The sequence below is a fragment of the Zootoca vivipara genome, chromosome 3 (assembly GCF_965207765.1).
Source record: "Zootoca vivipara chromosome 3, rZooViv2.hap1.1, whole genome shotgun sequence".
NCBI lineage: Eukaryota > Metazoa > Chordata > Lepidosauria > Squamata > Lacertidae > Zootoca > Zootoca vivipara.
In genome coordinates this window covers 16,967,241-17,039,329 of record NC_142586.1, presented here as the reverse complement: position 1 = coordinate 17,039,329, position 72,089 = coordinate 16,967,241, and the positions used below count along the sequence as shown (strand labels likewise).

Here is a 72,089-nt window from a genome sequence, read left to right as displayed (position 1 = left end):
GTAAAACCACAGGAGATTTTGTCACCTGGAAAACTTTGACATTTACTGCTATTGCGAGGCTAATGGGGATTGTATGAATATCTAGTTTAATCCTGAGAATTGCCAAGTGTTCTTGACTAAGATCCAGATTCCTCATTTCTTCCAACTTTTCATGATGTACTTGATAAATGTCAGCATTTAGTAAGGTGGAATGGGAAATGTGCGGATAGGTATATTGAAGTTTACGGATAGCAGCAATTTGGTCGTATTGAACCACACACCAGTCTTATTGCAAACACAGGAGGGCAAAATAGAGTAAGCCGATCACAAAGTTTGCAATGGTATTTACAAAATAAATAAATAAATCCTTCCAGTAGCACCTTAGAGACCAGCTAGGTTTGTCATTGGTATGAGCTTTCGTGTGCATGCACCCTTCTTCAGATACACAGATGGTATTTACAGGTAGATTTACACATGCCTTCAGGAATTTACACAATTTACTGGTAAAGGTCAACATATACTGGGATGTTTGCAGTTAAACCACCTACTGTTGTTTTTCCTCCCCACCCCCCCACCCCGAAATTGTGCTGATCTTTCCAAGAAGAAAACAGAACTCACAGAATATTTTTGTCCTAATTTCTTCAGATCTCTGCATCAATATCTGATACTGGGATGTGTCTGTGACTCCAGATGTAAGCATGAACTGTATATGAATATTTTTTGTAAACACTTTTGACTAGTGAAAATCCAGACAAAAGTGAAAATCCAGACAAAGCTGTTGAGATTATCTATATCTATATCTATATCTATCTATCTATCTATCTATCTATCTATCTATCTATCTATCATCTTTCACAGGATATGTTTTATGGCACCAACTTCTCCAGAGGACATCCTGATGTGCACACCATATCCTCTGAATATTGAGGGGGCCCAGCTATAGAGCAACAAGCCATGGTAATCACTGGTGGAGGAAGGCAGATGCGGGGGGGGGGGTGCAGTGCGCACCAAGTGTCAGCCGTGAGGGCGGGTGACATCACTGCACCACCGCCCCACACTCGCTGCGCAGGGAGTGGGCTGCTAGGGACGATGCTACCGTGAGCAGCTAGTGGCGCCCCCTGACGCTCACCACGCGGGTTGCAAGGCGTCTAGGGATGCTTGCCTTGTGGGCAGCTAGCCCTGCCCCCACACCGCTCTGGGTGCCAGGGCAGCTAGCGCCACCCCTGCTAGTAATACAAGATTTTAGAATCCTGGGCCAAGAGTCTCCCTGGCTCCCGATCAACACCAAATTGTTTAATCAACAGCAGTTTCCCTGAGAATTTGAACTACAACAAATCAGGGGAAGTCTAGTTGCCTTCTAGGGTGGGCAGCTTTGTGAGTGGGCCCTGAGCCACTCTTGTGAACTGGCAAATGGCAGGCCAGATCGTCTGTCTGCCACCAAATTGGCCAATGGTGGCAGGATCTTGCGGGCATTCTGCTGCGCACGGGACCAACTGCCCCATTGGTAGCACTTGGCCCCGCACCCAGGGCCAGGATATAACGCGGGCAAAATGATTTACCCTTAGGATAAACCAGTTACTTGAGTTCTAATGCCTACATGCTACAATGCTGGAGTTGAAGAAACATCAGCTGATGAGCTCTCACTACTTCCATGCAATTGGGAAAGCTAGTCAGACTGTTACTAGGCAACAACTTCGACATGCCCGCTGTTTATCTTTCCTTCCTTCTCCCTAAGTCAGAATAGAGGGTGTGTGTGTGTGTGTGTGTGTGTGTGTGTGTGTGTGAGAGAGAGAGAGAGAGAGAGAGAGAGAGAGAGAGGTGAGGGGGCATTTCTCTCTCTGTTTTTCTTTTTTGCCAATACGCCTTTCGGTAAAGAGAGAGCGATGTGGGACTCAGTGTGCCAACTTCAAAGTGGCTTTCCAGTAGAATGATTTGCCAGTCAGTTGCTTTCTTAGCACTCCTTAAATCATGTGGGGATGAATTCCGAAGCGACACGAGGGAATTGCTTGCTTGACTCAAGAGTTGGTCATCTGCAGACTTTGCTAAAACAAAAGCATCTTTCCCAGGCCATGAGTTATCAGGAGGTCAGACAAAGGCAACTATAAACACAGCAAGGTCAAGAATGTGTTACTGAAACTTGAACAAGAAAAAGAAAACACAGCTGAGAAGATAGCTGTTTAGCCACCACACCAATAATATTTAGTCCTTCTTGAAAATCTGGTGGATGAGATAACGCAACTGTGCCTCAACTATTTTTGACATCTCTCCCCCCCCCCCATCACTGTTCGAATCTGAACACATTCAAAAGAAACGACGCCTGCTTATTTCACGCAATAAGGTCAGAAAATAAGCACAAATGGCTTTTTGACCCTCTCTTTTCAAAATTGCCTTTTTGCAGTGTTATTTCTGTGGGAGATCAAAAGTAAGAACCTGGCAGCCAATTACGAACAGTGCGTAAATGTGAAATGTCAGCCCTACACATGGTGGATTCACGAGGACAACCTACAATCAAATACTTATAAGGGTTATTAGTGAGTTTTAAAGCAACTGTTATTGTGAGAGAAACAGTACCCTACATTTTTTCACTTCCTCCCTCCAATCTCCGTTATGGTCACTGTTGTTCTGCTGCTACTAACAAAGACACTTTGATTAAGATAAGATAATCTTTATTGTCATTGTCCCCTTGCAGGAACAACAATATTACTCGGTTACCACATCCACTCAGATAAAGCATTCCACATAATCCAAAATTAATACAAAACACTAAGTAAAACAGTGCAATACAATACAATATAACAAGTAAAATAAGATGACTTCAAAGTCTAATACAGTGGTACCTCTACTTACGAATAACTCTACTTACGAACGGAGCTCCGTCCGCCATCTTGGATGCGGTTTAGATAGGATTTTTTTCTACTTACGAATTTTTTCTCCCAATGCATTCCTATGGGATTCGACTTACACATTTTTTTTGACTTACAAATGTGCGTTCGGAACACATTAAATTCGTAAGTAGAGGTACCACTGTATATAATATTGTGACTGAGATGACTGCCACTGACTTTGGGTTATGATGTGAAAAATTGCGTTGAGAGAAGAGGAAGACCACCGAATGGCATAAGCTTCCTGTTTCTGCACAAGCTTCCCAGTCCGAAGGCAATGTTTGAAGTTCTATTCCAAATGGGATGGAAGCATGTGGAAACAGGAAGCAGGAAATAACCTGTGCTTCCTATACAACCATCACATCCACCTGAGTGCCAAAGCCACATTTAGCTGCACCAGGGATGTGCCTTTTCTGCATCCATGAAACACCCAGGTAAAGCAACCCCCCCCCAAAAAAAAATGGCCAAGGGGGTGACTCAGAGGTTTGCTGAAAGAGAGTCAACAACCCTTGGCAACTGGAGAGGCTCTTGACTCACCTCTCTTTCATCTGTGGAGAAGCAATTGTGTAAGCACTAGCAGGGTTATCTTTGCATGCTAGAGTTCACCATTTCATAGAAAAACAGGACGATCCATTTCAATGATTCAAGGGCACTTTCATATGGCCTGGCTGGGTCTAAATATCACTAGCAGGCCCAGCATCAGCAATACGGCAGATTGGGACATTTGTGAAGGTACCTTCCCTGTCCCCTCCCCTCGGCCTGCCACCACAGCCTTCTGCCGCCCCCCCCCCCTCAACTGCTTGCCTGGTTCATTGCGGTACTGTCAGGGACTGGGACCAGGGCCGGATTTCGGTTTGATGAGGCCCTAAGCTACTGAGGGTAATGGGGCCCTTTATATGTCCAGCTGTCCTTTGTCAGCAACAAGTTGTCGCTGTTTTTTTGTGTTGAATATATGCTATATGGTAATTTATGGACCTAACAGGTATCTAAAGCCATTTGCACATAGCAAAATATGTATTTTATCAAAGTAATTGTTGAACTGAAATACAATTAAGAAGACGTATATTAATAGTGAAATAATTATTAAGCTCTAACTGTATGCAGGTTGTTTTATTTGTTTTTTATCTTATGTTTTGGAAACGTGCATCCAGGTGTTTTTTTCCTTCCCCCCCCCCCCAAGAGAGTGGGGCCCTAAGCTATAGCTTGTTTAGCTTATACGTAAATCCGGCACTGGACTGTCCTGAGGAGGGCTGCACTGAGGAGGAATGGCGGGAGCCTCCCCCTCCCCCTGCTCCTGATCAGGATCCTGAATCTTTCCAGGAGCAGGAGGACAATATAGATTTGGAACAGTGGTTTGCAGAGGGGCATAGTTCAGACGGCAGAAGCTGGGAAATACTGGATGGAGAAGAAGCACTGAGAGAGAGAGTTAACAGATTCACTGTCTCTGGAAAACACTCATCTGCTCAGCCCAAGGTTAAGAAGAGCAGATAAGGTGGCAGCAGAGAAAGCACACTGGTTACGAGTTCAGGTTACAAGATACGGTAGTGATGTGGGTGACTTGGGAGGAAGTGGGTGGAACCCTTAACTGGGAGCACCTTCATTCCTTGGAAATGGATTATTTGTTCTCTTGTTGTGATCATTAAAGTTTCTAACTGGTAAGAAGACTCCTTTTCCTTTGTTCTGCTTATCTACTGCCAAAAGCGGGGAGGAAGCCGATTCCCTGAAGCCTGCCAGTTACCCCGCTGTTGTATAAATCTGTGAGGTGGAGACTGATGGCTACACAATCCTCATAAATAAGAGTAAGTGCAAGGGTACAGGCCCAGCTTGTCCCAGAAAGTTCCCCAGTGCCTAAGAAATCCAACCTCCTCCTCTAGGATTTTCTTAACATCATCTTCATCTCACCCATGCATTGAGACTACAAAGTTGGCCTGTATAGCTGGCTCTGTGCATGCTGCCTGGAAGCCCTAGGTTTCAGCATCCTAGCCAACTGGGTGCCAGAGAAGGCTTCCTTCTGCAGCATCACTGAGTAAGCCTCACCTAACAGTGGAACATGAAGAAGAGGCCCTTTCACTGATCCTAAAGCATAGACAGGGAAGCAGGCTACTTATAGCAATAATAGTGTTAGCAACAATGTTTGTGAAACATGACAGGACTCCTGCAAAAACAGGTGCAAGGTTTGTTATCTCCTATCCTGATTAATGCAATGTTTGCATTTTATTTCATAAAACAAAAGACTTGCCTGATACCAGCATATGGATCCAGCTGAAGTTCTCAAGCCAAATCCAATCAGTGAGCTACATATGCAGTGCCACCTGCAGTTAAGAGCCGAAGAGGGACAGGAAAACCAGATAATGCCAAAGAGAACAAAGGGGGCAAAAAGCCAGGCAGTGACTCCCTTGCTCCTCCTACATAGAAAAGCAAGGGAAAGAAGAGTGGCATGTTCCTGTAGTGGCTGTCACAGCAGTAGCCACTACAGGTGTTGGAGGCTTCCATACCATTACCCACTATATTAAGGATTATAATGTGTGCACTGGTTCTCACATGGTTTTCACAGCCAACAGTTCAAATATCTTTGCATTTAATTCAAATGCAATACTCACACTTGCTAGAATGTACAACTGATTTTAAAACGACCCTTGTTAAATGCGATATATAGCTTGAACAGGTTGGCAACAGTTCAAAGGCCCTTCCTCTTAAAATACCTTGCCTATCGGAATGCTATGCTCAAGGTTTATAGAAAAGCGTTTAATTCTTATTCAGTGACCCCCTAGCTGATTTGCAGGCGACGTGGATTTAAATTTGCCAGCACATTTCATCTCCAACAGGACTGTGGGTTCCTGTGCCGGTCAGCTTGTGGGAATTTGCACTTGAAAGTGCAAGCTTAGATGTCAGAGGCAGCCGGGGTCATTCAGAAAGTACAGAAACTTTATAAGGATTGGTGTCTCCCCTCCCTCCCTTTCTAAGTCCTTCATCTGTTCCTGCTTATAGCATGCAGAGCGATATAAAGATTGCAGAGAGCCTCCTAAATTGATCAATGTTCCTGTTCTTCCTCAAAGATAATGAATTAGCAGCACTGACATGACTAACCGTGATGTGGTCTGTATTATGAGCAAACCAGCAGCAGTCCAAATCTGATGGTGACTCAGAAAGTGGGGGTGAGGAAAGATCTGAGCAAGCTTTATTCACCTACGAGCCACAACACGAAACTTGCTAGCTTGTTCATGTTCACTCTGGCTATGGCACAGTACTGGCTTTTTTGTTTTCCTTTTTTATGAATGGAGGAGAATGTTTCAAGCTTCAGCAACCGGAAGGAAGGAGATGCAGTGGCCACAAAGCTAAAACATTTCCTCTCCCCAATTCTAGCATGTTATGAAACCCATCCAAGACAAAGTACTCAGTAAAAGTTGAGATTTAAAGAATTCCAGGAATGGTGCCAGTACATTCCTTTTCCCTCTCTCTCTCTCTCTCTCTCTCTCTCTCTCTCTCTCTCTCTCTCAAAAAGGGTCATTCTTCTTTCTCCCTATACCCCCTTAAAAAAACCCTAAGCTTTGCAGTAAAGTGATGCAGCCTTAATTACCGTACCACTTCCTTGGAAAGATTAGTGCAAGCAATGGCTATAGTTTTTTTCCGCTCACTGGTATATATTTTCATAACGATAACCAGTAGACTAAATCCTGGTCACTTGCCATGTTGCGTTTTTATTATGTAGACATTAAAGGTTTCATGTACATGTGTCTGAAATGTAATGCGAGAGAGAAACAAGGATGTGTTTCATGGAAGCGTGTTATATGTGTGTTCCCATGCCAAGGAACATGAACTGGCCACCTCACCTCACAGTGTGGCAGCAACACATGTTTGCCACCACAAAATGTGAGAAACTCTTACTGTAAGCTAGGGTTGCCATACAACCTCTTTTTCCAGGACAAGTCCTCTTTTTTAGGGGTGAAATTTCTGTCCAGGCGGATTTTTTGAATTTGCCAAAATGTCCGGGTTTTTTTCTCTGGCACCAAATTTTGTCATGTCCCTCCCTGGCACCCTCCCATGTCACTTCAGTGTGCAGCCCACCTTTGGCATGCCCTGGCACACATGCAATTATAGCTCTGTGGGGGGGGGGGGACTACAGTTCCCAGAATTCTTTGGGAGAATGTCATGAGCTTTCAATGTGCTTTAAAGTTATGGTGTGGAGGTAACTGACCTAATCCTTTTAGTGCAATCTTCTGTATTTTTACTTGAATAATAATAATTTTATTATTTATACCCCACCCATCCTAGGGTGTCTGGTAGGAATATACTCCCTGGCTGGTGCTTTTAGGGCTACAGCCTCAATGTGACAAGGTGCATTGACAAAAGAATTATTTCAAGGATGTGTAACTTGTGGATCTCCAGATATTATCTGGAGATCCACAGGACCCTACCTGCCTGCAGACTGTCTAGCAAGAGTGGTGCATGCTCTGGTTATCTCCTGCTTGGACTACTGCAATGCGCTCTACGTGGGGCTACCTTTGAAGGTGACCCGGAAACTACAATTAATCCAGAATGAGGCAGCTGGACTGGTGACTGGGAGCGGCCGTCGAGACCACATAACACCGGTCTTGAAAGATCTACATTGGCTCCCAGTATGTTTCCAAGCACAATTCAAAGTGTTGGTGCTTACCTTTAAAGCCCTAAATGGCCTTGGTCCAGTATACCTGAAGGAGCGTCTCCACCTCCATCATTCTGCCCGGACACTGAGGTCCAGCACTGAGGGCCTTCTGGCGGTTCCCTCGTTTCGAGAAGCCAAGTTGCAGGGAACTAGGCAGAGGGCCTTCTCGGTGGTGGCGCCTGCCCTGTGGAACGCCCTCCCAACAGATGTCAAAGAGGAAAACAACTACCACACTTTTAGAAGACATCAGGGAGGCTTTTAATGTTTAATAGATTATTATGTTTTATTTTTCTGTTGGAGTGGCTGGGGAAACCCAGCCAGATGGGCGGGGTATAAATAATAAATTATTATTATTATTATTATTATTATTATTATTATTAGACTCCAACTTCCATCAATCCCAGCCAGCATGGCCAATGGCCAAGGAGGATGGGACTTGTACTCCAGCAATCTCTGAAAGGCCACCGTCCCCCCGAATGAAATGAAAGTACTTTGTGAAGCTGGAACATGGCAGGCATGAATTCCAGATGTAAAACACAAGGTGCCAAGTAAGCAGAGCAAGCCATGGGAGGAGGCAGAAGGATAAAGGAGATGGTAATAAAAACATAGTTCAACATAAACTAGACGTTCCCTGCTGCTGAAAAGTCAAGTACGTATCTGGTTTGGTTAACTGTAAAGTATAAACACTAGGGAAAGATGAGATAAAGACCAGGATTACAAACACACACAACACAGGCCTTTCCCTTGCTGACAGAACAGCTGTCACTTTCCTTGCAACATGTCCCAGCCTTTAGCGCCGCTCCAATGCACAATCTACGTCAAGCCCAGATGTAGAATAATCCTGAAGGGTGTGAAGAAACAAAAGCCTGTAAATGCTCTCCTTTGAAACGGCCAGGAGAAGGAAACATAAGCCGTGAATTGTATCTTGCTTGCTGATGATCTATGGTTATTTTCCGTTATTTCCATGAACGTCCAGTAATGTTTATCTTTCTCTTTTGACAAACATGGCACTCTTTCTTCCACAGCAAAGCAAACTCCTGTTCTCCAGGAGGCCAGATAGGAGTGTGACGTCTTCTGTGATGTGCGTCTCTCTCTCTCTGTGTGTGTGGGGGGGGGGTAGAGAGAGAGACTTCTAGCAATGATGTCACAACTGCTTTCCTGGATCTGACCCAATGCCCATCTGGTCTAGTGCTCCAGTTCCAACAGTAGGCGGCTAGGGTTGCCGTATTTCAAGTGGTAAAAATCCAGACACAATAAGTGGGGGTTTTTTTGGGGGGGAGGAACACACAACGTTTTTGAGCCAGGAAAATCCAGACGTGTGGCAAATAGTTGCCCCAAAGCAGCTAAGAGACAGGTCAGGGGGTTGGACTGGATGGCCCTTGTGGTCTCTTCCAACTCTATGATTCTATGATTCAGTTTGATCACACTTTTGTTCTTCACATTAACCCAATGTTTCCCAAGTTTGGGTCTCCAGCTGTTTTTTGGACTATGATTCCCATCATCCCTGACCACAGGTGTTGCTACCCTGTTTCTCATATTTTAAGACATACCCATAAAATAAGCCATAGCAGGATTTTTAAGCATTCAAGGAATATAAGCCATACCCCAAAAATAAGACATAGTGATAGGCGCAGCAGCAATGCTGGCCGCGGCAGGAGGAGGAGGAAAAAAACAAGACATCCCTTGAAAATAAGCCATAGTGTGTTTTTTTGAGGAAAAAATAAATATAAGACATGTCTTATAATATGAGAAACACGGTAGTAAGGCATGATGGGAGCTTTAGTCCAAAAACATCTGGAGACAACATGGCAGGGGAGAATCTGGGCTAATGTTGCTCCTGGTGTCAACCAACGTAGCCTAAGGATGTTTGCAGGGGCTACTGATCAAGCTAAAATGAAACATTTCTTACCATGTGAGTAGGGCAGGGATGGGGAGCTTGTGGTTCTCCAGATGTTGTTGGCTGTCAGCTCAATTGATTATTAGCACTCTCTCTCTCTCTCTCTCTCTCTGTGTATGTGTGTGTGTGTGTGTGTGTGTGTGTGTGTGTGAGAGAGAGAGAGAGAGAGAGAGAGAGAGAGAGAGAGAGAGAGAGAGAGAGAGATGGTAGTGAAGTAGTGTGTTTTTCTTTGCAGTGTTATTCAGCATAAAGCGCTTCTCCAGAATGTACCAATCAAGCGATACAATCCTGAATCTGAGAAAGGAGCAGCCCCCAGAGCAAAGCTATTAGTGTGCCACTGGAATTCTCTCTCACACAGCTTCCTGGGTAACGTTTTGAACTTTATATATATTTTAAAGGAGCAATTAATCATAGAGCAGAGATTGAAACCAGTCCAAGTGTAATAAAAGTGTCTTAGCGGAGTCTGCTCTCAGCTCTCACGAGCACGGTTTGCAGCAGCCTGACTTCAGGCCACATGAAACTTTCTGATGTGTCAAGTTTGCAGTTCCCAGTTCCTGCAGGAATCTTAACTGCTAACATCTGTACGGAGGGGAAAGCACCAGAGCAATCTGAGTTTATATGTAACAAGTCCCTCCTTGTGTTTGACTGTAGTGGGGTGGAAGCATGGGAAAATATACAATGCATGCCTGCCACTCCCCATAAAAAACAAAACTTTATTTCTCTCTTCAATTTTATTTTGTTGAAATTTTTACAACAAACTTTCTCCAACTTGGAATCTGCAACGCCATCCTAATGTGGGTCCCAATTAACATGACGTGTGTGTGCACAACTTGAATCACAGAAGCACAGCATTGTAGAGTTGGAAGGGATCCCAAGGATCATCTAGTCCAACCCCTGTCATGCTGGAATACACAGCTTTCCCATGCAGGGATCAAACCTGCAACCTTGGCATTATCAGCACCACACTGTAACCAACTGAGCTATCCAGGCACTATGCAGTTAATGCTCCACAACCTAAGTATTCATTTGCTAGCATAGGATGGGACTGTATGACTGCATTTTGCTTCGATTGAGAAGCCACACTGTTTCTGCAACAATCAAATCCTGTATGTTACAGCAGGGATGGGGAACTTGTGGTTCTCCAGATGTTGTTGGACGCCTGCTCCAAATCTTCTAAAAGTGCCGTTGATTTGTTTCTGTTGGACTGGATAGGCTCGCTCCTGAGGCCCCTACCAGCAGTCCCAAAGATGGTGCAACTGGGGTGCCAAATTGAAGGAAATATTGGGGGCAGGGGCAGGTAAGCCCCAAACTGCATAATCCATCACACGATGCGACACACACACACTCCGTTTGAATGGCAATGCCTATCAACTTGGGGGGCCCAGCCCCCTTCAAATGTTTTATTGAGGGGGGGCAAAGGGACCTCAGCCCCTAAGAGTTGCCTCCTATGTGGTGCAATGTTACACGCAAAAGAACTGGTGTTAAAACAAGCAGTGTTGGAGCCAAACTAAGTTAGCCACACCTCTGTCCTACTGAAATCAATGCAGCTTCCAGTTAGTAATGCATAACATCCAAATGAACTAGGTAAAGGTAAAGGGACCCCTGACCATTAGGTCCAGTCGTGACCGACTCTGGGGTTGCAGCGCTCATCTCGCATTATTGGCCAAGGGAGCCGGCGTATAGCTTCCAGGTCATGTGGCCAGCATGACAAAGCCGCTTCTGGCGAACCAGAGCAACGCACGGAAATGCCATTTACCTTCCAGTTGGAGCGATACCTATTTATCTACTTGCACTTTGAGATGCTTTCGAACTGCTAGGTTGGCAGGAGCAGGGACCGAGCAACAGGAGCTCACTCCGTCGCGGGGATTCGAACTGCCGACTTTCTGATCAGCAAGCCCTAGGATCTGTGGTTTAGACCACAGCGCCACCCCCATCCCTTTGCAATCCACTAATTCTAAATCTATGTTAGATTTCATGCCAATGGGATTGACATTACAGATTTCATGCTCATGTAGGCCTCTTTTTATTTGTGTGTTTGTTAAATTTGTATTCTGCATTTCCACCAAATGAAAGACACAGAAAAGCAAGGCAGGTAGCACATTAATGAAAACAGCTGTGCCCTTGAAGGACCAGGTCATTTTGAATGCTTAACATCCTAATGATCTAGGTAAAGGTAAAGGGACCCCTGACCATTAGGTCCAGTCGTGACTGACTCTGGGGTTGCGGTGCTCATCTCGCTCTATAGGCCGAGGGAGCCAGCGTTTGTCCGCAGACAGCTTCCGGGTCATGTGGCCAGCATGACAAAGCTGCTTCTGGCGAACCAGAGCAGCGCACGGAAACGCCATTTACCTTCCCGCCGGAGCGGGACCTATTTATCTACTTGCACTTTGACATGTTTTCGAACTGCTAGGTTGGCAGGAGCTGGTACCGAGCAACAGGAGCTCACCCCGTCGCGGGGATTCAAACTGCTGACCTTCTGATTGGCAAGCCCTAGGCTCAGTGGTTTAACCCACAGCGCCACCCAAGTCCCTTGCCTATTGATCTAGAGAGGACTAAAATATGACTAACTTAATGAGGATTCAATTATCTTCCTGCAATCACCACTATTTCCTTACAGCCACGGCAGGGAATAGGATGCCATTTCTCCATGCAGCCAATCGCAACTCATCAACAGGGAATGTATTAACGAGCACAGATCTCATGTATCAAGAGATCAACGGCAAGGTTGGCACCAGACTTTGGCCCCATTTGTTTGCTCCTATTTTGAAATTTTAAGAAAGGGACAACTCCTAGGCATCCCATAATTTTCACACCAGAATGTCCATACGAACATAGAACCAGAGCTCATACATCACAAGGCATTAAAAATATCCATCGCACTGCAAAGAGAAGTGACTCTTCATTTATACTGACTTGACTGGCACTGACTTTTAAGCATACAAAAACCCACCACAGTTAGTTGAAATGTACATTTTCTAACCTGGGATGGTGGGGGGGGGAGGGGAACTCACAGGTAATCTGTGTAGAAATTGCCTCCTTTCGCAACCTAAGCTTTCCTAATATTTTAGATAGTAAGTCTGATAGTTTCTGAATTAAGGATCCACCAATCATCAAATCATGCTTCTGTTATATCGTATAATGTATCAGCCTCTTTAAATCAGTGTTACAGTCCCCTTTCTCTGGGATGTTTAACTGGACCAGTATAACAGGATTTCAGTCTAAACAATGAATCCACCCTTGTGTCTACAAGTCTAATAAAGAAACTACTCAGTTTCCCACAAAGATAAGGAGATGCCTCACCTTCGCTTGTTTTGGGATCCCTCACATTAGCACATTTCTGCTGATCACTTCACATAATCTTTTGTATTCAGTCCTGAATGAACTGCGTTGTCCATTTTTTCCATCTCTGATCTGTTTTATCTTTTATTTCCTCTTTTATATCCATTTCATATTTTACCCCACTTCCTTTTCTCAGGCGTCATTTTTATTTTTAACATTCGTTAATTGTTGAAACCTCTAAGTGGTGTTTGAAACTTAGTTAGGCCCCAGATTGCTTGTTCTGTCCTTTCCCCCTCAACTTCACTGTATGCTTGGAATACTCACCGAGATGGTTAATGTCTGGGATGCTTATTTTTAAAGTGTCTTTAAAACAAATGCTGTCTTCTTAATTTGGCTCTTATATGTTTCTCTCTCTTTTTCTCCTTTAGCTTTGATTTATTTTAGGATGTGTTGAAGAAGCGCTGCTTGTCTTTCACAGCAGGTGGTTTATTCTTGTAATATACTCTTTGCACAGTTTTTGAGTAGCTTCATAATCTTGTTTTCCTCCTTCCCCGTTGATTCACTTATTTATTATTCAGTTCATAGCATTTGTAGCCAACCTTTTTCTGAAAAGAGCTCAAAGTGGGTGTACATGATTCTTCCCTCTCCTCCATTAATTTTCACAACAACCCCGTGAGGTAGGTTTGGCTGAGAGGTAGTGACTGGCCCACGGTAAACAAGTGAGCGTCATGGCCAAGCAGGGATTTGAACCCTGGTCTCCCAGGTCCTAGTCTGACACCCTAACCGCTACACCAGTGTTTCTCAACCTTTTTTGGGCCACGGCACACTTGTTCCGTGAAAAAAATCACGAGGCACACCACCATTAAAAAAGTTAAAATTTTTAACTCTGTGCCGCCCTATATTATAATTATTACTGTAAGAAACACTTGCCAAATATTGCTTTCTGGCGGGTTAGTGTTGTGTATTGGCGGCCGCCAGGCTCGTTTGCACTGAGCTTTGGGAAAGAGGAGGAGAAATATTGCTTTCCGGCAGGTCAGTGTTGTTTATTGGCGGCCGCCAGGCACGTGACAATGCAAATCGCCCTTCTCGTCGCCGCACGTCGCGGCACACCAGCCAGCGTCTCGCGGCACACTAGTGTGCCGTGGAACAGTGGTTGAGAAACGCTGCGCTACACCACACTGGTTGTGTTCCATGGCCGTCTAAATTGTGATCCATTAAAAGCCTATTCTTTTGAAAAGATGCCTCAAAGTTTGGCTGGTAGTAGTTTGCAGTAAGCGTTCTCGTGCCATATAACACATTAGGAGCAGCTGTTTCCCAGTCTATCTCTGACTGTCACACTCACCGTAAGTGCATTAAATAAAAAAGAAAAAGAAAAGAATTGCCAGGGAAGACAAGTCTAAGGAAAGGGAAAATGTGGGGAGGACAAAATGGGTCCATTTCCACACTGGGCATTTACTGTCAAATATTTGTATGCCATGCAAAGCATCACCTTGTCATGTTTTCTCTGCTCGGGTTCTGTGTTTTGCTTTTTCTTTTCTGCAGCTTGGGAAATCCTTTTTCTTTTTTTAAAAACAGAATGTAAGAGCTTCACAGTTTCCCCAGGTGTAGATGGCTGTGAGATTGCTCTAGTCATTTCCGAGAGAGCTCCTCTGGGGGTCTGTTTCTTCCCTCTAGGAATCAACCCAATCACTTTTTAACTCTTCCCTTGGCAAATAGCATTGTTTTATACTAATTGCCTACAAACACACGTGGCGTTGTGGGATGTGTGGGGGTGGGGGGGTGGCAATCATGGTCCTGGATGCAGCGCTTGGAAGTACTTAATACCATGATCCCAGTGAAAATCACCCCCTCAAACATTTGGAGAAAGGGGAACTTTCCATGGGTGCAGAGTGCTGAAAGTCTTAAAGCAGCAAAGACTGGGTTCTGCTAAATCATCCATGCATGGAAGTACCTTGTGGCAGGAAGGCTAAAGTTGGAAGGTTGAGTAGTGCACATCCTCCTTCGCTCACCATCCATAGTCTTATACCAAGCATGGTGATTTATCCCTTCTCCCCCACCCCACACACATAGAAATCCTACACTGATAAGCAACAAAGCGGGCAGGTCTGATACATTCTCCAGTTGTGGCCTTGCTCATTCTTCACCCAGCTTCTAAAAGGGGGTGGGGGGTAAAGGACCCCTGGACAGTTAAGTCCAGTCAAAGGTGACTATGGGCTGCCTTGCAGCGCTCAATTTGCTTTCAGGCCGAGGGAGCCAGCGTTTGTCCACAGACAGCTTTCCGGGTCATGTGGCCAGCATGACTAAACTGCTTCTGGTGCAATGGAACACCGTGATGGAAACCAGAGTGCACGGAAATGTTGCTTACCTTCCCATCACAGTGGTACCTATTTATCTACTTGCACTGGCATGCTTTCAAACTGCTAGGTTGGCAGGAGCTGGGACAGAGCGACTGGAGCTCACCCCGTCGCAGGGATTCGAACCGCCAACCTTCTGATCAGCAAGCCCAAGAGGCTCAGTGGTTTGGACCACAGTGCCATCCACTCCCTCACCCAGCTTTGACAGCCAGCAGTACCTCCCTGGTGTCTTAGAATCTGTCTCTGTCCCTTTTCTTGGTAGCAAAAACACCTCCTTTTGTGGTCACCCACTTGCCATTGAACTCACCGCTGGGGCCACCTCCCCTCCCTTTCTTCAGCACTCCCCAATATTGAAATTTCATGGGCCTGTAACTGCCTGATTAGATGTTGGCTTAAAGGAATGAGTAGCAGATGTGTCTTAAAACCAATGTCTATCTGGCACTGTAGAAAGTGACTTTCTCCCTTGCCGTTATAACTACTGCTAATTATAACTAACGCTACTGTTGAGTGCACTTAATGGGTAGCTCATGTGTGTGTGTGTGTATAACAAGCAAACCACAAGTACCATCAAGCTTGCTCGTGTATGCAGCTCCCGAACTAGCTTAAGAATGCAAGTGGTATTAATACCGGCATACTGTGAAACAAAGGCAATTGTATATAAGAGACCAAGGGGAAATGGCACAGCTGTCCTCACTTTGGGGATCTTGTCCCTGTCAACACAACAGGGAAGAAACGCTTCTGAAAATTATGCAGGGAAGTTACTTATTCTCTTCTCTGGCAGACTTCCAAAAAGGGAGGCTTTAACTTTCTGTTTCAACTTGCATGAGGTGGCTTGCATGGGCACATGGTCTTTGGGAAGAAATTGTGAAATTTATCTCCTCGCAAGCTGCTGACTGAAATGGGTGCAGCCTGCTCCTATGCTTGTTTATTCAGAGGCAAGTTCCACTTGTGCACACATTCCCATTTATTATGGCTCCCACATCCCACCACTGGCTTTTGAATCTATGTGTACACAATGTTACCCACAATAAAGAGCCATGCTGTAACTTCTTGAGAAATGCTGTTGTTCTTAGAATTTTGAAGTGTCAGGCATAGCTCTAGTGGCTTTAGCCCAAACGTAGCAGAGTTTTCCTGCACAGCGCAGAAGCTAGTTCAGGTGGAAATGACTAGTTGGCTAGACGCAGAATAACTATTTACAGGATTTATTAAAAGAAAAGAAAACCAGCAGAGTTTCTGCATACAAAGCAAAGCAAAATAAATCCTTTCTCTCTCTCTCTCCAACCATACACAGCACTCCTACTCCTAACACCCACAAGAAACAACTGCGCTAGCATTCCTAGATAACAGAGTTCAGTGTTGGTCATTAACCAATGAGAGAGTTGTTGCCAGGCCAGGCAGACCTTGGCTTTCTGCCAAGAGTAAATTGACACTGCCTTGAGTTAATTGTGTGAAGCAGGAATCTGTAAGTTTTCCATGAGAACCAATTATCAGAAACCAACCAGTTTGATGTGTTTTCCCTTCAAACCAGCTCCAATCTGCAAGGAAAACTTAAGCCACGTTCACTTCACAGTTTAGCTGAGGCGTGTACATTTGAGGCAGGCATTGCAAAGTGCGGGTGACAACAGACTGTCCAACAGTTGGAGAGCCCAAACTGGGACGAGCATCTTCCAGCATGTGTTCCTGGGGCAAGTCATGTGACCCGTGCCTCGCATTCACCCCCAAAAGTGCTTTATTCTGCAGCAAAAGCACAGTGTGAGAAGAGAGAGAGAGAGAGAGAGAGAGAGAGAGAGAGAGAGAGAGATTGCAGCGCCCAAAATGGCCACCACAATCTCATGTAAAAAAACTGGGTGTCCTTTTTCAGTGCCACTTGGCCGATATACAGCTGCATATGCACAGATAACAGCTTCATGCAGGAAAACGAAAAAGGTAACACACATTTGCTCCCTCTCTGGTGTTTACTACAATGTGCAAATGCACCTTGAAAAGCAGCAGGGGACAAAAAAACTTGCTGTGTTTTAAGCTACTAATGTATACATAACTTCAATTTGCAATCCTAACCCCAGTTACCTGGCTGGGAGTAAGTGCCAATGAACTTAATAGGAATTCAGTAGACATATTGTAGGATTGTGCTTTTACATTCGTCAGTGTGCATAGGATGAATAATAATAATAATAATAATCAGGAAGTTTTTAATGTTTGACATTTTTTATTTTGTTGGAAGCCGCCCAGAGAATTATTATTATTATTATTATTATTATTATTATTATTATTATTATTATTATTAAACCATTAGTCATAGAACAAAGAAATCTGCCTTACACTGAGTCAGACCATTGATTCATCCAACTCAGTATTGTTTTGGGTGACTGGCAGCTGTTTCAGGCAGGGAGCCTCTCTTAATCATAGAATCATAGAATTGTAGAGTTGGAAGGAACCTGAGGATCATCTAGAGCAGGCATCCCCAAACTGCGGCCCTCCAGATGTTTTGGCCTACAACTCCCATGATCCCTAGCTAACAGGACCAGTGGTCGGGGAAGATGGGAATTGTAGTCCAAAACATCTGGAGGGCCGAAGTTTGGGGGTGCCTTATCTAGTCCAACCCCCTGCATAAGGGGATTGAACCAGCAACCTTGGCATTATCAGCACCACACCAACTGAGCTAGCCAAGCTGCCATACCTAAAGATGCCGGGGACTGAACCTGGGACCTTCTGCATACAAAACAGATGTTCTACCACCGAGCTACAGCAATTTCCCAAAGCACACTAAGTTGGGGTGTCCATTTTTACCCAGGGAAGGGAGAGCCTCCTTAGCTACACCAGTGACTTAAATCCCTTGGTTGCTGTGATCAACCCTCAGGTTGGAACTGTGCCATAGTTGCAGCAGTGGGTGCTGTTAGGACAGGACTTTGGTGCAGATTGCGGTTCCCAGCAGAATGAGTAGGAAACAGGGCTGGCTTTCCATATTTTGAAGTAAGAAACCACCCAGAGAGGAGGCCTCCTGTAAGAAGCCAAAATCCCCTCCTTGCACCACAAGAACAGCTTTCTCCATCACTGGATCTTCTGCCTGGAAAAGCTGAAAAGTGGACTCATTTCTGCTTGTCATGCAGGTATGTATTCCAGCTCCCGAATGATCATTCCAGCTCCCGAATGATCAAAAACCAGAATTGAGTGTTCTGGTGTTCGAACATTTTTTTGGAAGCCGAATGTCTGGCGCAGCTTCCGCTATTGTTTCTGGTGCGCCTGCGCAATTGGGAACCAATCTGAAACCACACCTTGGTTTCCAAACTTTTCAGAAGTCGAACGGACTTCCGGAACTGATTCCATTTGACTTCTGAGGTACGTCTGCATATAAGTTTCAAAAACATACAAATTTAATACAAATGCATACTTTTCCATTGATATTCAATTCCCATTGGACTTCCCCATCGACTCTTCCATGGTTTCCCCATATCTTCTTCTGTTGCTGCATATTATATTTATTCTGTACCCTGTTCTGTCCAGTTATTTCCATATGTATATTTTACTTCTGTTTTTTATTCAAATCCTGCTTGCATTTTTACATGTTTACAATAACTCTTTAAATATTCTACAAAAACCTCCTTGAAACCAGCCTCTTCTTATATGTCGTTGCATATAAAAACAAGCTCATCAGCCATTTGGGAACATCCGCCCCGGTTATCCCTAAAAGAAATGCTTCTGGGTTTTTTTTTTTTTGCCCTGGAAGAATCACCTTGAATATTTTCTTTAGTTCATGCAGCTCTTAAGGGCATAGTGGGACATGTCTTGTGAAGAAATGTGGCACTGTGTGTGTGCGAGAGAGAGGGGGGTGGGGGCACCCCTCCAAGGATAGTCTAGGACTTTGATCTCATTCATTAGAACTGGGGAAGGAGGTGTGGCTTCTGAGTCCCAGTTTTCTAGATGGTTGCAAACAGGAGCCAAGGGTCTGTGACTCAGCAGCAGGAAGGTGCTGCTATAATTATGGTGTCAACCAGGCTTATTTCCACTCAGTGACTGCACATGCCCCCGGGCCATGTATTATGTGAGGCAAGGGACATTCCGATGCATGTAGGCTAAAGGAGGGGCAGGATGTGAGGCCATATGTCACCAATAAACTGGATTAACAGTGAGATTTGCCGTGGCAGCTTGTGCCTCTCGAAAGCAGAGGGGTCACTGGTTTCCCTCCAGCGTGCTCCTGTCCCACCTTCCCTTAGCTCCTGTCCTACCCCAAGCTCCTCCTGCTGGTTGTATCTCATTTCTGACCATGAAAGCTTAATGCAGGGGTGTCAAACTCAAATTCATCGGGGGCCGCATCAGCAGTTTGGTCACCCTCAAAGGGCCGGTTGTATCTGTAGGACTATGTGTCCACTCTTTATTATCATAAATTATTGTCACTGCATTCAATTATTACTGTTTTTTGTAATAATGTAAGTAATAACTAGCTCTGAAAGCAGAAACATAGTCAGAATAATGGCAAGTAGATATTCAAATGTACAATTATTGTACAATTTATTGAAAAATGATTTTTGGTAACTGCACTGGGTGGTGGAGGCTCGCTAGGGTTTCATGCAGGACCTTTGCAGAGCTACTAGTACCTGGAGATGCTGGGGTCCTTCTGCATGCAGGACAGATGTTCTGCCAGTGAACCACCACCCTTCACCAAAGGGACTGGCTGAGGTTGACTCACTGGAGCTGCTCTCCTGGTTCCAGGGTTTAAGGGCCAGAAGTATGAAGCAGCATCCTATGTTTCTGAGGAGAGGGAGAGGGAGGGGAGGGGAGGGAGGGAGGAAGAAAAGAGGGAGTGGGAGGGAGAGAGGAAGGAAGGAAGGAAAGAGGGGAGAGAAAGAAGAGTAGGAAATAAGGAAGGGAATAAAGAAGGAAAGAAAAAGAAAGAGGGAGAGAAGACAGAAAGGGAGAAAGAAGGAAGGAAGTAGAGGGAAAGAAAGAATAAGAATGAGGGAGAGGAAGAAAGATGGGAAGGACAGAAGGAAGAAAGGAAGGAAGGAAGGAAGGAAGGAAGGAAGGAAGGAAGGAAGGAAGGAAGGAAGGAAGAAAAGAGGGAGCAGGAGGGAGAGAGGAAGGAAAAAGGTGAGAGAAAGAAGAGTAGGAAAGAAGGAATAAAGAAGGAACGAAAAAGAAAGAGGGAGAGAAGACAGAGATAAAGAAGGAAGGACGGAGAGGGAAAGAAAGAATAAGAATGAGAGAGAGGAAGAAAGAAAGGGAAGGGAGGGTCGCCGCCTTGATTCAGCGCCAGAAAAGAGCGCGAAGGGACCCAGGGGCAAAAAGCATTTCCCGTGCAGCATGAGGCAGCGGGTGTCTGTTTTAGGAGAAGTGCGTAAAGCCTCAGAGTTGCACGTTCGTGAGGCTGAGCCGCGGCAGGAGGAGGAGGAGGTGAGGCAAGAGGAGGAGGAGGAGGAGGAGGCTTGCCGGGTCGGTGCCCGGCAGCGCTGTGCGGAGAGTCCCGAGCCTCTGGGACGCAGCAGTGCTCTGTAGCACTTTGAATCCTCCTCCTCCACGTGGCGCTGCTGGGTGCTTTGTCTGTGCTTCAGCAGCAGCAGCAGCAGCAGCAGCCGTTTCCAGGCGCCGAGCCGTGGCAGGAGGAGGATTCAAAGTGCTACAGAGCACTGCTGCGCCGCAGAGGCTCGGGACTCTCCGTGCGGCGCTGCTCCGGCCGCCTTTCTACCCCCCCCCGGCCCCAGCTGTTTGTCAGCGCTTTGTCGGCGCGGCGCTTCAGCAGCAAGGTCCCGCTGCTGGGTCCCGCTGGCTGGGGCGCTCGGCGGGCCACAGGACGAGGTCTGGCAGGCCGGAATTGGCCCCCGGGCCTTGTGTTTGACACCTGTGGCTTAATGGAACCTCCATGTTATGCAGCATTCTACCCCAAGATAACCAGAACGGAAGAAGGCTGCTTTGTGTCCTGTTCGTAAGATTCCCACTCTGAGAGGCATTTGGTTGGCCACTGATGGAAACAGAAAGTTGGACCAGGTGGAGAAACGTTCCTTGCTCGGGGTGGGGGGCAGTGAGCACAAATGCAAGACAGAGATGGAATCTGAGCCCCCAAACATCAAATACCTCCTTCAGTCTGACACTTGCTGCTACAAATAAGCCATACCCCGAAAATAAGCCATACCCAAAAAATAAGCCATAGTGATAGGCAGTTTAACCTACACGGCTCGGGGCCTTGTAGGTTAAACTGTACCATACTTAATAAAATAATAATAAAAGACATCCCCTGAAAATAAGCCACTGTGTGGTTTTTTGAGGAAAAATAAATATAAGACGGTGTCTTATTTTTGGAGAAACACGGTATTTTACATAAGGTAAACGAGTGAGGCAAATGAATTGTGACCCCAAGCCACAAACTCTGCACAATCTTTCAGCCTTAGATGGAATCACCTTTCTTGTAACTTGAATCCATTGGTTCTGGTATACCTGAAGGAGCATCTCCACCCCCATCATTCAGCCCACACCAGGCCCGGCTCTAGGGGTAGTCTCGGTGGCGCGGGGCGGCAGGGTGCTGGGCCGGCAGGAGGGCGGGGGCGCCGGAGCGATCTCCGCGCCCGGGCGCCCGGGCGCCCGACCGGCTGGAGGCGGCCCTGGCCCAGACACTGAGGTTCAGCTCCGAGGGCGTTCTGGCGGTTCCCTCACTGCGAAAAGTGAGGTTACAGGGATCCAGGCAGAGGGCCTTCTCGGTAGTGGCACCTGCCCTGTGGAACGCCCTCCCACCAGATGTCAAGGAAATAAATAAGTATCTGACTTTTTAGAAGACATCTGAAGGCAGCCATCTTCCATGTGACAGCACTTTAGATACAGTGGTACCTCGGGTTACATACCTGATTCGTTCCGGGATGCGGTTCGTAACCCGAAAAATACGTAACCTGAACAAGCGCGAAAGCGCCCTTCTGCACATGCGCGAACTGCGCAGAATGCTTATGCGCATGCGTAGACCACGCACGTGGTGAAAAATACTTCTGGGTTTGCGGAGTACGCAACCCGAAAGTACGCAACCCGAAGCAAACGTAACCCGAGGTATGACTGTATTTGAAGATGGCTATCATATCTTGGCATGTGGTGCTTAGTTATTGATGGAAAGACACCAGTCAGAAAGGTACAACCCATTTCAGAGATTTTCCCCCTCATGCATATAGACCAGGCCTACCCCTACCCCCAAAGCCCCTTTATTATCAGGGTTTCCTGGGGCAATTTCAGTTCCTGGGGCAATGCACTTAGGAGCTTCCCCTTGGGACCTTTCTGCTCAACGTGGGGAGGTTGTGTGTGGTGCTGGTTTGCCTGACACCTCCTCAGTTTGTACTTCAATGTCTAAAGAAGAATTCCATCTATCAGGCCATTTGGACTTGAGGCCATTCGAACCCACTTCCCTGGGAGCAAGACCTCTTTCATTCAGCGGGACACGCTTCTGAATAGCTTTGTACAAAATCATGCTGTCAGGCAGGTATAGACAGCTCTTATAGCTCTTAGCTCATGCAGTGCTCCTGCCAGTGTGTTTTCTTCCAAGGCTTCTGATGAAAGTAGCAGTTAAATCCCATGGCTCAGGTCTTCTTTTGGCATGGATTAGAAATATGACTACATAGTTTAATAAGCAATAAAACAAACGGTTTAAGGAACACGGGCTTGCCTCTACGTATCAAGCAAAGCAAAGCTTTCAATGCCTTGAAGACTCACGGAGAACTAAGGCAAGATTTATCTCGTCGATATTGTTAATTCACTTCATTAGTATGGGAGTGAAAGATGAGCCGGAAGCCGCTTTCTACGGCGAAATTGCTTGGAAAAAATGTGTTTCATTAGTCAAAACTGCAAACACAAAATGTGTTTATGAGGAGAAATTCACACTAAAATGCTGAGGAATATGTGTGAGAATTTGATGTGTGTGTGTTGTTGTTTTTAAAGCAAATGATTAAATGTGGGGAACTCAGTTTAAGACTGGGGGGAAATGAGAAACAGAAAGAACTGAAATGGACAGATTCTTCAGGCCCCAATAGTAAATAAGCAGTGCAATTTATAGATGCTTTTAAGATGATGCACAGCTTGGGGCAGGAGGTTGGTTGGTTACACAGCGAATAACTGTGTGTGTGTAAATTATTGCAAGAGGCCTCTCCCTTGTCTGCAAAAATTAAATAAATAAGCCTGAATAACAGTGACTGGTGGATTAAGCAATAAATATGTTCAGACTCCATACCCCCTGGGGCTGCATAATGCGAAGAAAGTTAAAATTACAGAAGTTCTCTTTCATGTGACTCCTTCAAGGCAACCCTTTGCTTTTTTCACTTCCCATATGTTTTCTGAGCAAAGCTACTCAAGGGCATAAGGAATCGTTCTTTTCCTATGTGTTAGAAACCATTTGTCAGTGCATGCTAGCAGACCCTCCAAGTGTCCCTATTTTCCAGGGACGTCCCTGATTTAGAGAAGCCATCCCAGTTTCTGATTTGATCCCAGAATGTCCCACTTTTCCATAGGATGTCCCTATTGTCATTGGAGAAATGTTGGAGTTATCCATCTTCTAAGCCATCGGAAGACAATCCTGTACAGGGTATAGAGAAGATTTTTTTTTTTAAAAAAAAAGTTTGCTGTTTTATGATGCTTTTGTATATGTTGGAAGCTGCTCAGAGTGCTGGGGAACCCAATAAGATGTGTGGGGTATAAATAGTAAAATTGTCATTCTGGAACGTCCCTATTTTCATCGGAGAAATGATGGAGGATATGTGCTAGCAAAAGGGTTGCCCACTGTCCGAAAAAACACTGACCAAGCCCAAAGGTTTCTCTGTGTGTGCATCCAGTTCTAGTGTAATAAATTTATAGAATCATAGAGTTGGAAGAGACCACAAGGGCCATCCAGGCCAAGCAGGAAACACCATCAAAGCATTCCTGACATATGGCTGTCAAGCCTCCGCTTAAAGACCTCCAAAGAAGGAGATTCCACCACACTCATTGGGAGCAAATTCCACTGTCGAACAGCTCTTACTGTCAGGAAGTTCTTCCTAATGTTTAGGTGGAATCTTCTTTCTTGTAGCTTGAATCCATTGCTCCGTGTCCGCTTCTCTGGAGCAGCAGAAAACAACCTTTCACTCTCTTCTACAGTATATGACATCATTTTATATATTTGAACATGGCTATCATATCACCCCTCAACCTTCTCTTCTCCAGGCTAATTCAGTTCACTGCTGCTAAACCCTGCCATCAGTTTCGGCTTTAGGTGTGATCAGCAAGCTCAGTGGTTTAACCACAGTGCCACCTGGGTCCCACAATAGGGAGTAGGGTGGCCAATAATAGTAGTAGTAGTAACAACAACAACAACAACAACAACAACAACAACAACAACAACAACAACATATTTATACCCCACCCATCTGGCTGGGTTTCCCCAGCCACTCTGGGCTTCTCCCAGCAAAATATCAAAAACACGATAAAACATCAGACATTTAAAACTTCCCTAAACAGGGCTGCCTTCAGATGTCTTCTAAAAGTCAGATAGTCATTTGTTTACACATCGCTGAAAAGAAAAAGGGAAAAGGAAACACATCTCCCAAAACGATGGCAAAGGAGGCTACAGATTACATATGGAAATTTAGGAAATAATTACTAGAATTTATATACAGTACAGATTTTATATATCATTTTATATATATATATATATATATATATATATATATATATATATATATATATAAAAATACATACAGTGGAACCTCGGTTTATGAACACCTCGGTTTATGAATTTTCAGTTTATGAATGCTGCTGACCCATCTGGAACGGATTAATTCATTTTCCATTACTTTCAATGGGAAAGTTTGCTTCAGTTTATGAACGCTTCAGTTTATGAACAGACTTCCGGAACCAATTACACCCATGCTTCAGTTTATGAACATTTCAGTTTAAGTACTCCGCGGACCCGTCTGGAACAGATTAATCCACTTTCCATTACTTTCAATGGGAAAGTTCGCTTCAGTTTATGAACGCTTCAGTTTAAGTACTCCGCGGACTGTCTGGAACGGATTAATCCACTTTCCATTACTTTCAATGGGAAAGTTCGCTTCAGTTTATGAACAGACTTCCGGAACCAATTGTGTTCATAAACCGAGGTACCACTGTAATTTCTATGCCATTCTTCTGTGGATCACAGGGCAGTTTTCAATATAAAAATAGAAAAACACATAACATAGAAACAAACAAACAAAATAAAAACCCCTCCCACTTTAAAAGGCCATAGATTGTTTAATAAGCTAAAGGCCTGGGAAAAGAGGAATGATTTTGCCTGGTGCCTAAAGATATGCAATGAAGGCACCAGGCAAGCTTCCCCGGGGAGAGCATTCTTCAAGCAGGAAGCCACTTGCAGGAAAACGATGTACTGTATTGATTGCTGTGTCCTATGCTCCTTGCTCAGTGTGCTGTCCGGCACTGCACATTGTTGATGCAACTTCAAGGGGTTTGATCTCCCTTCATATGGTTCTTGATCTTTAAATCAGACTTGGAGCAGACAGCTCTTCAAATGGAGAGCTGTCTTCTGAGAGCCCTTCAAATAAAGTACAGCCCTCTGTAAATTTGGACACGTGGCCACCATAGCGGGGAATCTCCTTTCTAAGCTGCCTAGGGGGAGAGCAGGATGAGACTGCAAATTAGAAGAAGGCAAAGAAGAATTGAATTCATATGCCCAAATCCATAGTGGTCTTTTCTCCTGGATGAAAGCAAAATGTTCAAAATTCTCCTGTGAATATTCGCCTGGTTCAAATGGTGCTCTCCTGCACCAGGCATTAAAGAGAAAGGCCTTTCATGTGAAATAAATGTCTTCCAAATCTTTACACTAGGTGTGCTAAAGCAAAAATAAAAAATAAAAAATAAATTAAGCAGCTGGTTTCAGGTTCTGAATGACTCACCATCTTTCCACGAACATTTCACATTCTATTAACTAGTTTGTGCAATGTCTCTGGAAGGTTATTTGACTTGTTAGAGGAAAAAGACGAACTTATATCTAAGAAACATCAACTTTCTCTATGAATGTATGACTGGCTGTAACCCACTGGGCAGTACCACCTTCTGGGGGCAGGTGGATTTTCTAGGGGGACACTGGAGGTGGGCCTTGCTAAGCGCACTAATCACTTATTATTCAATGAAATGAATTTTCAGTTGCAAGGAAATGAGGTCAATTTCATTGAGGCCAAATAGGTCATTTCTATGTTTATTTCAAAGTTTACTCTGTTCAAATACAATATAGGCCAGGGTTCCCCAAACTATGGCCTGCAAGGCTCATTTATGCGGCCCCCGGTGACCCCCGCTGCTGCCGCCCGCTGTTACCGGCACAGCACGGCATGGCATGGCTGCCCACTTCCAGGTCACCGGGAGCATTGGAAATAGCTTGTGTGCATGCGCATCATTTCCGGCGCACTTACGAGCCAGAGGAGGCCCATGTGCATGTGCCCAAGCTATTTCCAGTATTCCGGCAACCCGGAAGTGTGACAGAAATCGTATGTGCGCACGCGTATGGGTGTGCGCTCCTGCGCGCTCCGGCCCGCAGCACAATCGACACTAGCAGCACCGGCCCTCGGCAAGGTAAGTTGGGGGACTCCTGATATAGGCTATCGCGAGCCATACCAATTTCTAAGCCTACCTGAGCTAGAAGATGCAGTTTGGATACAATATGATGATTGCAAGTTTTTTTGTAACCATTATAAAGATATGTCTGAACAATTTGAGGAAATTCCAGATTGGGTGATAAAGTTGGGGAAGTGGAGGAAGAACTAATTGAGCTAAAAAATAACATTTTGCCAAAGTTTAAGGAATCATACCAAGAGTTTGGGTTAGATAACTCACTGTCCTGCACTACAGACAGTGGTTAAGTAGCTCCTTGTTGCATTTCCAACTTCGTATTTGGTGGAATGCGGTTTTAGTTCAACTCCTCTCCAAGCAAAGAAATCAACTCCAGATAACTAAACATGGTGATTTAAGACTTCTGCTCCGTGACTTTAAACCAGACATTGGGAAACTGGTGTCAGTTCCTCAAGCTCATCTAGGGCTGTCCCAAGACATTTCCCCACTTAAAGCAGAACACTGCACTGCCACTGTCATCTGAAGCATCCTAGGAAACCCTGATGCACTGAAGGCAGTGGGGAAAGAAAAAAGGAGACCAGATAGGAGCAGGCAGTGGTGACCACATTTAAACCTTGCTGAGAACTCTCCGCTATCTCTGAAATATAAAATGCCTCACTGCAGACTGTAACTCCAAAGCACCTTCCCCAACCTAGCCTCCTCCAGGTGTACAACTCCAGTGAACCCTGATCCTTGGCCATGCTAGTTGTGGTTGATGGTCAGTGTAGCTGAATAACTCCAGACCAGGTTTGGGGATCCTGCAGCCTTCCAGATTGGATTACAATTCCCATTTCCCTTATCAGTTGGGACTGATAAGGACAGAAGGTCAACTTCTGGGGAGTCATAGGCTCCCCATCCTCTCTCTATCATCTAGAGGGCATGGTTCCTTCAAGGAACTCACAGTGGAATGCTCGGCTCTCCGAACATCTTTTTTTAAAAAAATTCTCACAACAACTCTATGAGGTAGGTGAGTCTGATAGACACTGGCCCAGGATCGCTGAGCAAGCTGGCTTGCTTGTTGGTCCTACACAGCTGCCATTACAACACACTTCGCTTGTTTCAGTCATAGTTTGCAAAGTTTCTGTAGTCATATTTGCTCCATAAGACTCCACAGTTCACTTTTAGGTCCAAGCAGGCATGCTGGCAGTGTACTCAGGAGCCAAGTTGGCAGTATGTCTCTGATGTCCCTTCTTATATACAACCCACATTCAAACAGCACCAGAGATTCCCTTCCTGATAACAGATGGGCTCCCAAGATTACCTGGAAAATCTGATGATGCTGACATCATGTTTCCCCATAGTCAAAGGACCAATCACAGCATGTACATTTTCATATAGCCAATTATGGTAGTAGCCTTTCTCAGATCACCTGCGTTAAACTGATGGAAGCATGAGAGATTTTGGTTCTCGAGGAGCAGGGCAGATGATACCTCCAAGGACTGAGCGGCACTCATCTTGCAAACCCAATGGGTAAAAGGCAGAGATAGCTTAAAGAGGGAAACATACATGAAAAGGGTAAGGATCTAGCTAATAAGGCCTAAGATTATTTGCTAATCTATCCAGTGTGCAAGGTGAGGACATGCTGGCTTCCCATGGGGCAATCTTCACAGGAACCAACTTAATAATACAGCACATTCCTTCAAGCACTGCACAGTATGTATGGCCATTGTAGAAGAAGAAGAGTTTGGATTTGATATCCCGCTTTATCACTACCCGAAGGAGTCTCAAAGCGGCTAACATTCTCCTTTCCCTTCCTCCCCCACAACAGACACCCTGTGAGGTAGGTGGGGCTGAGAGACTTCAGAGAAGTGTGACTAGCCCAAGGTCACCCAGCAGCTGCATGTGGAGGAGCAGGGAATCGAACCCGGTTCACCAGATTACGAGTCTACTGCTCTTGACCATTACACCACACTGGCTCCCTGGAAGTAAAATTGTACTTTTACATCAAATTATTTCCTGCTTGCTTTGAATTCTTTACCAAATTTGCAAAGCTTTCTTTGAGAAACCAGTGGCCTGCCAAAATTTTATCATGTCCTCCAGTCCCACCCAGATTCTGTGAGAGTGAGGGAGATGTGGATCCTACCATACATTTATAGCATAGGGTGGGGTGGGGATATCCACCGTTAGAGAAACAACCCATTTATTACCCTGCCATGTCACTGTGAACACCCCCACCCATCTGAATACTCCCTTGAGATGTTCTCTGGTGGAATTTCACTGGTGGAATAGCTTCACTGGTAGAACTTTCCATCAGCATGGGTGCCAACGTACAGTGACATATTTGTTGTCCCATTCTTATGCCATTTCCTATGGCCCCTACTGCATTCAATTTTTAGATAGTCCTAACCACTTACCATTAGATACACTGGTGGAGGAAGGTGTGGGGGGGCGCACCACTCCAGGTGTCATCCCTAAGCGGGGGTGACATTCGGTGCTCCGTCCGCCCACATCTTGGGCTCCCACGCCTACCACGAGCTGTTGGGGGAAGAGGGGAGCTGCTGCGCCGTTTTGCCAGTTCCTTCCTTTCCCCTTCCTGCTCACCTGCCTCCTTCCCATCCTCTCCCCTGCCTGCCTGCCTGCCTCCTCCAGCTGGGAGTGGGGCGGAGCAGCTCCTGATGGCTGGCGGTAGGCGTGGGAGTCACGAGCGGGCAATGCGCCATTGCCCCATGCTCCCGGCAGGGGAGAGGACGAGAAGGAGGCAGGCGAGTGGGAAGAGGAGAGGAAGGAAGTGGGATCAGTGGGTGCGCACCTGGCTATCCCATGCCTGGGAGGGCACCCTCTGTGCCCCTCATGAGCACGCCCCCATGCCCCTCGGGAATGCGCCTGCTCTGGGCAGCGCGGGCATATGCTCCGCCACTGATTAGAAACCTAGAGAGGAATGCATGTGGCATGTGTGGGATTCAAGCTTTTGTACAAGGAGAAGTGCGTGTGTGAGGGGGGGGAAGAGAGATTTCTGTCTGGTTTCAGATCCTCACCAGGCGAGCTCTGTCAAGCTGGAAGTAAAGGATTGGTGCTAATGTGATTCCATTCTTTGTGTTACTCTAGTTTCACTCTTACTGGTTACAGAAGGTAGAATAAAAAAAAGTACAGAGGTGGTTTGCCTTGGTGGTTCCGGTTCTCAGATCTGTGAATCTGTCAGATGAACTTGTTCTTGCAGTGTTGCACTTCCCTTGAAGGAACAGGAGCATAATTTGCTTTTTAGTGGGGTGGTGGAGGTTCCAACTGCATCCAGCTTTGTCCCTGGAGGGTCAGGTATCTTCAGCGTTGTGAAGTGCCTTCTGCAAGCTTCAGTTGTTCAGGCCAGCTACGGCTGCTCCTTGACAGGAACACACTGATTGCTGTAAGGTACTTTACATGGGGTTTCTTTTGAAGTTGATACAGAAAGTTCAGCTGGTGCAGCTCAGTAAGAAACTCTGCTCTTGAGTGGGGCAGCTAGCCAGAGGCGTAAAGCTGGTTCTTAGGAAATTTCCCTCCTGCCAATCTGTTTCCTGTCTGAATTCAAGCTATTGTCAATGACTTATAGAGCTCTGAAGGATGTAGGACCTAACTGCTTGAAGGAGGGCCTCTGCCTATGTAGCTCTGCCTGAATATTAAGATCTGTTGAGGAAATGCTGCCTTCCTGCTTCCTTTTTTTAAAAAAGCAATTTATTAAATTTTTCTAATAAACACATTAAACATTTTAAACAAAACAAAACATTCAACAACAAACACAACACACACAATTTTTCTCTTTTTAACACCTGTTCATCTATCTCGAATTCCCGATGCTCTGCCGAGCTTTGACTTCCCTCCCTCCCCTCATCTGGTTTTCTTATCCACTCTTATCTCGCTGTTCCTGTATTCCTTCTACTTAAAGTCAATTCGTAGGATTTATTTCAGTCCTGCAAGTGTCTTTAAACTTCTACAATTCCTCTCCATATAGTCCACAAATTTACTCCAGTCTTTTTGGAACTTTGCCTCTCCCTGGTTTTGGATCCTGCTAGTCAGTCTTGCTAATTCAGCATAGTCTATCATTTTTGTCTGCCACTCTTCAATTGTCGGTAACTCCTGAGTTTTCCATTTTTGGGCTAACAAAGTCCTTGCCGCGGTTGTCACATACATAAATAATACTTGATCTTCTTTTACAATCTCTTGTCCTATATGACCCAATAAAAAGCCTCTGGTTTTTTGGGAAAGGTATATGTAAAAATATTTTTCAGTTCGTTGTATATCATTTCCCAAAATCTTTTAATTTTTTCGCATGTCCACCACATATGATAAAATTCACCCTCCTTCTCTTTACATTTCCAGCATGTTTTACTACTCATCCTATACATCTTGGCTAATTTTACTGGTGTTAAATACCATCTGTACATCATCTTCAAAACATTCTCTTTCAGGACAGTACATGCAGTAAATTTCAATGTTTGGTTCCACAATTTCAACCACGCATCATATTCAATATTATACCCAAAATCTTTTGCCCATTTTATCATCACATCTTTTGTCAATTCATCCTTCGTATACCATTCTAACAACAAATCATACATTTTTGACAACAATTTTGTCCTGCCTTCCAACAATTCTATTTGAAATTTGGACCTTTTATCTTCAAAACCTATTTTCTTATCATTTATAAACACATCATTTACTTGGTGGCCTTCCTGCTTCCTTATAGCATGTAGAAAATTAAATATCAGATGTGAGAAACAAAATGACTACACTCTATGTGGTATACCTAGATTCTAGGTGTGGGATTAGCGAAAGTGGAGGTGAGAGTGTCCTCAGACACATGACACCGATATCCTTTCAACCAGTGCTTTTTTTCTGGGGGGGGGGGGAATGTTAAGGGTACTCTCATTTTGACTCTAGAAAACCACCATTTTACAGTTCAAATCAGGAAAAATAATTACAGTAAATGGACAGAAGTATAAAGAACATGCAATTACAGTACTCATATTGAAATACTGCCCCAAAATGAGGCCAAACTTTCATCAGTAAAACACCACACGTCCACATTCCACACTGCTTCACACATTAAATGTTCGCTTCCGCCTGAGACTCAGGAAACACCGGGAAAGGAAATGAGGCCGCCATTGGGGGTAGCAATGGACCTGACGATTTACCTTGCTAGAGAAGAAACTTAAAAAAAAATTTTTTTTCCTTCTCCCATTAGATTCACAAAATGTTTAGGGGTATGCATACCCCTTCGTACCCCCCCCCCAGGAAAAAAGCACTGCTTTCATCCAATATTGGGTTGACCAAATGCTGGTGACGGTTTCAAGCTGTCATATCATATTATGATCCTGGCCTTGGGTGATAACCATAGCTTGGTGAAGGAACAGGCATAGAATAATCTGCATGGTTTATGTATTGCACTCATTGCACATTGTACTGCAAATCTGAAGGCCTCTTGCATTGGCTTTCATGTTTGCTTTTGACGTAAATGAATCTTCCTGTTTGCAGAGTCAACCACAGGTACATGATGGTGTGTGCTAATGGTAAACTGGAAGACTAGCAAAAAGAGATCCAATTTGCACGGTCCATTTCTCTTTGCTTTTAAACTCAGTCTAGCTCCCTCTCCCCTCCCACATCAAAGAACAAGGATATTAATAAAAGGACCAATCACTTTACAGCCGTTTTCTTGTTCAACCAAGGTTCACAACCCAACAACAAACCGGATCATGGTTTGTTGGCAGTAAATATATCATTGTTCAGCCACTGGGCAGGGTTCACACATAACACTAAGCCATGGTTTAATAAATAATAATAGACCATGGTTTCGTTTCATGTGAAGGCCAGGCCAATGAGTTGCCCTCCCATGTTTTCAAGCTTCCTATGTTTCCCGCGTAACAGGAGGAAAGCCTACAATTTCTTTATGCTGCTTTCTGTATTGTTTAGTTGAAAGGAAGCCTTGGGCCACTTTGCTCTCACCCTCAAGGAATGTGGTGCTATATAGATGCAAGAAAAACATTGGCAGGGTTTATTCATGCCAGGGCACCTTGCCCATTTGGGGACACGTGTGAGAGAAAGGTCAGCCATATCCCTTGAAAGCCACGGCAAAATGTCAAGAAAGAGCACGGAAGGGGAGTTTTGTACCTAATTCTAGAGCCCTGGTGTGTGAGGTTTGGTGTCAAAGAGCTGGCTGCTCCCTGCTTCCCCTGAAATTGAGGTGAGCTAATTATGTCGCAGAGGTGCTCTGCCTTCCATGCAATGCAGTTCCATTAGCTGGAAGAATCCTGTCTACTGCATAATGGCTTTCCCCGAGGAGGAGCTGTCAACAGCCGTGTGGGCCAATTAAATAATGGCTTTTTCCTGAGGAGGAACTGCTCTAACCTGGTATAGGAAGAAGCAAGTATGCTCATTGTACCTGGCAGCCCTGACCTGGGCAGAAAAATAAACCCACAGTATTGTCAGCTTGTTCGTATAGCCTTTCCACAAGGGTAACCAAGCACATCTTCCTCATTATATTACCAATATATGAGGCTGAACTGTGTGAGGCTAGCAATAGGGGGTCAAAAATAGAAGACCTCTCTTCCCGGAGCAAAGAAAGAAAAATAGAACTCATAACACCCACTCATCCCAAGAGACCAACTTGAAAATCTTCCCGGTTCTTTATTCACTGGAATATCCATTTCGAATGGCGTGGAGGGATCTAATATTGATTCCAAATGTTTTATTGATAAGGCATGCATACAGGAGACTTTCATTTGTATGAGATCAGCGTGTCGAATTCCAGCTCCCCAAAAAATTATGCCAGTTTCGTGTGAGCTGATCTTTATCGCCTGCAAAGAGAATTTATAGTGAAATAGGAATGATGGCCGCTCTTTAGAGTGCAATCCTAAACATGGTGATTCACAGGTAGGTCCCGCTGAGCTAGCTCAGTGAGGTTATCTCATTGAAAAGTTGGTTAATAATACAGTGGTACCTTGGGTTACGTTACCTTTGGGTAACGTAATTTCGGGTTGTGAACGCAGCAAACCTGGAAGTGTATACTTACAGGTTTCTTCGTGCATGTGCAAAAATGCTCTATCACGCTGCATGCATGCACAGAAGCTGCGCCTCTGGATACAGACTTTTCAGGGTAAGTAAAAAATTATATGTACTGTATATTTCTGGAGATGGATAGCTTTTAAATAATACCTGATCTCTAATTTTCAGTCTTTTGCCCCATAAGACTCTGAGATTTTGCTCAGGTTCTTAATGGGTGTTCATACTCCCTCCCCCCCTCAAACTATGAGCTTCAAAATACCTTCAAATCATGAATTTGTTGGCATTGCATAGTAAATGTGAGCCAGGATAGAGTAGGATGAAATTCTGGGCAGTAGAAGTGATTTCTGAGACCCAGAGTGCCCTCAGGCTACACACCAACGGGATTTGGGCATGCTATAGTTTGCAGTGCAATTCTCCGGCCAAAGAATGTGTAAAAAATTGCATATATTGGGGTAAAAACGTGCATAGAAATACATATATTAGTGAAAATAACATTCCAAAAAGTGCACTATATTAGGTAAAATTACATACCGTGTGTGTGTGTGTGTTAGGAGAAATTTGCACTAAATGCTGATTACTTTTCCTGAGGTTTTTTTTTTTTTAATCACAGACTGGTGTGCAGAACTGTAAAATGAGACACTGAAAGAAACTGACATGGGCAGATTTCCCCATCCCTATGTGCAGTGAGTTGGAGAGCATGGACTACTTGTGGAGAAACCGGAGGCAAAGGAGGACTTTGCGAGAAGGCTCCTGAGAGGAGATTCCAGAAGGTGACACTTTCCTTGTGCCAGCGGCACTACGAGGGCAGACTGCACCTGTTGACATTTCCTCTGCAGCAACAATGGAAGGTGTGTGCAGGAGCCCCATATTCTACTGAAAGCGGGCGTCACATTAATTCATGTGAGCCCAGGCCCATGCTTTGGGGGAGAGCCCTGCAGTGGGGAATTTCCCCGTGGCTTCCTGAAACACGATCTCTCAGACAGCAGGAGCCGCTCTCCTCCTTTTCCTGATGAACTACATGGCATGAAAGAGAAGAAGGGGCATCTAGGTACGTGTTTGGGCTCAGACTCCGATGTTGTGGGAAGGCAAGCACAGTGAAACTATAGAATCTGGTTTAGGACACCATGTCAACTTTTCAGTGTCCTGAAAATTTCAGCTGTCTTCGTCAAGGCAAATGTCTGTTGCTCCACAAGTGAGCAATCTTTTTCTCTTGAGGACAACATACTCTCGGGGGGAATCTGTTGGGGTGGGGCAGACACATGCCAGAGGTGGGTGGGGGTCAAAGACAGTATTCTGAATTAATTGATCTGGGGTGCAGACCAGTTTGCTTCAGTTCCCACTATGGCTACCCCATATTAGAATTCCCTGGCCTATGCAAGAAGTCAGCCCAGACCACAGGTCGGCAAATTTTTTTAGCCGCGGGCTGGTCCACTGTTCTTCAGACCGTGTGGTGGGCTGGAAAAACGGCACTGGGGGGGGGAAGCTGGAAGAAGAGGTGGGGGGCAAGTAGTCCTCCTCCCCACTCCCCAGCCCCAGCCCCAGCCGCTGCACTTACCTTCCCAGGGGCTGCCACCGCCGCCACCACCACCGCCACCACTGCTTCTCATGGGTAGGCAGAGAGAGCTCGTCCACTCCGCTCTCTGGCCCACAGGAGCACCAGGGTGGCGGAGGGAAGATGAGCGGCGCGAAAGGGCTAGCTCCAGAGAGGGGCTGCTTAACCAGCTCAGCCCAGCCCCCTTCCTCCTCTAGGCAGGGCGAGGAGAAGCCAGGAGGAGGGAGGGAAGAGGCGCCGTCACAGTGTGTGTGAAGGAGAGAGGGGGAAATGGAATGGCGCAGCGGAAAAAATGGTGCAGCCCAATCGAACAGAATCCCCACGCCGATCCACAGACAGTCCACGGGGGGGGGGGGAGTGAGGGCTGAGGCATTGGGGACTTCGAAGCAGTGTTGATTAATTTCTTTCCCTCATTAATACAGGCCTCACTCAGAAACAAGTTTTTTCCTGGTGCAGCCTTGGTCCTGTTGATGGCTTTGAGTTGTGGACTCAGGTCTTTGCAGAGCAAACCTTCCTGTCTTGGCCATGCAGAGAGGTAGGTATGGGAGAAGCATGTGGCGCCATCTAAAGGCGAAGGCAGACAAGAGATTTCCAGAGCACTGCAAGCAAACGGAAAATGTGTCCTCCCTGTGTTCAGTCCAACAGTACTTTCTCCTTCCACGCTGGAGCTGTGGAAAAACGGGTTCCCCAAGGTTGCAGCACAAGCCAGCTGCAGAGAACACTGATTGGCTGCTGAGGGTCATGGCATTCGGAAATCTCCTCTCAATTCTCAGTTTTGCACTTTTTCTTTTGGGGGAAAATGTAGGATGGTTGTTGTTGTTTTTTGGGGGAGTTATTAATGGGGGGCAGATCTGACATACTTAATGGGGGGGCAGAACAGACATACTTCCAGTATTTTATTTTATTTTATTTTATTTTTATTTTAAAAGAAGGCTGCCTACCCGATACATAGAAAGAAAGGCAAGATTGATGGCTGAAGCAGGGTTTGCAGATATGTATGCCATTCAAACGGTGAAGCTGGGAAGAAACCGCATTCAGATCATGACTAATGGACCCACTGTGAGTTTTCTGTCGGGTAAGAGCTGTAATTCAATGGCAGAAGGCTTGGTTGGTAGAGCTTGAGACTCGTAATCTCAGGGTCATGCGTTTGAGCTCCATGTTGAGCCAAAGATTCCTGCATTGCAGGGGGTTGGACTAGATGACCCCCACGGTCCCTTCAACTCTATGATTTGATTATTCAACCTCCAGCATCACCAGATAAGTGATGGGAAAATCCCCTATCTGTTACCATGGGCAACCACTGCCATTCTGTGTAGACGATGTTGAAGTAGACGAACCAATGTTGTGATTTCTATGATATTTGAATTATGCCTGTCTGTACTCCCAAAGGGCCCTGATGGCAATCAATCATAACTCACGAGAGCAAAACAGGGGAAGTGTTTCCTAATGTTCTTCAAATTTCACGTTAGTATCCCAAGGTTAGAAGGTTAGCATTTTGCCAGATTGGATAACCTTGAGCAATATTTTGCATAGTGCAACCTCTCTGTGAGTTGTTAAAAAGAAACAGAGAGAACACCCTTTACTATGTCTGGGAACAACTTAAATCAGGTTTTCCCACAAGTGAACATACCTGCTTCTTACAGCTACCCTGTCACCTGGATAGGTATATTTAGAATGACAGAAAACCCCACAGTTTACTTGTGCATCATTCTGTTAGTGCATAGGAGTGTGTGTGATGCCAAGAGTCTTATTGACGGCACATTTTCAGCTCATTCTCATATGGTCACATTCTTTTTATACAATGCCACCTGTTTGAGTTAAAGATAATTCAGTGCCCCCCCTTTTTTACGGAAGACGGGGGTTTGGCAAGCAGACTGGAGTGTGCTTTCAAAAAACCCAGAGACAGATGCTTTGAGGCAGAGCTTATTTTAAAAAGTGCTAGTTTTTTTAAAACTTGATATAGCTCAGGACCTCGTTCAATTAAGAGTTGCAATATTTTGAAGAGCAAAAAAGAGGACACATTTGCTGACTTCTCCTTTTTAACTGTGGATCACCGTGACGGCTCTCATTTTACATACCCATGAAAAAGAGGACATGTCCTGGAAAAAGAGGACATATGTCACCTTTCCCCACATGAACCTGCCTGGACCCTGAGATCATCACCCAAGGCCCTTCTCCATGTGCCACCTGCAGAGGTCCAGAGGTTGTCATGGAAATAAGAAGCCTTTTCTGTAGTAGCTATTAATAATAATAATAATAATAATAATAATAATAATAATAATAATAATAATAATATATTTATTTATACCCCGCCCATCTGGCTGGGTTTCCCCAGCCACTCTGGGCGGCTTCCAACAGAAAAATAAAACACAGTAATCTATTAAACATTAAAAGCCTCCCTGAACAGGGCTGCCTTCAGATGTCTTCTAAAAGTCTGGTAGTTGGTTTCCTCTTTGACATCTGTTGGGAGGGCGTTCCACAGGGCAGGCGCCACCACTGAGAAGGCCCTCTGCCTAGTTCCCTGCAACTTGGCTTCTCGCAACGAGGAAACTGCCAGAAGGCCCTCGGTGCTGGACCTCAGTGTCCGGCCAGAATGATGGAGGTGGAGACGCTCCTTCAGGTATACTGGACCGAGGCCATTTAGGGCTTTAAAGGTCAGCACCAACACTTTGAATTGTGCTCGGAAACGTGAAATGTTCTTCCTTGAGAGGCCAGCTTTGTCACCATTTTTGTTATGGGGCGGGCGGACAGTGCTGGTGCCGGGTGCCGGGCACTGCTAATTTTCTAGAAGGTGCTGGAACTCACCCTGATCATCTCCCTCGTTCTCTTAGAACGACAATGGCGCCCACCTGAGAGGTGCCGGAACTGAGTTCCAGTGAGTTCCAGCTGCACAAAAGCCCTGGTTTGTGGGGAGGCCACCCTCGATTCCCTAACCTGAATGAGGCAAAACATGCAAATTATCTTAGGCTCCATCTTATCTTCTTGTATACTCTATGGAAAGGTTAGGTTGGTGGGGTCCTCTTCTGGGCTTAAGACCCTGGCAAATGTCAATACTCCTTTGGGAGGGATAGAAATTTAATGCTCACAGGAGTTAAATGATCTAGCTATTTTCCAGGAGTCATGCAGAGTGATGCAGTACTCGAAGCCCTGGTGATGAAATCAACTCTACACACAAGACTTTCAAGATGACTCTTTTACTTGCAGGATGGCAACTATTACAAGCAGTATCATAGAATCATAGAGTTGGAAGAGACCACAAGGGCCATCCAGTCCAACCCCCTGCCGAGCAGGAAACACCATCAAAGCATTCTTGACATATGCCTGTCAAGCCTCTGCTTAAAGACCTCCAAAGAAGGAGACTCCACCACACTCCTTGGTAGCAAATTCCACTGCCGAACAGCTCTTACTGTCAGGAAGTTCTTCCTAATGTTTAGGTGGAATCTTCTTTCTTGTAGTTTGAATCCATTGCTCCGTGTCCGCTTCTCTGGAGCAGCAGAAAACAACCTTTCTCCCTCCTCTATATGACATCCTTTTATAGATTTGAACATGGCTATCATATCACCCCTTAACCTTCTCTTCTCCAGGCTAAACATACCCAGCTCCCTAAGCCGTTCCTCATAAGGCATCATTTCCAGGCCTTTGACCATTTTGGTTGCCTTCTTCTGGACACGTTCCAGCTTGTTAGTATCCTTCTTGAACTGCGGTGCCCAGAACTGGACACAGTACTCCGGGTGAGGTCTGACCAGAGCAGAATACAGTGGTACTATTACTTCCCTTGATCTAGATGCTATACTCCTATTGATGCAGCCCAGAACTGCATTGGCTTTTTTAGCTGCTGCACCACACTGCTGACTCATGTCAAGTTTGTGGTCTACCAAGACTCCTAGATCCTTTTCACATCATACATGTATACTAAGTCCAATGCAATGTGTTTCACTCCCTTGAGCCCAAGAGAGGGTCTTCTTGCTTCCAGAACTCCTTCGTAACAGTGCATAAATTATCAGTCCATATCTTGCCTGTCCTCACAAACTCCTGCAGACACAGCATCTGCTTGAAGTTTCCACAGTCAGCAAAACAACGGCTTAGCAACCAGCCAACTTCCAACTGCCACCCTTCCTATCTATGACACACACACACTTTTAAAGGGATTTAACAAATTAGCAAGGCAATGATCCAGCATCTCTGTGACCTTAATTGGAGTCACAAGACTTGCATTCCCGTGACGTAGGTTTTCTTTTCCCGCAGTACAATTTATTATTGGTAAAATACATTTTCGAATAAATATAGCACCACTAGAAATATTAACGTTAAAACCCAGTCTGCTCACTGCATACTCCATCCACAAAGCCAACTTCGCCTGAGTTCACCGTTGCCATTTTCCTGGTGTAAACTCAGCTGGGTTACTGACGTCAAGGGTTGAAATCATTGGCAACTTAGACCGATGAGTTTTCTGAGCAGTCAGGTAGGCTCCCTGTCCTGAGCTCATCTGTGATGGCTGGTGGTCCTCTGCAGGTAATGTGAAGCAGGGTGTAGCAATCTGAGTGTTTGACTAGGACTGGAGGTTCAACCCACATCCTCAGACTTCAGCCTAATCAACACTCTCAGCCTAACCTACCTCATAGGGTGTCAGGGACTGGGCAGAGGAGGAATGGTGAAGACCGCCTCCCCAACCTGACCCAAGGAGGAGGAAGAGGAAGACAGTATAGATTCACAACAGGGGTTTGAGGGAGGTCGTAGCTCAGAGGCAGATGAGGGGGAAAGTTGGGAAATCATGGAAGAGTTAGAGCAGCAACTGGCTGACACGTCATTAGAAAGCATTCCAGACCCCCCATCTCCCAGAACCCGGTGAGCCTTAAAAGTAGGAGAGCAAAGAGCTCAAAGACAGAGGGCACATAGCAGCACCCATGGAGGAGGTGATGATGATGATGATGATGATGATGATGATGATGATGATGAATGAGGAAGTGGGAGAGACGGAGGAGGGTGGAGATTCACTTGGGACAACATCATTATCCAAGAGGCTGGGTTCTATAGCCTCTCTCTGTAAAGACTGAAATAAAAAAGGACTATTAAAAAAACTTTTCCTTGTCGTTATACTTTCCTGGGCAAGCAGCCGGGAGCTGCTGACAGGCTCCTGACATAGGGCTATTATGAAGATAACATGGGGCAAAAGGAGTTCATTGGAGGAAAGGGGATATAATATGTAATAAATAAATAATGGGACCTGTGGGTTGCAGTCAGAGCAGCAAGGGTTCACCCAAATCCTGGTCCCACCCAAGTTTGACACGTCCCATGGGTTAATTTTAGCACGTTGCTTAATGCCGAATGACTCATTTGGGTCACTTGGCTTAATGAATCATACAACTGCAGCAATGAGAATAGAATGAAAATATGAGTGGAGCAGCTGAAGAAAGAAAAATGCAAGTTGGAATCCTCAAGAGAGACTTTGAAGGGGGTGGCCATCGACAATTTCATTGATCCATGTGCTTGCTGTTGTAGGAGCTACTAAAGTTGTAAGCACCTACCCAACAGCTTCTGATAGTTTGGTAACAGGCAGGACTTTTTTTCAGCCAGAACTCGCTGGAACTCAGTTCCGGCACCTCTCAGGTGCAGGGGAGTAGCCAGGATCAAAATAAGGGGGCAAGGGGCGGGGCCAAGGGGTGGGGGAGGGGCCACAGTGGGGCAAGGAAAGCCATGGTCATTCAGGGGCGAGGGGGCGCCAGGATCAGCCCGAAATCGGGCTGCTCTGACCCCCTCCTCCCCCTCCGCAACCGGCAGGGGCGAGGGGGCACCAGGATCAGCCCGAAAATGGGCTGCTCCGACCCCCTCCGCGATCAGCAGGGGCGAGGGGGCGCCAGGATCAGCCCGAAATTGGGCTGCTCCAACCCCCTCCTCCCCCTCCGCGATCGGCAGGGGCGAAATCCGATCCCCTCCTCCCCCTCCGCGATCGGCGGGGCGGGTGGAGGGAAAGCTGGCTTTCCCTCCACCAGCTCCACAGCCAGCCAGGGAGAAGGGAGACGGCAGCGGGCGGCAGCGGGGCAGGCTGGCCAGCGGCCCTGCTTCTAGGGGGGGCAACTGCCCCCTCCTGCCCCCCTGCCTACGCCCATGCTCAGGTGGGTGGCCATTGCCATTCTAGGAGAATGAGGGAAGTGTTTGTGGTGACTTCTGGCACTTCTTTTCCTAGAAAAATAGCACTGGTAATGGGTAAAGGATCCTATGTGAACCAGACCATCGACATAGTGCAGGGATGGAGAGGCTAAAGTAAGAAATTTAAATTTCACCTTTGTATAGTGGGCTATCTTCTTGACGTATTTGCATACCCCTCTCTATCATCTATGCAGGCAGAAAGCCTCAGGGTGAAAAGCAGGGCCAGGGTGGAGTGTAGCTTTGAATCATCCCAAGAGCCAGCTAGAAAGACCTAGAGGGCCACATTTGGTCCCTGGGCTGAGGTTCCCTACCCTTCCCATAGTGCCTCTCTGCTCAGAGCCAACTCAAGTCATTTTGCTGCCTGAGGCAAATGACAAGGCAGCACCCACCCCCCAAAATTCAATGTATTGACATTTGCTGAATCTTCAACACCGGTGACAGGAAAGCGTGCTCTGCTGCACCTGAAGGCAGTAGACTAGTTTAGCCGGTGTTGGGCAATCTACATGATGCGTCCTCCTCAGACCTCCAACACCTTACTCTCCCTCACTCCCCTTCCACATTGGCTTCTGTATTTTCATTTGGGAGGGGGGGGGAGAAAGTCAACATTTGACAGCATCTGACAAGGTCCGAATACTGACTCTCCATAGCATTTGGTATATTTCACATTAACCTCAGTCCTCCCACAAATAATACTCTTCTGGAAAGATGAAAATCCCCAACCCTCCAAGCACTGGATGCAAATTTCAAAGTTTGGAAAGCGTGCAAAATTTCGTTCTGGATTTGGCAAATGATTTGGCAGGTAAGCTCCTGCAACTCTGTCCGTCCAGTCTTTGATTCAAGAAACATCAGGGCAACCCTCAGATTGCCCTCCTTTCTAGCTCAAATAAATAGTACGTTAGGCCTCTCGGGCTTAAGATATTCAGTAGCGCTAAGATTTTAATGAGACAAAGGGCTTTTGTTGAAAAGACAGGTTGGACTCGCTGCTCTTTCACTTCTTTCCCTGGTAAGAAAACATTGCTGGGACTAGGGAAGATATGTCAGCGGGTGCTCACTCGTCTCGACAGGTTTTCCTGGCTGTTGAGCTATTATGTGCTCAGGCTGAATTTCAACCTCTGCACAACTGGAAAATTTAGCCATGGGATAATTCCTCACAAACAAATTACAGGGCCTGAATTGGTTCCCATCAAAAAAAGAAAGGAGGAGCGGAGACTCGTCAATGGAAAACATTGTTAACCTTTTTTTTAAAAAAAAGAATCGTGATGGGAAATACAACATCCATCCTCACAGTATATCTAAGAGATGAAGGGCTTTGACTTTTTTACAGCATCCCTCTGAGGTAGGGAAGCATGCTTGTTCCCTTTTATATGGGATAAGCGGGAATTTCAGGCAGTGAGCCTAGATTCAAGAGAGAGAACAGACACGTGTCAGACTTTGCTGGGTAATTTAGGACCATAACAAGAGGAAGAAACCCTTGGTAGCTCCTGGGAAGTTTTCTAGTTAAAATGTGTAGGCGTAACTAATGGCAGGCGGTGTGGAAGATGGAAACGGTCCACTGCACCATCCCCAAAATTACATGACACATAATCATTTCACCATTACCACCATCTGCCCCATCGGGCCATCTATGTGAGGACTACTGGGATAGCTCAGTCTTTAAAGCATGACACTTCTAGTCTCAGGGTCGTGGGTTTGAGACCCAAAGATTCCTGAATTGCAGGAGCAGATGATCCTTATGGTCTCTTCGAACTGTACAATTCTATCATTCCCCACAAAGTCCATGTTAACTATTCTGCAGGGGGATCAGGGCCCACTGGGTGGGGTGCACGCTGGGCTTTGTCCAGGGGTCAGATGTGCCCAATATATTGAAGTGCTACGCAGTGACGGAACTTCTATTGTGGAAGGCTGCATTCCTGTGCATGTTCACTTGGAAACAAGTCTCACAGCATTTGGTGACAGGTAGGTAGCCGTGTTGGTCTGAGTTGAAGCAAAATATAAAAATTCCTTCAGTAGCACCTTAAAGACCAACTAAGTTCTTATTTTGGTATGAGCTTTCGTGTGCATGCACACTTCTTCAGATACACAGATACACTGAAACAGAAGTAACCAGACCCTTATGTATATTCAGAGGGTGGTGGGGGTGGGTGGGAATGGGTGATGGGCTGATAGGAGTGGTAAACCTGTTGATGGCTGTTAACGACTGCTGATGACTGCAATAGGTCCTGCGGGGGGAAAGCAAGGGCTGAGGCGCTAAAGAAAGCTTGATCATGCATAATGAGATAAGAATCCTATGTCTTTGTTCATCCCAGGTGGCTCCATGGTTTTAAGCTTGGTAATGAGTTCCAATTCAGCAACTTCCCTTTCCAGTCTGTTTCTGAAATTTTTCTGTAATAAAATAGCTGCTTTGAGATCTTGTATAGAATGTCCTGGGAGATTGAAGTGGTCTCCTACTGGTTTCTCTGTCTTGTGGTTCCTGATGTCAGATTTATGTCCATTTATCATTTGGCGTAGGGTTTGGCCTGTTTGTCCAATATAGAGAGCTGAAGGGCACTGTTGGCATTTGATGGCATACACAGTGTTAGAAGATGAGCAATTAAATAGTCCTGAGATGGTATGTTGGATGTTGTTGGGGCCAGTAATGGTGTTTTCCGGGTGTATGTGGCAGCAAAGTTGGCATCTGGGTTAATAAACACCCGATGGCCGCCGGGCATGCATAGAAGCGACTTCCAGTGCCGCTCTGCCTGATTTCCGGTGCCCACACATGGGAAGAGCGGCCCCGGAAGTTGCTCCTACGCAACTTCTGGTGCCGCGCCTCTGCTGATCCCGCATTTTTCAGCGGGAGACTTGGCAGGTATAAAGTAGATAAATAGGTACCACTGTGGCAGGAAAGTAAACGGCTTTTCTGTGTGCTCTGGTTTCCATCACAGTGTCCCATTGTACCAGGAGTGGTGCATGACCCGGAAACAGGGTTTCACAGCATTAATACCCCAAGAGTGCTTTGTTTTGTCCACAGCCACAGACTTGGATTTAAACAGAAATCAAACATTGCTCTGACTCTCTCCAGCTTCCCAGTCTGAAGCTTTTTCTTTTAGCTTCTAGCTCACATCACTCAATTCTCTGTTCTCAACTCTGCCTTTGTCCTGAGGGAGGGGCCCCCATCCATTTGCCATCTCTCATCCAGTCCCTTCCTTTGTTCCCGTAATGGCCCATCACCCAGGCTATCGCCTCACCTGGCTATTCCAAGAACATAGAAGTTGCCTTATACTAGGTCAGTCCATTAGTTCATCTAGCTCAGCATTGTCTACCTTGACTGGCAGTGGTTCTCCTAGGGTTTCGGACAGGGGGTCTCTCCCAGCCCCACCAGGAGTTGGAAGGAATTGATAACTTTGAGCTCTGCATGCAAAAATATGTGTTCTGTTATTAGTCAATGATCACAACTAGTGATGGACAAATCTGTAAATCTGAAAGCCGTCTAACCCACCTTACAGATGACCTATTCATTGTGCATCCTGATTCGCATGTGCACAGTTTATGCAGAGTTTAAATCAGATGAGCCTATACTGACCATTTGTTCTGGGTTTTTTTGCTGGGATGTTACAAGACCATGAATATTTCTCCTGCTTTCCTTCTGGTAGGCTGTTGGGGTGTTTATATATCTTCCTGTTAATCATTCCTTCCTTCCATCTGTTTCAGTACCTTTCCTCATCACTTTCAAAACCGTGAAAAGTTCCGTTGTTGTTTTTAAAGGGGGTTTGATCTGCTGGAGAACCGGGGGAGGGGGGTTTAATCCACTTTAGTTGTGTAAACTTCCAAGTTCCAGTGTGTGTTTTCATTCATCCTACAAAATAGTGAGAGTTTGGGTACACTTCAAGTGAATGTCCACCAGCTCTGCATCTTGTAGCCAGGCACTCCATCAGTTAATTATTCATCGAATTAAATCATAGCAGAGTGAATGTAAATAAGGATAAAAAATGCAAGCTTTGAGATATACTGATATGGAAAGTAACAGCAATGATATTAATCTGGATTGCAACTTATTTTAATGGCTGCATCTTCAAGGCACAGAGCTCTCCCTAGTGATAAGTACTACAATGGCCAGCTTTCTCTCACGCATGGAGTTGCTCCACCTGAAACAGTTGTTAAGGGAGCTGATCCAATGCCTCTTGCAGCAGCCATCAATTTGTACATGTTGATTGGCTCGCCCCCTTAGAAATTTTTGAGGATCTTTGATCACCAAAGAGCCTTGGGTGGCATTCAACTAAGTTTTACTCAAAGTGGTCCCTTTGAAATTAACAAGCATGATTAAGTTCAGCTCATCAATTTCCATAGGTCTACTCTGAGTATAACTTAATTGAGTGCCACCCTTCTGCACATTTGAGTACTCCTTGACTTCTGAACAAGAATCTAGCATAGTGCCTGGATAGCTCAGTTGGTTAGAGGATAGCTCACTTGTTAACAGCAAGGTTGCAGGTTCGAACCCCATATGGGACAACTGCATATTCCTGCATTGGAGTGGGTTGGACTAGATGATCCCCAGGCTCCCTTCCAGCTCTACAATTCTATGATTCTGTGATTTGTGTTCAGGTTTGCCAAATAACTGACCCAAATCTTCCTCCGGGTTTCTTCAAACCTTTGCCACAGACACAGGGTTAAAAGAGGGGGGGCCCTATGGCTCTTTCCTTCCTTGTCACTTGCCCAACAGGCCACCACAAAACCACTTGCTCATGAGAAAGCCCATGACCTCCTGAGTAGCATTTTAGCATTTGCAGCATTTTCCAGGCACTGCCTTTGCCTCCGCCTTCCCCAGACAAGCAGCAGCATGCCAACCATCAATGATGCTATCCTGCCACATTTCAGTGGGGCGGGGGGAGGCAAGATAAATGGGCCTCGGCTTATCAGGGTTTGGCTTATTTCTGCATCTGTATAACTGGAGCACACCGTGGACAGTAATTGCTGGAGGTGTAATGCATAAACATCACTCACAGAATGGAAACCACAACCAAGGTGGCATTGGCATGGCTTCTAGATCAGGCACTGGAGCATGAGTTATGTTTATCCCACTGTAGGTTAACAGCCAAAATGAGGCTTAGAAAAAGAGTCTCCTAGGGCAAAACGAATCCAAAGCGATTTATCACCACTGTGGTTTCCACCACAGCCCTCTGGTTCTCCCCAGTAGACAGTTCTCCCAAATGTTGGACTCATATATTTTTTTCACTTCGTAACTATGTGCATCAGAGCAAGAATTTCTGCTTGCCATAAGGAATGGTGTCCACTCTCTTCCTCCATGTGCTGGTTTTTTTGGGGGGGGGGGAGTTTTCCCAGCCCTCCAGAGTGGATCTGGAGGAGGCATGGAGAAGTGAGGAGTGGGGGAGAGCTCCATTCCACTAGTGGGAAAAGTTGAACTGGCTTCCTCTAGCACCTCAGGTTAATTGAGTCTGGCCATGGCGTGTACACAGCCTAGGAGAACATTGGGAATTGGTTATAAGTATTTTGACATGTGTGTGTAAGTGTATACTGTGTTTTCTTTCAGGCTTCCTCTATCGATAAGAACATGCGGGCAACGTCAGCGGATGGAGCCAGCTGCCTCAATACAGCTGATGCTGCTTCCCTGAAAGGTAAATCTGCAGTCCTTTGTGTTTTATCTCAAAGTTTACCTTTACACAAACAATGCTGAGCATGGGAACACAAAGAGCAAAGAGGAGGTGTAGAATGGAGAAAGGAAAGTAATTTCTGGTGCCTTGAGTTGGGAGAGGCCGCTCAACGAAAGTTGGCACAAGTCACAGAGCCCAAGGGCTGTGAAACTGCAGAGGTGGAGCCATATCCCTTCCAGACTGAGCACAAGAGTCATGGAACGAAATGAGCACCTTATGTGGAAGAAAAGCAATGCTACACATTTGGGGGGGGGGCGGGGTGAGCGATCTTTCACAGCTGTATGGAATGTGCATGTATTGTGGACTTCAAAATGGAGCATGGAGGTCCTAGAGGGAAAATGCAGTCGTCTTCTTCTTCTTCTTCTTCTTCTTCGGCGATCACTCGTAGCCAAGTAAGATTGTCTTCCATAAACATGATTTTAACAATGGGTCCGTAAGTGACTGTGGAGGCCAATTCTGGATCCACACGTCCTTCCCCAGTGGGGACATTGGTTTCCAGGTGGGAGTTGATCACGGTGTGGATTTGCCAAGCGTGCCTTCCTCTTAAGCACATTTCTCCCTTGCGTCCTGAGATCGAGTTTCTTCAAAGCCCATGACACCTTTGGTAAAGGCTGTTCTCCAATTGGAGCGCTGGCAGACCAGTGTTTCCCAGTTGTCAGTGTTTATACTACATTTTTAAAGATTTGCCTTGAGGCAGTAGCCATTTTGCATTCAGGTGTCCCTATTTTCCAGGGACAGTCCCGGATTCACAGAGTCTTTCCCGGTTTCGACCCCAGAATGTCCCACTTTTCCTTAGGACGTTCCTATTTTCATTGCAGAAATGTTGGAGGGTTTGGAATTATGTGACCCACCTGGGGCTAAGGAGATAAGACATCTGAAGGCAACCCTGTATAGTTTTTATTATGTTTTATATATGTTGGATGCCGCCCAGAGTATCCGAGGCCACCCAGTCAGATGGGTGTGGTATAAATAATAAAATTGTTGTTGTTGTTGAATAGGATTGACCCTATTTTCATCGGAGAAATGCTGGAGGGTATGTGGCTGGGGCCCATTTGGACTGGTGGGGTGGAAGCCAGGGAGGCCAACAGTAGGTGGATCCAGAGCCCAGGTGCGCCAGGTTCCACCCAACATTGTGGACGCCTGGCGTGTGCGTGTGACCAGGGCCAGCATGTCCATTAAGGCGAACTAGGCAGCTGCCTAGGGCGCCAAAATGGAGGGGCGCCGGCCAGCCTGCCTGCCTGCCGCCCGCCGCCCCCCGGTGCTCCCCGGTGCCTCCGGAGAGCGGCCCGAAGCCGCTCAACAGCTGACAGGCGCAGTGGAGGCAGCCCCAGGCTTGCGCTCCCCGTGCGAAGCTCCAGAGGCGCGCAGGGAGCGCGAGCCTGGGGCCACCGAGCCGAGCCTCTCAGCTGTTTTATTATTATTATTATTATTATTATTATTATTATTATTATTATTATTATTTTCTACTTTTTTCTATTTTCTATTTTTTTCTATTTTCTATTTCTATTTCTATTTTATTTTTTATTCCACTTTTATTTTTTCTAAAAATGGTCGACAACTCTGGGAAATGGGGAGGGGGTGCCAGAAGGTGATCTTGCCTAGGGCACAAAAAACCCTACAACTGGCCCTGCATGTTAGCCAATCTTTTCTGAGTCATAAACCTTGCATGCACTTATTTGTGCAGTCATATCACATGTCGTTGCCTCAGTGGAAGGGCCCAGCCACCCAAGGCCTCCTGGAGATGGTGCCTATTCTAGAGCCAATGACAGGAAGAGGCAACTAATTCAAATGTTGCCGCTGTCTTCCTCCCTGTTGAGCTTGATACGGGCAACATTGAGACTTGTGGAAGAGGAAACTGACCAGCACTGCTACCCCTTGGATCAGCTGCAAGTATGAAGACGAGGGTTGGCTGAGGGCAGTCTGAGGTTGATATGAACTAATGGAGCAGCTTCCACAGTTCAGGTTTAGCCTACTGCAGAAAAAAGGGGGTCCATTGCAGCAGAGGTGATGACAGTGGATCAGTAGGGGGTGTTACATTTTTCAACTTTCAAATTCCAAAGCTCAGGGGTGCTAAAAAGTTGTAACATGATTTGGGAATTCGAAAAATATTTTTGTTAAATTAATATGATTTAGCTTTGCTTGGTACGTAAAATGTGTGTAGAATTGCATAGAAATCATTAAAAAGGATATCTATTATTATTATTATTATTATTATTATTATTATTATTATTATCATTATTATTTAGCATTACCTGACATTACTTAGCTAAATTGCCACTCCAACCCCCCCCCTTGCTTCAAAGCTGCTATTAGAATTGAGAAGTGCTCTGGGGAAAACAACAAGTCCTAGCTTCGTACGCACCTCTCAATATTCCCCACTTCTCTGTCTCATGGCCTTCATATATAATGCATTGACTTTGTTTCCATTTTCCTTTCATATTACGAAAGTTATGAGCTGTGTAGGGAGTCACCGGCGTGTGTCAATAAATTGCACGGCCATCTTGTATAACTTAAATAAGTAAGACACAGCAGCAAGGTGTTTGCTATGGAACAGTTTAATCAGCATTTTCCATAAAGAGTAGCATTATGTATATCTGTGGCTAGGCCGCCAGCTTGCCGTCCTTGGGTGGATGCATGGCAGGGCATGATGCAAAACCCTTCCATGGGCAAGACCAGATAATCCTCAGCCTTTGTGATGGGGTGGAATGGCAATAGGCATAAATAAATGCATCATTATTCTAGTGGGAGAGGTATTTACTTAGGCTAGACATTCAAAGCCATTACTGGATACAGAGGAATAAAGCGAGAGATGCAAATGTAATTAACATGTGGGTTACTCTATCGTCTTATGACCATGCGCAGGGAAAGCACATAATTGCACCAGTACAAATAAGTGCAGGCAAGGTTTATGACTCAGAAGGGATTGGCTAACATACGGGAGCATGATGCGTCTTTGAGTATTGCAAAACGGCCTGAATTTTGCAAGCGAATTTTCAAAGCCCATTTGTTGAATTTTGTTTGCATCAGGGTGGAGGAAACACAGTGGTGATGTATTCACTGTAAGCTACCTATAGGAGTTTTCACTGTGGTTTAAAACACAACAGTATGATCTTTGTGATAAACAGTTGGCTTCAGATATTTTGCATGCTTACGATGGCAAGGTTGCATGAAGAAAATGGCTCGGACGATTCTTAAAACAGCTTTCAAGTTCTCTGGACTGTTGCTGTCGTAACCGCCCAACCCCAAGGGTTGAGTCACACATCTCTTGATATCTCACCCTGCAATGTCTCATTTTGGACTAGTCTATACATGCAGCAGAATAAGAGGAGAGTGAGATGGTAGAATGGAGTTCACCACTTTAGACTGGGGGGGGGAGTGTACTATTTTTTTAATGCTCTCCTGCCTGGAGGTAAAAAACATCAGTGCAAGCAGAAAACTAGTAAAGCAAGGAATGAGCTTAACTGGAAACTTCCCCCCTGGTGTGTCAGCGTACTTGTTGTTGTTGTTTTTCTTGTAGGGATTTTCTTTTTTACTAGGACTTAGTTGTTGTTGTTGTTTAGTCGTTTAGTCGTGTCCGACTCTTCGTGACCCCATGGACCATAGCACGCCAGGCACTCCTGTCTTGCACTGCCTCCCGCAGTTTGGTCAAACTCATGTTCGTAGCTTCGAGGACACTGTCCAACCATCTCATCCTCTGTCGTCCCCTTCTCCTAGTGCCCTCAATCTTTCCCAACATCAGGGTCTTTTCCAGGGAGTCTTCTCTTCTCATGAGGTGGCCAAAGTATTGGAGCCTCAGCTTCACGATCTGTCCTTCCAGTGAGCACTCAAGGCTGATTTCCTTCAGAATGGATAGGTTTGATCTTCTTGCAGTCCATGGGACTCTCAAGAGTCTCCTCCAGCACCAGAATTCAAAAGCATCAATTCTTCGGCGATCAGCCTTCTTTATGGTCCAGCTCTCACTTCCATACATCACTACTGGGAAAACCATAGCTTTAACTATACGGACCTTTGTCGGCAAGGTGATGTCTCTGCTTCACCTCTGCAAGGACTTTACTGAAATACAATTTCTGCCCATTTTTTTTCCCTAATTTGAGATACCAAGATGAGCATCCAAAATGGGGAGCTAGATTTCAGGAGGGCAAAAAAAAAGGTGCCACAATTTTTTGGCTTGGATTGGCTCCAAAAGTTGCTTACAATTAACATGCACTTTTAAAATGCAATAATAAAAGGATTGTGTTGGAAAATCTATTGGTTCGTAGCACCTGGGGACATAGCCCATTCCCAGGCTCTTCCCTCCAGAGGGAAAGGCAGAGAAGACGTTGCAAGTGGACTTGCTGATGGGAAGAATACCAGGTCGCAGAAGCAGCCCCTCTGCTCATTTGCAGGATCTCTTGGCTATTTCATAAATACAAATTATGTATGTGATGATGTTGATGATGATGGGAGCGGCTGCCGAGACCACATAACACCGGTCCTAAGAGATCTGCATTGGCTCCCAGTACATTTCCGAGCACAATTCAAAGTGTTGGTGCTGACCTTTAAAGCCCTAAAGGGCCTCGGTTTTATATACCTGAAGGAGCGTCTCCACCCCCATTTCTCAGCCCGGACACTGAGATCCAGTACCGAGGGCCTTCTGGCGGCTCCCTCACTGCGAGAAGCAAAGCTACAGGGAACCAGGCAGAGGGCCTTCTCGGTAGTGGCACCCGCCCTGTGGAACGCCCTCCCATCGGAGGTCAAGGAGATAAACAACTACCTGACATTTAGAAAACGCCTAAAGGCAGCCCTGTTTAGGGAAGTTTTTAATCTGTGGTATTTTAATGTATTTTTGCATTCGTTGGAAGCTGCCCAGAGTGGCGGGGGAAACCCAGCCAGATGGACGGGGTATAAATAATAAATAATATAACAATAATAATAATATTTACTGAATTTCTTGGTTGTATTATCTTGCCCATGGCAACCCAAAGCAACATACAACCAATGACCAACTTAGATGTATGATGTCTCCCTGACTTGATGTACAAGGGCAATGGCATGCAAAAAAGCAACAGAAGGAAAGAAAGCTAGAGCACAATCGAGACAGCATGGGGGAATGGCTTTGTGTAAACTGTGGTTTTTGTGGCACTGCTGATTTTGTGGTTTTGCCCTCCTGTTTCAGTCTTTCAGTCTCTCTCTCTCTCTTTCTTTCTCTCTCTCTCTCTCTGTGTGTTTCTTTACTTATTTATTGTTATGATTTTCTTTACATATTTGCAATCTGCTCTGATGACCTTCTCAAGTAGACAATGCAGAGGAGAAGTAATTTTATTCTTTATGTATGTAGATACATACATATATGACTGAGGTGGGGGACCTGATTGGGCCAGTAAGGTCTTACTTTGTTAGATGGGCAAGGCTGCCCACCTGTCAATCACCTGATGTCACACTGATGTCAGGCATTTGTTGTTGGGACTTCAAAGCACCATTCAGGGCTCATGAAGAGTGCAGAATGGTGCCTCAAAGGGCCATTGGTCAGCAAGCTTGAAGACACCACCAATCAGCTGATGGGCCGTGGCTTCATTCTGCAGCCAATGCAGCTGCATCTCTGCCTGTCACATCGTATGTGGCATCAGATGTGGGCAAGGTTTAGGGGAAACAGCTCCGCAGACCAAACTGGAACCCGTGCTGGGTTCTGACCCATGGGCAGAGGTTCCCCAAAACTGTATGTATATGTGTATGTGCATGTTATCAATACTCATATCTAGATCTTTATCAAGCACTTTGTCACAGTGTATGACTGCAAGCACAATCCAATAATAAGCTGCAAGATCCCTGCCCAATACCTATCTCTCTCTGCCTGAAGATGCAGGATTCATAACCCAGGAGGCGATGAATCATCTTCTCTAAGCATTTAGTGAACAGTCACATTTTCAAATTATTACTTCAACCTGAAACCTGAAGGGAAATCAAAATAAATATGTCAATAATAATAATAATAATAATAATAATAATAATAATAATAATAAAAAATTATTTATACCCCACCCATCTGGCTGGGTTCCCCCAGCCACTCTGGGCGGCTTCCAACAAAATATTAAAATACAGAAATCCATCAAAAATTAAAAACTTCCCTAAACAGGGCTGCCATGAGATGCCTTTTAAAGGTCTGGTAATTGTTGTTCTCTTTGATTTCTGGTGGGAGGGCATTCCACAGGGTGGGTGCCACTACCGAGAAGGCCCTCTGCCTGGTTCCCTGTAACTTGGCTTCTTGTAGCAAGGGAACTGGCAGAAGGCCCTTGGCGCTGGACCTTAGTGTCTGGGCAGAATGATGGGGGTGGAGACGCTCCTTCAGGTATACTGGACCAAGGCCGTTTAGGGCTTTAAAGGTCAGCACCAATACTTTGAATTCTGCTTGGAAATGTACTGGGAGCCAATGTAGGTCTTTCAGGACCGGTGTTATATGGTCTCGGTGGCCGCTCCCAGTCACCAATGACTTGCATTGCATGACCCCTGGATCCCTTGTTGCCTTCTTCCCAAAGCTCAGAAAGCTTCTGCCTGGCTTAGGGAGGGAGGGAGGAATGAATGGGTTTCTACACATTCTATTTTGTTGCTTCAGTCTAGCAAATTTTATTTTGATGAGCAGAGGAGCTTCCATTCACTTGAAGATATGGGACAACTCCTTCCAGGGAAGTAAACAGGGAAGCCTGCAGACACAGAACCTCCATGCTTACCTGCTGTATATATAAAATTAGCTAAAAACCTCACAGAATTCTAGCTCCGTGAGAGAACATGTCAGGAGGAAGGTCCTTGCCCCAGTCTTGGTATGTGCAGGAGCTGAAGATGAGGAAAAGTTCATGCCCACCATCCCATCTGCACAAAAGATAAAAATTAGAGGCTTGAAATGTATGTGACAGGCAGCTGACCTTACAAGTTTCTGGACAAGTTAATTTTGTTTGAGGTTTTGGGCTGGGGTTCAGTGATGTATGGGATGCTAATCACTAACTATGGCAAGTACATGGTCTCTACCAATTGGTTGTATATGATGAATCTGAACAGAAAAAATGTGTGGTTTTTTTGTTTTGTTTTAAACCATTTAAGTTATTGTTATTCCTTGTTATAAAATTCAGAGATATGTGTTCAACTTTGCATGGAGAACAAAAAAAAACCCGGCTTGATAGCAATGTGTGACTGAAAAATGTTCCTTCAGAGAAGCTACTGAGACAACCAAGGAAGGAATGGTAGTGATATGAAATGAGGCAAATAGTGATGGTTTAGCATGGATGTTTAAAAATGTAGCATCTCTTACACTAACATGTCATATATTGAGAGTAGTTCATAGGACTGATACATCAGAGAAATATGTCTGGATGGAAAAACTCCCCTGTAGTTTAGAAAATAAATTTATTCCCACACAGAGGGAGTGGATTTCGACTAAGCCCCATTGACTCCAACACATACATGGACACGGGCAGAATGCTCCTCCTTGGTAATTATGGCCCCCAGTCATGGCATAGTTTGCTTATTTTCTCCTACACTTTTATTTCATGGCTGAGAACTGTGGTATCCCATCCTTGCACTTAATCATTTCTAGCTGATGAAGATACTGCTGGAATGATACTGCTGGAATGCTTAGCCTCTTTAAAAGGCTGTAAAAACATTTAATCCATGTTATCTCTGTAAATGCTCAAATATTTTTGTTGCCATCGCTGAAAGGAAAGTTAACTGCACGTACACCAAATTCCTGTCAAGGTCTGTCCTGCTCTATGAGCCACCAGATTACGTGGAGCACAGGGACCCATCTTGACCCATTAGCTCCTATTCTGCCTCTGTCCAGCGGCATGTGGTTATTGGACTAGAGCAGTGATGGCCAAACGTGGCCCTCCAGCTGTTTTGGGGCTACAATTCCCATCATCCCTGACAACTGATCCTTTTAGCTAGGGATGATGGGAGTTGTAGTCCCAAAACAGCTGCAGGGCCCAAGTTTGGCCATCACTGGACCAGAGGGACTAGGCTAACCCACTAAATGTTCCCCTGGTTGCCTCCTTAAGTACTGAAGTGTACTTAACCTGAAGCGAACTTTCCCATTGAAAGTAATGGAAAGTGGATTAATCCGTTCCAGACAGGTCCGCAGAGTACTTAAACTGAAAATACTCAAACCGAGGCGTACTTAAACCGAGGTATGACTGTACTGTATATTTTTACTTAAGTTCTTTTGTTCTTTCAGTCTGGAATCATTCATGCTCATCCTCAGCATGCTAGAATAAATCTCGATCTCTTCAAGACCCTGCCATCCACAAGGGTGGTTGCTTAATACCTGGTTGAAATCCTTCCCCTTGATTGAGTTAGTCACATCTTTTCATCCCTGCACCTGGCCCAGGTGAATGAAGAAGGAAGTCCCACTTCCCTCTGAAGTAGGTATGGCTGAGAGATAAGTCACTGTCCCAAAACCACCCACTGAACTTCATGGCTGAGTAGCAGGGGCAGATTTTGGCAATAGGGCACCCTGAGTGAAGACAAAATTTAGCGCCTTTCACGAGAATAAGAATTACTGTTTTGTGCCTCCTCGGCTCAAGGTCCTTGGGCGGGGGGAACCATTCCCACTACCCTAAATGTGGCGCTGCTGACTGGCGATATGAATTTGGGGCCTTCCCAGCCCTCTTCTAGCATTCTAACCACCAATTATTTATTGAACCATCCAGGTGCAGGGCAGGTTTAAGAAAAATTTACAGCAAAGTATAAATTGCATTCAGATCACACAATAAAACAACAAAACAGCCAATGACAAAGTAATGAAACAGCAGCACAGGATACTGTCTTCTTTTGTATTTATTCCACTGATTTTTGTGAAATACTGGCAGAGGTGTGTGTGTGAGAGAGGGGTGTGTGTGTGTGTTATGCTTGCATAAAATTCCCCTGCCCTCCACTCCAAATTTCTTTGCTCCATTAGCAAGCAATCCTGTGGATATTGTCAGGGTCTGAAAGAAAGCCACTTCACATCTGTATATTTCCAGACGAACAGTGCCATGTTTAAAGTTTGATTCCTTTCTTTTCAGACTCTGCCATCTGCTGTTGAAATGGCGAAAACACACTGAACCTGCAATTCATCTCAACAAATTGAACTCTTCGCTTCTACAACTATGTTATCCACTAAGATCAGATGAGACTGGCATCAGCGTTATCTTGGTAGTGGCAGTAGTCCATTTTTTTTGAATAATTTTGCCCATAATCTGGGCCACATTTTATTGCAAAACAATTCTGTATTTCCCAAGAAAACCTTTAATTTTTTTTTTAAAAAAGAGACAATCCCATATTTCCATAAATATTTTACCTGCCATTCAGTTTGCTCAAATTTACAAGGCAGGACATTACAGCCAAGGGTTGTAGAACTTGAAGTCTCTCCCCACCCCCATTGTTATAGTTTATAGTCCTTGTTCACAGAAATCAAACGTAGAATGATCAAAGCAGAGTCTGCAAGAATGGCTAAGTGGTATGAAATACTTCGCAGTAGAAAGATGCCACAGTCTCAAATACAGTCTATGCATCTTAGACCATGGGTAGACAAACCAAGGCCTGGGCCCGGATCCGGCCCAATTGCCTTCTGGATTCAACCCGTGGACGGTCCAGGAATCGCTGCGCAGATTGGCGTGGGGATTCTGATCACTCGGGCTGCGCCATTCCCCACCTCCCTCTCACACACCGTGGCAGCACCTCCTCCCTCCCTCCTCCTGGCTTCTCCCCGCCCTGTCTAGAGGAGGAAGGGGGCTGGGCTTTGTTGAGCCTTGGTTTGCTGAGCGCCATTTTAAGCAACCCCTCTCTGGAGCCAGCCCTTTCGCGCCACTCATCGTCCCTCCGCAGCCACCGCTGCCAGCCCCTGTCACTCGCAGGGCACATGTTAGCAGCCACTGGGGCTTGTCCGGTGCTGTGGAGAAGGGAAAGGAGAGTCGGTGGGGGGATTTCCCCCAAAAAAATATAGTCTGCCCCCCCCATGGTCTGAGGGACAGTGGACCGGCCCCCTGTGGGAAAAGTTTGCTGATACATAGTTAGACAATACATATTTATAAACATAATGGAGAACAATGGCTTTATTAAAGAATGAGAGGTATTGGGGGAAGGACGCAAGAGAGGTATGGGAGACTTGGGTTTCACCGGCTTGTTTCCACCTCCTTGTTTTGCATACTCACACAGTTTTCAGCTAAACTTTTTTTTAAATGAAATCATCAAACACAAAACCTCTTTTTTTCTTTCTCATATAAACCACATTACCTGCCCATCAGTAAAGAAAGCATACTGGGGAATTCAAATGGAAGTAAACACAGAGGGTATAAATTCTATAAGCACATTGTTCTGTTTAACTATTATTAAGAGTTTTGGTTTGTTTTTTTAAAAGCATGTTTATTAGTAATGAAATCAAAATTGCTAGGCATCCAAACCTAAATGAAAAGAGCTATCTGTAAAACTGGCTAGAAAGCAAACAATCTTCATACTTAAGACGGTAGGAGGAGATCGGTCAATTACCAGTACATGTTGGAGGGTATGGAATAAAGGTAAAGATAAAGGGACCCCTGACTGTTAGGTCCAGTCGTGGACGACTCTGGGGTTGCAGCGCTTATCTCGCTTTACTGGCTGAGGGAGTCGGCATTTGTCTGCAGACAGCTTCCAGGTCATGTGGCCAGCAGGGCCGGCTCTAGGGGTAGGCTGGGTGGCGTGGGGCGCCAGGGCGCCGGGTCGGCAGGGGGGCGCTGCATGGCAAAACCGTGCGGAAACTACACTGCGCCCGCCCACCAGCCGCGGGAAGAAACGGGGTGGGCCGGGGGCACCGGAGCGATCCGCACACCATGGCGCCAGGGCGCCCGACCCGCTTAAGACGGCCCTGGTGGCCAGCATGACAAAGCCGCTTCTGGCGAATCAGAGCAGCGCACGGAAATGCAGTTTACCTTTCCGCCAGAGTGGTACCTATTTATCTACTTGCACTTGACGTGCTTTCAAACTGCTACCGTGTTTCTCATATTATAAGACACGTCTTATATTTATTGTAGGTTGGCAGGAGCAGGGACCGAGCAACGGGAGCTCACCCCATTGTGGGGATTTGATCCGCCGAGCTTCTGATCAGCAAGCGTCACCCGCATCCCATGTGATTAATTAAATGAAAAATAAGGATCACTCTGAACGATAGTCAAACCACAGCTGCTTTCAACTTGTTTGAGGAGTTCTCCACTTTTGCTGTGTTATCAGTCAAATATCTCATAGAGACATGAGTATTTAAGTGCAACTATGAACGTAAAATATACCAAGAGACTAAACAGTAACAACCACCGTTAGTTTGTCCTTCATTAGCTAGGTATAAAGTTGTCTAGCAGAACAACATATAAAGGGGAAGATGTTAAATATTTCACACATAATAAATAAACATCAAATGCTTGGACTCAGAGCATGTAATAAACCAGGCTTGTACAGGTTTCAAATGAAATCAGCACATCTCTGGTTAGCAGCGTGGGGGGGGGCTGATAATTTCTGCCTGCAGCATCCAGGTGTATCAATGCATCACAACAGCCAAACACCTGCTTATCCTGAAGTGCAAACCTCTGCAGATAAAGTTCACAAAGTGAATTTGAAAAGGTAATTATCCCCCCCCCCAAGTCTGGGGGAAAGTTCTCAAATTGGCAATTTTCAAATTGTGGCGGGTGCTCTCAGATTCCTTAACAAGGAATTTTGCTGCTGCTGCTGCTTCTGGCTCTAAGCCAGGAACAATCTTCACCTTCGGAAAATGTACACGCTAACACTCTTCCGTTGGGTTTTGTAATTTTTAATGTTTAATTTAATGTATATGACTACTTTTGTTCCGTTGTAGTTAAGTATTTGTTCATGCTGTAAGCCATCTTGAGCATAGTTGGAACTGTGGAAAAGCATCATACAATTAAAAGTATGTATGTATGTACAGGGTGGGATGATCCAATGCCCTCACATCCCAAGTCAAAATTCCCCGAATGTGGAAGTCTAGCATTTCAGGGAAGAGTTCCAGTCTAGCCTTTGACCTTAAACGTTAAGTGTCTGTGTGCAAAAATAGGTGGTTTTTATACGAGGAAGCTTTGAGTCGTGCAGTTCTCGCCTTGCACTCTGTGGTATGAGGTGCCAACAGGATTTTCTGGGCAAAGTACACGGCATGTTGATTAAGCCCTCTACAAATAAGAGAGAGTGGCTAGAGGTTACATCATGCTTTGCTATGTGCACAGAGCTACAGTTCTCAGAGTTTAAAAGTCAATACCTCGTCTCAGAGAATGCTGGCAATTGTAGCTCTCAGAGGAGAATGTTATGTTAGCACCCTTAAAGGTAAAGGGACCCCGACCGTTAGGTCCAGTCACAGAGGACTCTGGGGCTGCAGCGCTCATCTCACATTATTGGCCAAGGGAGCCGGCGTACAGCTTCCAGGTCATGTGGCCAGCATGACAAAGCCGCTTCTGGCGAACCAGAGCAGTGCACGGAAACGCTGTTTACCTTCGCGCTGTAGCAGTACCTATTTATCTACTTGCACTTTGACGTGCTTTCGAACTGCTAGGTGGGCAAGAGCTGGGACCGAGCAACGGGAGCTCACCCCATCGTGGGGATTTGAACTGCCAACCTTCTGATCGGCAAGCCCTAGGCTCAGTGGTTTAACCCACAGCGCCACCCGAGCCAGCATCCTTACGGCACTACAGTTCCCAGATAAAGAGCACCTGCGCTGCTTAAAGATTGGTTTTCATTCCACCATGATCCTCTGCCTTTGAAACACAGGTTTAGGACTTTTCTTCACCTTCGTTTAAATCAAAAGAAAAGCTTTCAAGATTTCTTATGGAGAAACGTCAACTACCATATCAAAACCGAACAAAGCCAGAATTTATAATAAGAACCCAAAGGGGCTTTGAAAAAGAAAGATCTAGAACAATGTTCTGTGGAGCTAAGAGGATTTTCCTTATTCCATCCCTTTAGCTTTCCATGACAGCAACAAGTTTCGTTTGCGGGTGGTATTTTACCAATAGGCCAATGTACTCTTGCATATTGTTTAGCAACCATGCAGAAGAACAAAAAATTCTTGATACAACTGATCATACACAGTGGTACTTGGAATTAAGAACTTAATTCATTCCAGAGGTCCGTTCTTAACCAGAAATTGTTCTTAACCTGAGGTGCCACTTTAGCATAATGGGGCCTCCCGCTGTGTGGTGTACCACCGCCACACGATTTCTGTTCTCATCCTGAAGCAAATATCTTAACCCGGGATACTATTTCTGGGTTAGCGGAGTCTGTAACCTCAAGTGTCTGTAACCTGAAGCATCTGTAACCCGAGGCACCACTGCAATTACATAAAGTGAGCTACGTATTTTTGCAAAATTATATCAGTTCTAAATTACACACACACATCAGAAGAAATTCACTGCTCAAGAATAATCTTGGAGTAATCACAGACTGTATATAATGTATACAATCACAATGTAATAATATATTGTACTTCATATAACGATGTGTGTGTGTGAATATGTAATAGATACTTATGTAACATAATAATGTGTTTGTTTGTTTGTTTGTTTGTTTGTGTGTTATATGTTGAGAAACATATGTTTCTCAATGTGCCCATATGTATCATTAATAGGAAGAGGAACTGTGAATGGTCAACACTTTGCCCAAATTTAGAAAAGAAAAGAAAACCTGGACAATGGATTGATTGCTAAAGCTTCTGTTCCACTTCAGCATCAAGGCCAGATAATTTGGAGTTCAAAATCCAGGGAGAAAATTTGGTTGGGGAAATTTCAGAAGCCATCCAATTTCAGAAGCCATTCAAACATTTTCTCCATGGTGTCCAAATTGGGTTCACATCCCACAAAATCACAAAAGTGAAGCATGATAGCTCAGCTGGTTACAACGTGGTGCTGATAGCCCCAAGGTAGCAGATTTGATCCCCGTATGGGAAAGCTGCATATTCCCGCATTGCAGGGGGTTGGACTAGATGATCCTCAGGGTCCCTTACAACTCTATAATTCTATGAGTCTATGTTTTGAAAAGCAAGTAGATTATAGAATAAAAATCTAGAAATACTAGAAAGGACTTGGGAATGGCACTTCAAAATATTTGGTTTATCTTTAAAAGAATGACCAACTTCCAGTTGGGCTGTGCCAATTTTACACGGTGACCTAGGAGGGAGTTATGTCAGAATGCAGAAGTGGAGGAAATCTCTAGGGCAGTGGAAATCAAATATGACCTAATGGGTTTGGTGTTGCCTTTGAGGTCTTGACTTGATCAGCTAGCAGCTTATGACGGACAAAGATCCACACTGGATGTTGTAGCAAAGGAGATATATGCAATCAATTTTCCCTTGGCCTACCGGCCTCACTTCCAGAACCCCACAACATTTCTGGTTGCACAGGAGATGCATTTCACCTGTCAGGCCACAAGAAGAAGATTTAAAAAAAAGAGTTGAGGATCATTGCCCAGGAGATTCAATATCACCTGTGTATGAAATTTCATGTTAATCTGATAAAACATACTTCAGACTTACTGGCAAGACATTAAAAGAAAAGGCGGCCACTACCCCCAGGCTCAATTCATCTTGACTAAAAGACATTAAAGGCAAGAGGTGATAAACAAACATGAAGGTGATACTTGGGTGGAAGGGGGAAAGCCCCAGGGTTTGATTGTGTTCCAAATAAAATAATTCCGCCAAAAGGCCTTCCCTTCACTCTTGACTTTAGAACCCTTTCCTTCAGTGTTTTCCCTAAAGTGAAGAGGGCTCCAGACAGTCTCAGGCTAGGCTAGGTTAATACTCCGGCAGCTTTTACCTTGAATTGACACCACTTGAAATTCCCCTGTGTTTGGTTTGGTGGCTTAGCCTTAGAGAAGGAAAAAAAATACAAGATAATAAATTTGGTGCAACTGTACCAAACTTGATTTCTCTCTCACATATGCACATAACGTATCCTGTGTCAGGAGCAGTGCTACTTTTCTAGAAAACCATGAATGCTTCCCTTGTTTTCTTATAATGGTCATGGTGCCCATCTGAAAGGTGCCCATATGGGAAATGGGGTATGCCCTGCTTCCCTGCCCATTAGTTGTTTTTTTCCAAAAAAAATTAATTAATTTTATAAACATCTATTAGAAACAAAACACTACATCCACAATACAAAAATACAAAACAAAACATACAGAAGAAAAATACAAAAAAACCAAAAACAAATAAACAACAACAACAAAGGTACAAAATTTCATAAACTTAACCTCTTTTCTAATCCTTTTAGGGTGACATCCTCGAACCACCCATACTGCGATTCACTGCAAATCCTCTTTAGCAATTTCTATTTCTTAATCTTTTGTCATATTTTCTATCTATACTTAGTTTTAATTCTAAACCATTATCTATCATTTTTCCATATTTTCCTTAATCCTAAAACAAATTCCTAAACTACAGCATTATCTGTATTTCCGGATCCATTTCATACTAATTAATATTACAATACTTCTTCAAATAAACCTTAAAACTCTTCCAATCTTCTTCCACCAATTTTTCTCCCTGGTCGTGAAGCCTCCCAGTCAGTTCAGCTAATTCCATATATTCAATCATTTTCAACTGCCATTCTTCCACCGTTGGTATTTCTTGTGTCTTCCAATTCTTTGCTATCAAAATTCTTGCTGCTGTTGTGGCATACAAAAAGAATATAACATCTTTTTTGGTTATTTCTTTCCCGACTATTCCCAATAAAAAGGCCTCTGGTTTCTTAATAAAGGTGTTTTTAAACACTTTCTTTAATTCATTATAAATCTTTTCCCAGAAGTCTTTTATTTTGGGGCAAGTCCACCACATGTGGTAAAAGGTTCCTTCCACTGCTTTGCATTCCCAACATTTATTATCATGTGTATGATAAATTTTTGCTAATTTAATTGGGGTTAAATACCACCTATACATCATTTTCATCACATTTTCTTTCTTGCCTACCCATTAGGATTCTCCAAAAAGTTTGCAACTTTTTTTTTAAAGAACATACATTAAAATAAAATGTTGTGCTTGTGAAGGGGAGGGGGAGGATTGCTGAAAATAAAGCTGAGGATGTGACAGCAGACTCTGCTGGATTCAAAAAGCAGAAGAAGATGAATGAATGAAAGAGAGAGCAGCAAAGCAATGGTGTGGAAATAAAGTGTATGCAGGGCAAGAGCTGAAGTACAGGAAAGCACATGACAAGGTAAACGAGCCCTATAAGAGGATGAGGATGTGGAAAGATAGGAGTGGTTACCACAAAAGTGACCACAGATATGAAACCTGACATCATTATTAGCTTGTGTAAAACCATGCATGGAAATATATTGATGCACAAAGTCAGCAGGAAGATCACCATTCACTTCCTTCTTCTTATGAAGCTCCCTTCTACTTACCATCTTCTGCAGAGATGAACATCTTTGAAGCAATCGCCACTGAGCATGCAGTCATTGTTTTCTTTCAGGATGTCTGAAAAGAAAGAAAGAAAGAAAGAAAGAAAGAAAGGAAGGAAGGAAGGAAGGAAGGAAGGAAGGAAGGAAGGAAGGAAGGAAGGAAGGAAGGCCACACTCACACTATACATTCAATGAGCTGCGGTACCACTTTTCAAACACTTTAAATTCTGGGAGCTGAAGTTTGTTAACAGTGCAAGACAGTTGTTAGCATCCCAGTCTCCTTCCCAGAGCTACAGTTCCCAGGGTGGTTTCACATTCAATCCGTTTTCACAGGGAACATGGGCAACTGTAGTTCTGTGTGGGGAATAGGGGCCTCCTAACAAATACCAGCACCCTTAGCAAACTATAGCTCCCAGAAGCAGCTGTTGATTAAGCAGTGAGTATGCAAGTAAATGCAAGTAGATAAAATGCAAGTAGATAAATAGGAACCGCTACAGTGGGAAGGTAAACGGCGTTTCCATGTGCTGCTCTGGTTTGCTAGAAGCGGCTTTGTCATGCTGGCCACATGACCTGGAAGCTATACGCTATACGCCGGCTCCCTCAGCCAATATCTACACTTTGTATACAGCAAAATAAGTGAGTTGGGGATGCCCCCTGCCCAATTTACTACTAGGGCTGAAAATATTTGCTTGTGGAGGTCCCCAAAACCACCCCTCAAATAACTCACACCATTGACAGAATTTTTGTTTAATGGCATGAATTTGGCCACAACTTTTATTGAAATACAAATATAAAATAAGTGAGTGGTTGCATAGGCATTGGTTCTCCAACTGTCACCTAAGGACAGAAATAAACTCGCCTTGTCAACAAGGGGAAACCCTACAGGGAGAGACAGGGAGTTGGGTGCAATAGGCTCTCCCCTCTCCCCTCAGGCTCCCAGGGGCTCATGCGTGTTGCTGGCCCCTGACCGGGGTTAGGGACACTGCATAGAGCCCCTGTATTCCTGACTGGAATTTCCCCAACACGCAGGCATTAACTTAAGGGGCCAACACAGTCAACAAGACCCCATATACAACCAATAACCAATGCCTAACCGCCAACCTTACAAGTTGTGACTATTTGCTATGCAGTAGGCAAAAACCAGATGGTCCCAGCCAATCAGCCAAATGGAAAAATTCCTACCAGGCCCCTGAATACAGGCGACCCCATGAGAGGCACAGCAATGTCAACACAGAGGCCTAAAAACAGCGGAGGGAGGGTGGGGATCTGAAAACGCAGCCAAAGAGAAAGAGAAACCTCTCTCATTGGCTTAAATACCCACCTTTGCAGCTCAGGAGTGGTTTGTTAAGCCCCCACCGCAAATCGTGCTCACCATGATGGTGAACCCGCATTACATGCAAATAATCAGTGCACCCCCACTTAAAATATCTACTAGGGCTTTGAGACAATCAGGCAGATTATCAAGGTTTTAATGTGCAGCGAGACGCAAAATGTGCCGTTAAGAAAAAAGTGTGCAGTTGAAAAGTGGATAATATATAGTTTAGAAATTGGAGATAGGAATGCTAAGCAACAGCGATGGCTTCCAACTTGGATAGCTTTGTCTTTGGATAGCTTGGAGATTGATATGGCCACATCCTTTGTTAATGCTGGATAAAATACTTTCAGTAGCAGCAGCAAGGCTGCAGGATGAGGGCTGAATGTCGTCCCTCCCTGACAACTGACAATTGGATAAAGGTAAAAAATAAATAATTTTTTTTTAAAAAAGTAAAGGACCCCTGGACGGTTAAGTCCAGTCAAAGGCAACTACTGGGTGTGGTGCTCATATCGCTTTCAGGATGAGGGAGCCAGCATTTGTCCACAGACAGCTTTCTGGGTCATGTGGCCAGCATGACTAAACTGCTTCAGGTGCAATGGAACACCAGGACAGAAACCAGAGCACACGGAAATGCCATTTACCTTCCTGCTGCAGCTGTATCTATTTATCTACTTGCACTGGCGTGCTTTCGAACTGCTACTGTGTTTCTCCAAAAATAAGACACCGTCTTATATTTATTTCCTCAAAAAAAAAAACACGGTGGCTTATTTTCAGGGGATGTCTTATTTTTTTAATTAAGTATGCCTATAACTATGGCTTATTTTCAGGGTATGGCTTATTTTCGGGGTATGACATATTTTGGGGGTATGGCTTATTTTCAGGGTATGGCTTATTTTTGGAGAAACACGGTAGGTTGGCAGGAGCTGGGACAGAGTGATGGGAGCTCACCCCACCGCAGAGATTCGAACCGCTGACCTTCCGATCGGCAAGCCCAAGAGACTCAGTGGTTTAGACCACAGTGTCTTATGTAGCTAAAACAGCGATGGAACATTTTGCTTTTGAATAATAATCTCCAATTCCAGCTCCTCTAGGTGAGATTTCAGGACTATAGGTGATGGATAGCTCCTTTGGAATCTGGCTAAATGTTTGAAGGCTACACTGAAGACAAACCAGGTTGAGGTTGCTCCCAGGTTGGCCACTAAGTAACAAGCCACATCTTGATGTTTCTAGAAGTTGAGGAGCTTTGGGGTTAAAAGTGCTATCTACATGCTTCCTCGATACAATCAAAAGCACAGCCTGTCCTTGAAACAGAACTTGACACCAGAAATGGCGGCAAGCTTTTTTTTTATCCTTGAGCTTTGTTGTGTCTAATTTGCTCATTGCATCAGCATCCAGCACTCTGAGACAAGCTGTGTACATTTTCCTGAACTGAAAACAGCCGCATTTATCTGCATTCTTCTCTATCTGTTCTACATACAACAGATGGGCAAAACGTAGCGTGCTAGCACTGCATTCCTTTTCGGCAAGTTCGGCCTTGAGGCTGCCTGTAGATTTTGCACGGTTTTCAAGATGACCTCCTGCTCCAGAGAGCCAGTGTGGTCTAGTGGTTAGCATGTCAAACTAAGGCCTAAGAAGCCTGGGTTCAAAGCTCCATTCAGCCACGAAGCTCATTGGATGACCTTGACCTAGTCACTGTGTCATGATCTGGCAGGACTACAGGCAGGAGGAAGAGTAGGAAGAAGTTCCTGGGGAGGAGTATAGCCGGCACTGGGAAACACCAGGACAAGCTGGGGATGGGGAAGGAGATGTTGGTGTAGGAAGCACTCACAGGGTGACAGAGGAAGATGAGGGAATGGGGGTCAATGCACAGGAACCAGAGCAACAGGCCCCATCACCAGAGCCAGAGGGGCCCCATCTCCATGTACACAGTGGGCTCTGAGTCGTAGGAAGCAGTGTGGGGTGGGGACTCCAGGAGGCTAAGGCAAGCAAGGGCCCACAGTGGGGGTTCACTAGCTCTGGGAGGAGGTATGTGATTCCTCAGCTAGAGGAGGCGGGGAGCAGGTGAGAGTCCCATGTCTCATCAAGCCCAGATGCTGCAGTCAGAAGACATAGTATAAAAAGGCAGCAGAGATGCAGTGCTGCACCTCCCCAGATGTTCATGTTGAAACACCTTGACTTGGATGCTCCTAGACCTCCACGGGACTATGCTTCAGGTTTGAAGTGGGACTGTATCTTTTTAAAATATAGATAGATAGATAGATAGATAGATAGATAGATAGATAGATAGATGATAGATTTTATGAAAACACGACAGGAAAACAGAGGGGGGGAACAGATTATACACAACAAAACAAAATACCAACATTACAATAAAAAACAATATCAAATCAATCTTATATCACAAATCTTTGTCAACTTCCTCCATTCCCTCTCAACTACGTTTCCTTATCTTACTTCCTTAGTACTTTACAAGTCTTAATTCCATACCAATTGTTAAAGCATGAATGTATGAGCTGGCTTCATTATTGTCAAATTCAGAGTCTCTTTGGCAAACATAAAAAATTGGGTTCCTGGAAAATAAATCAAAATTGCAAGAAATATTACTCGAAAATAAGGAAAAACCAATGTCAAAATTATATACATATCTTCTTGAATGGGAGTTAAAGGATGAAGTGGTGAAGACCACGATGATACGTTGGGCCCAAGATATAGGGAGACCTATATATAGTGACAAATGGGAGAGGCTTTGGAAGGAAGGGATAAGATTCACAGCGTGTTCAGGTATCAAGGAAAATATTTTAAAATTAGTTTATAGATGGCACTTAACACCAGCCAAAATTGCAAAAATTTACAAAAATTGCTCCAACAAATGTTAGAAATGCAAAGAGAAGATTGGTAACTATTACCACTGTTGGTGGCAGTGTGAAAAAATTCAAGAATTTTGGAACGGGGTATATGAAAAATTGAAAAAAATGTTGAAAATGACGTTTAGAAAAAGTCCTGAATTATTCTTATTGAATATGGTTCCCGAAAACATCCCTGAAGGAAAAAGAAACATACTATCATATGCCAGTGCAGCAGCTAGATTACTTGTAGCAAGAAACTGGAAGGGAGAAAATATACCAACAATATACGAATGGCAGGAAAAACTGGTCGAGTTCATGAACCTAGATAAAATGACTGCAGCAATTAGAAATATTCCCAAGCAGAAATATATAAACGAGTGGAAGCAGGTAGAGGATTATTTAATAAAAGAAAACTTCAATATCGAACTGGTGATATGCTTACATTGAAAGAAAAACAGGAAAGAATAATAACAATTATAAGGAAATAAAATTAGGATACCAATAGGTAATTAGACAGAAGCAAGAATTGATGAGTTTAAACAATAGGGAAGCGATGTATGGACAGTGGGGAGTCAGTTTTAATCTGTAATTTTTAACCTCTGGATTGCTAAATTTAAGTCTTAAATTTGTATGACATTTCATTTGTTACATTATTATTTGTATAAGCTTATGTTATATTAATTTGTATTATCTGTTATGTCAGGTATCTTGATTTGATTTTGCTGAGTATCATTTCAAATTTTTGTTTTTGGGTTTGTTTTTCTTTTTTCTTTTTTGCTTTTAATATGATTTTGTTCTATTTTGTTCTGTTCTATTTCTGTTAATTGAACTTTTTGTATTTATTTGCAAAATTGAAATAAAGTTATATTTAAAAAAATTAATTCCATTCTTTTTACCAATTATCTAAACCTATTTATACACTTAATGGCTTATCAATACTATAAATCTCTTATACCTATCTCAAGATGCAATTCTATTCTAATTATATCTTAGAATTCAATACAGTAATAACACTTAACTAAATCACAATACATAATAAACTTAACTGACAATCTTCTACAACCTCCTTTTACTTCCAAATCTTTAGCTAAGAACTACAAATCTTACAATTCTTTTCTAAATAAACTTTACATTTCTTCCACTCTTCTTCCACCGATTCTTCCCCCTGGTCCCGGAGTCTCCCGGTCAGCTCGGAGAGTTCCATGAATTCTATCAGCTTCATCCTCCAATCGTCCACCGTAGGTATATCTTCAGTTTTCCAATTCCTTGCTAATACAATTCTAGCTGCTGTTGTGGCATACAGGAAAAATGTGGTATCTTTCTTGGGTAATTCCTCTCTAATTATCCCAAGTAAAAAACCTTCTGTTTTCTTAACAAACGTGTTTTTCAACACTTTCTTCAATTCATTGTAAATCTTATCCCAGAAGCTCTTTACTTGGGGGCATGTCCACCACAGAAGTGGGACTGTATCTTGGCTACATGGATTGACCCTGAACTTTGTTTCCTCACCTCTGGACTTTTGCTTGTGCTGATCAACCCTCGGATTTTGAACTTGGACTTGGCACACTGACTTGTGGCCAGGTAGGTCAGGAGATCAGGACACACCATTTCTCTACTTAACTTACCTCACAGGGTTATTTTGCAGATAAAACAGGGAGGAAAGAGGGGTGTAAATGATATTAATAAAATGTTACAGGAAGTCCCCCAACACTATCATATGCTATCTTACTTAGAATCATAGAATCAAAGAGTTGGAAGAGACCACAAGGGCCATCCAGTCCAACCCCCTGCCGAGCAGGAACACCATCAAAGCATTCTTGACATATGCCTGTCAAGCCTCTGCTTAAAGACCTCCAAAGAAGGAGACTCCACCACACTCCTTGGTAGCAAATTCCACTGCCGAACAGCTCTTACTGTCAGGAAGTTCTTCCTAATGTTTAGGTGGAATCTTCTTTCTTGTAGTTTGAATCCATTGCTCCGTGTCCGCTTCTCTGGAGCAGCAGAAAACAACCTTTCTCCCTCCTCTATATGACATCCTTTTATATATTTGAACATGGCTATCCTATCACCCCTTAACCTTCTCTTCTCCAGGCTAAACATACCCAGCTCCCTAAGCCGTTCCTCATAAGGCATCGTTTCCAGGCCTTTGACCATTTTGGTTGCCCTCTTCTGGACACGTTCTAGCTTGTCAGTATCCTTCTTGAACTGCGGTGCCCAGAACTGGACACAGTACTCCAGGTGAGGTCTGACCAGAGCAGAATACAGTGGTACTATTACTTCCCTTGATCTAGACGCTATACTCCTATTGATGCAGCCCAGAATTGCATTAGATATGGTTGAACCTATCAGTTTTCCCTTTTCTGGCATTTTAGAGAAAAAGGTATGGAGACTTGTCTATTTGTATTGCAGCTGTCTCATATTCTGGTTTTTAACAGGATTTAGAGCTTAATTGCCTGTTCCTTGCATTCTGTAAGATGCAGCCGCTCAAGGCATGACATGAAGCTGAATGTGATGCTAAATTTGCCTCGGTCCCTAGACCAGATTTAAAGTTTGTTGAAGTTTACTTGAAAGTGCCACGCCTGTGGGACTCCAACATGCGCTCGGCAATGTATGCATAATCAGCACCATCAGATCACTGTGTTCCAGTCTTGCTGGTCTTTGATGTTTCTTGCTCCCTTTACATTGACAAATTACATGCCCTGTCAACACAGTAGGAATGCTGTGATCACTGTATGGTTGATTCGATCAGCGAGCTCGGTTTTATTTGCTGCAGATGTCATGTTGAAAAACATCATCTGCTTATTAGAATCATTTCCTTAATTTCAAACCTGAATGCATGAAATTAATGAACAAATACTTGGAAACCAAGTGCTTTGGAATAAAGATTGCAGGCAACAGATATGACCAAAGCTGTTCGGAAACAGAATGTTCTCGATTATCAGTAGCTTATCAGCAGGCAAAACACTTAATGACTCTACTGGCAGCAAACTAACCTCCATCCTTCAGTCAAAGGGGAGTCGGAGTCAGGAGGTCCTGGCCCAAACAGGAAGACATTTTATAGCACTTCCTGGGTAGCTGAGACCAATCCAGAGCCTAAGAATACTTGCCTACCCAGAAAGATGCTCCAGACTGCCATTCACATAGCTCCTGCACAACATCAGTGCATCACAGAATTGGAAGAAGACATTTCAATTTTGAGATTGCTCGTCTTTTTTTGGAAATGTAGGCCAGGAGCCGAAGAAAAAATGTGGAAATTGAAGTCAAAGCTTTGGTTGCCATTTTTACTGCGGTGACTCCCTTCTGCTGAAGAGGAAAGTCATTGTTCAGCGAATGAACCAGGGGTCAGCAACCTTTTTCAGCCATGGGCCGGTCCACTGTCCCTCAGACCATGTGGTGGGCCGGACTATATTTTTTTGGGGGGGGAATAAAGTGAACGAATTCCTATGCCCCACAAATAACCCAGAGATGCATTTTAAATAAAAGCACACATTCTACTCATGTAAAAACATGCCGATTCCCGGACTGTCCGCGGGCCAGATTGAGAAGGTGATTGGGCCGCATCCGGCCCCCGAGCCTTAGGCTACCTACCCCTGGTTGCCTCTCCAACAGCAGGGGCAGCATTTAAGAGGCTTATCATTTCAGCAGAACCAGCACACAAAAGTCCCTCCACGTTCAGGTGGCATCTAGCCCCATAACAGCTCTTTGATATAGATCTGATAGAAGGCCAGTTCTCGGTCCCATTACTACCTGGGTTCACATAAGCAAGTACAAAAGTGTTTTTTTTGCAAAGGTATTTTATGTCAAATTGCCTGGCTCGGCTTTCCATGCATCTGTTATGCCATTAATCTGGGGGGGGGGGGGGGAGCCTCATGCCTGCTTTCAGGTGAGAGTCACACTGCAAACAAGTTGCACAGATCCAATGTTTCTATGAGCAACAGGCACATTAACTTTTGCACATTCCCATTTCGTCAGCCTTAATGTTCATCCACACCCATGGGCAAAGTTTGAAGGAATGTAGGTGACAGCAGATGGACAATGGCTTGTTTTTGCTTACTGGATTTTCTGCAGAAAGTAGAAATCTGGATTGAAACATATTCCTATGCATATGAAATATAGCATGCTGATTATGACAGTACAAAACTTGTGTGCATGAGTGGCACCGATTCCACAATAGACTACCATCTGAAAGCTCCCTAATTTAGGCTCTAGAAAATCTGGCATGTCTCATGGTTTTGCATGTTAAGTGTGGCTAACCCAGATACTGCTGTCATTTCCTTGCCATGCTGATGGCAAAACCTTGCAATGAAAAATGAACTACGGGGTTTGTAAATTTCAAGTTGCTTTGATTATGTGACCTGACCTTGTAGCATAGCAGTGGTATTAGTACAATTAGTAATAATAAATGGCAGAATCTATGCCTTTGGTTTCTTCTATTAATGTAGTTCCCTTTCATTGATTTCCAGCTGGACAGGAAGTTACAGTTCTCTTCCAGTGGTGAAGCATTACATTTCATTGACATCTTGATTGAATGAAACAGTCCATTCATAGACTGTTGCTGTTATCTCTGCAGAAACTGCTTAATTTCAACAGGAAATGAAGGCAGTTCTCTCTCTCTCTCTCTC

At 44.7% G+C, this 72,089-nt stretch overlaps 1 long non-coding RNA gene across 2 annotated transcripts; it reads left to right on the top strand.

Annotated features, from left to right (window-relative positions):
* The first annotated feature begins 35,898 nt into the window (after window positions 1-35,898).
* Window positions 35,899-56,083, top strand: LOC132591827 (uncharacterized). 2 transcript variants are annotated; one of them, XR_009557241.2, is made up of 3 exons: window positions 35,899-36,224; window positions 46,824-46,908; window positions 55,971-56,083. It is a non-coding gene; the product is annotated as an uncharacterized LOC132591827 (long non-coding RNA). The 2 variants fall into 2 exon arrangements; XR_015949366.1 differs by lacking the exons at window positions 35,899-36,224; window positions 46,824-46,908 and adding an exon at window positions 46,943-47,336.
* The last annotated feature ends 16,006 nt before the right edge of the window (window positions 56,084-72,089 follow it).